The following is a 72,089-nucleotide window of genomic DNA, read 5'->3' as shown; positions in this document are numbered from 1 at the left end:
TTATCTCTTTTTGCCACTATCTTACCTCTAAGGGGAACCCTTGGACTCTGTGCATACTATTCCTTACTTTGAAATAGTGCATACAGAGCCAACTTCCTACATTGGTGGATCAGCGGTGGGGTACAAGACTTTGCATTTGCAGGACTACTCAGCCAATACCTGATCACACGACAAATTCCAAAAATTGTCATTAGAAATTGATTTTTACAATTTGAAATTTTTCTAAATTCTTAAAAGTCCTGCTAGGGCCTTGTGTTAGTCCCTGTTAGCATTTCCTTTTAGAGTTTAAAAGTTTGGTAAAAGTTTGAATTAGATCCTAGAACTAGTTTTAGTTTCTTAAAAAGTATTCCAACTTTTAGAAGCATAATGTCTAATACAGATGTGAATGTGGTGGAACTCGACACCACACCTTACCTCCATCTACAGATGAGAGAGCTAAGGTCACTCTGTCAACTAAAGAAAATAGCAATGGGCTCCAGACCTTCCAAACTACAGCTCCAGGAGCTGTTGGCAGAGTTTGAAAGAGCCAACCCCTCTGAGGATGGCCACACAGAGGATGAGTATAGTGACTTGGAGGGTGATTCCCCCCCACCAGTCCTATCTAGGGAGGACAGGGCCTCTCAAGCCCTGACTCCACAAATCATAGTCAGAGATGCTGGTTCCCTCACAGGAGGGACCAACCTCTCTGAAATCACAGAGGATAACTCCAGTGAAGAGGACATCCAGTTAGCCAGGATGGCCAAAAGATTGGCTTTGGAAAGACAGATCCTAGCCATAGAAAGGGAAAGACAAGAGATGGGCCTAGGCAGCAACATAAATAGGGTCAGAGATTCTCCTGACATGTTGCAACATAAATAGGGTCAGAGATTCTCCTGACATGTTGAAAATCCCTAAAGGGATTGTAACTAAATATGAAGATGGTGATGACATCACCAAATGGTTCACAGCTTTTGAGAGGGCTTGTGTAACCAGAAAAGTGAACAAATCTCACTGGGGTGCTCTCCTCTGGGAAATGTTCACAGGAAAGTGTAGGGATAGACTCCTCACACTCTCTGGAAAAGATGCAGAATCTTATGACCTCATGAAGGGTACCCTGATTGAGGGCTTTGGATTCTCCACTGAGGAGTATAGGATTAGATTCAGGGGGGCTCAAAAATCCTCGAGCCAGACCTGGGTTGATTTTGTAGACTACTCAGTGAAAACACTGGATGGTTGGGTAACTGGAAATGAAGTGCATGACTATGTTGGGCTTTATAATTTGTTTATGAAAGAACACATTTTAAGTAACTGCTTCAATGAAAAGTTGCATCAGTATCTGGTAGACCTAGGTCCAATTTCTCCCCAATAATTGGGAAAGAAGGCAGACCACTGGGTCAAGACTAGGGTAACCAAAACTTCCACTGGGGGTGACCAAAAGAAAGGGGTTACAAAACCTCCTCAGGAGAAAGTGGGTGACACTAGAAACAAAGAAAAAGAGTCCTCTCTAGGCCCCCAAAAACCAGACCAGGTGGGTGGGCCCCGAGACACAACCCCAAACAAAGGTGGGTACCAGGGTAAGAACTGGGATGCCACTAAGGCATGGTGCCATAACTGTAAACAGACAGGGCACCACACCAAGGACACTTCTTGTCCCAAAAACAAACCCCCTAGCAAAATCCCAGGGGTGACCAGTGTAGCCATTGGAGATGACTCCTTAGATGAGGAGGTCTTCATAGCCTTCAACTGGAAAAAGGGCCCAACAGGTGAGTTGGAGATTCCAGAGGGAAGTAGACACTTCCACCACCTACTGGTGAATGGAATCCCAGCCACTGCCCTGAGAGACACGTGTGCCAGTCACACTATTGTGCATGACAGGCTGGTGTTCTCAAACCAGTACATCCCAGGTGAGACTGCCAGAGTAAGAGTTAGCCCAGACAGGGTCACGGATAGGCCTGTGGCTTTTGTGCCCATAGAAGTGGGTGGGACTTTTAGCTGGAGAAGGGTGGTAGTCAGTACAGACCTCCCCCTTGATTGTCTCCTTGGAAATGACTACCCAGAGGTTAGTCAGAGCCCAAGAGAGGAACTGGTCCAGTGCCAGTCCTCTCCCAAGGATTCTGGAGTTCCTGCCTCTGCAGTAAATGCAAGTAGGCCCCAGAAGAAAAAGAAAAGGAAACAGAGTAGGAAAGGTGGACAACCTTTAGCCAAGGTACCAGCAAGCCAAGGAGATTCTGCTCCAGTAGGGGAGAACTCCAAAAGTGGCTCTGATAAAGTCCAACCTGACCCACAAGAAGTCCTGGCTAGTCAGGCAACTGTTAAGTCTGAGTGGGTGGCTCCTCAGCTAACAGAAGAAAGAGTGGAAGAAGGGTGTTTACTACAAGATGTGGTAACCCCCCACTCTAATACAGCAGACAGGCACCCTGAACCCAAAGAAGCCTGTAACTTAGCCCCTTCCCTTGTAGGTGAAGAGCTAAAGGTGTGGTTCTGGGCACTGACAGCTGTCAGTGGCCTCTGCTGGGTGTTAGCCTTTATGGCTGCACTATCCTTGGCATGGTGGTCTGACCCCATGCCAAATAGCAAGTTAGGCCCCCTGACCCTGTTGGTCATGGTGGGGTTACTCCAGCTCTGGGTAACCTCTTTGGGTAAGCTAGGGGTGACCCTGGCTAAGATAAGATTAGCAGAGGTGGATACCTCTAACCCCAAAATAGAGAGAATGGGTGAAGACATAAAAAGCACAGACAAGAGGCAGTTCAGACTAGGTCCTATCACTGTGGAAGTGGGTCAGTTCCCCAGAGGCAATGACCTGAGCAGGAGGATGTAAGGCAGAGTAGGCCCTGCAACAAACCAGCCTATTTCCTCTACTCTTCCTCGCCTGACAGACTAGGAAGACTCTCCCAGCTTTGGCTGAGTCTCCTGGCCTGTGGGCTGGGGGGGGGGGGGCTTGTGTAAAGAAATGGCTCCCTGTTGCAGTTACCCCCCCCCACTTTTTGCCTGATACTGATGCTGACTTGACTGAGAAGTGTGCTGGGACCCTGCTAACCAGGCCCCAGCACCAGTGTTCTTTCACCTAAAATGTACCATTGTTTCCACAATTGGCACAACCCTGGCACCTAGGTAAGTCCCTTGTAACTGGTACCCCTGGTACCAAGGGCCCTGATGCCAGGGAAGGTCTCTAAGGGCTGCAGCATGTCTTATGCCACCCTAGGGACCCCTCACTCAGCACAGACACACTGCTTGCCAGCTTGTGTGTGCTGATGGGGAGAAAATGACTAAGTCGACATGGCACTCCCCTCAGGGTGCCATGCCAACCTCCCACTGCCTGTGGCATAGGTAAGTCACCCCTCTAGTAGGCCTTACAGCCCTAAGGCAGGGTGCACTATACCACAGGTGAGGGCATATGTGCATGAGCACTATGCCCCTACAGTGTCTAAGCAAAACCTTAGACATTGTAAGTGCAGGGTAGCCATAAGAGTATATGGGCTGGGAGTCTGTCAAAAACGAACTCCACAGCTCCATAATGGCTACACTGAATACTGGGAAGTTTAGTATCAAACTTCTCAGAATAATAAACCCACACTGATGCCAGTGTTGGATTTATTAAAAAATGCACACAGAGGGCATCTTAGAGATGCCCCCTGTATTTTACCCAATTGTTCAGTGTAGGCTGACTGGTTACAGCAGCCTGCCACAACCGAGACATGTTGCTGGCCCCATGGGGAGAGTGCCTTTGTCACTCTGAGGCCAGTAACAAAGCCTGCACTGGGTGGAGATGCTAACACCTCCCCCAGGCAGGAGCTGTCACACCTGGCGGTGAGCCTCAAAGGCTCACCCCTTTGTGCCAGCACCGCAGGACACTCCAGCTAGTGGAGTTGCCCGCCCCCTCCGGCCACGGCCCCCACTTTTGGCGGCAAGGCCGGAGAAAATAATGAGAATAACAAGGAGGAGTCACTGGTCAGTCAGGACAGCCCCTAAGGTGTCCTGAGCTGAAGTGACTCTAACTTTTAGAAATCCTCCATCTTGCAGATGGAGGATTCCCCAATAGGATTAGGGATGTGACCCCCTCCCCTTGGGAGGAGGCACAAAGAGGGTGTACCCACCCTCAGGGCTAGTAGCCATTGGCTACTAACCCCCCAGACCTAAACACGCCCTTAAATTTAGTATTTAAGGGCTTCCCTGAACCTAAGAATTTAGATTCCTGCAACTTACCGAAGAAGAAGAAGACTGCTGAGCTGAAAACCCCTGCAGAAGAAGAAAGAAGACACCAACTGCTTTGGCCCCAGTCCTACCGGCCTGTCTCCTGCCTTCTAAAGAACCCTGCTCCAGCGACGCTTTCTCCAGGACCAGCGACCTCTGAATCCTCAGAGGACTGCCCTGCTTCCAAGAGACCAAGAAACTCCCGAGGACAGCGGCACTGCTCCAAAAGAACTGCGACTTTGTTTCAAGGAGCAGATTTAAAGACCCCTGCAACTCCCCGCAAGTAGCGTGAGACTTGCAACACTGCACCCGGCGACCCCGACTCGACTGGTGGAGAAACAACGCTTCAGGGAGGACCCTCCGGTGACTCTACGACTGTGAGTAACCAAAGTTGTCCCCCCTGAGCCCCCACAGCGACGCCTGCAGAGGGAATCCCCAGGCTCCCCCTGACCGCGATTGTCTAAACTCCATTTCCCGACGGCTGGAAAAGACCCTGCACCCGCAGCCCCCAGCACCTGAAGGATCGGAACTTTTGTGCAGGAGTGACCCCCAGGAGGCCCTCTCCCTTGCCCAGGTGGTGGCTACCCCGAGGAGCCCCCCCCTTGCCGGCCTGCAACGCTGAAGAGATCCCTTGATCTCTCATTGATTTCCATTGAAAACCCGACGCTTGTTTCTACACTGCACCCGGCCGCCCCAGTGCCGCTGAGGGTGTACTTTTTGTGTGGACTTGTGTCCCCCCCGGTGCCCTACAAAACCCCCCTGGTCTGCCCTTCAAAGACGCGGGTATTTACCTGCTGGCAGACTGGAACCGGGGCACCCCCTTCTCTCCATTGAAGCCTATGCGTTTTGGGCACCTCTTTGACCTCTGCACCAAACCGGCCCTGAGCTGCTGGTGTGGTAACTTTGGGGTTGCTCTGAACCCCCAACGGTGGGCTACCTTGGACCCAAACCTGAGACTTGTAAGTGATTTACTTACCTGACAAAAACTAACAAAAACTTACCTCCCCAGGAACTGTGAAAATTGCACTGTGTCCACTTTTAAAACAGCTTATTGTGTTTTATGTGAAAAGTATACATGCTAATGTAATGATTCAAAGTTCCTAAAGTACTTACCTGCAATACCTTTCAAATGAGATATTCCATGTAGAATTTGAACCTGTGGTTCTTAAAATAAACTAAGAAAAGATATTTTTCTATAACAAAACCTATTGGCTGGATTTGTCTCTGAGTGTGTGTTCCTCATTTATTGCCTGTGTGTATGTACAACAAATGCTTAACACTACTCCTTTGATAAGCCTACTGCTCGACCACACTACCACAAAATAGAGCATTAGTATTATCTGTTTTTGCCACTATCTTACCTCTAAGGGGAACCCTTGGACTCTGTGCATACTATTCCTTACTTTGAAATAGTGCATACAGAGCCAACTTCCTACACACTGTCAATAACATTGCTGCCTCCCAAACAACTCTGCAACAACCTGTCCACCTTCTTCCACAACAAAAGCAAAAACATCTACAGCAACCTCGCACACCAATCCAACCCCAGAGAACTCATTGCTAACCTACCCACCACTAACCAAGACGGCCACCTGATTGAATGTACAACCCTCAGCAGAAACAACACAACAGCAATCATGCGGACCATCCACTCTAGGCCCCAGAGGACCCAAATCAACTGAGCAACAACCAACTAATCTCCCTGGTACCTTATCCAGCAAAGGTGGCTGAGAAGGCCATTAACAAGCACCCACCTCGAACATCACCATCTCTATACAACACACAATCAGGATTCAGAAAGAACCACAGCACTTAAAAAGTACTCATTGTTGCCACTGGTGGCATTCGAATTATCCTGGACCGAGAAGAAATAGTTGCTCTGGTCCCGCTCGACCTCTCCGCTTCCTTCTACACTGTCTCCTACAACACCTCATCAGAAGGCTCCATGACTTTGGTGTACAAGGATCCGGTCTTAAATGGATCTGTTCATTCCTCGTGTGAAGAATCCAAAGGGTCAGGCTACCACCCTTCACATCAGAGACCAAGAAACTGATATGCTGTGCCCAAAAGGAATCGTTCCTTAGCCTTACTCTTTTCGACATTTACATGGCACTGCACGCCAACATCATCGGATCACAAGACATTCCTGTCATCTCCTACGCCCATGACAATCAACTCATTCTCTCGCTGACACACAAGACAATACTAGCAGAACCAACTTCCCCAACTGCGTGACAATGGTAGTAGGCTGTTTGCGAACCAATTGCCTGATGCTCAATTCCGACAACAAGGAAGTACTGATCTTCGGCAACAAGACCTCCTTATAAGATTTCACCTGGTTGCTGTCGGAGGCTAGGGCCAACACCCACAGGCCACGCAAAAAATCTAGGGATCATCCTAGATGACACGCTCAACATGATGGCTCAAGTCAACGCAGTGTGGAACTCCGGCTTCCAGATCCTACACATACTGCGAAAGATCTTCAAATTGGTTGCCTCAGAATACCAGATGGACCATCACACAAGCACTCATCATCAGCAGGCTGGACTACTTTACTACTATCTATGCCGGAACCTCCAAACAACTCCTACACAGACTCCAGGCAATCCAGAACGCAGCTACAAGACTCATACTGCGACTTCACTCACCTGAAGCCTTAGAAACTGTAGGAGCGAAGACAGTCCTCCCAATTCCTCCCACAGCATGAAACACATGTGCCAATAGTTGTGCCCAAGAGGAACAGGGGGGTAATGAGATGGAAGGGATGAAAAGGGAAGAGAAGATGCACTCCCAAGTAGAAACCACAACAGACATGCACCTCAGCTTGTTGTTCCTATTCTCCCCACAATAAAGGGAAATACAAATACACCATTAGAAGGGCATGGAGACAAGCATAACAAACCTGCTACCCCCTTTCTCCCCTTTCTGAATAACTCACTTAAGGTGTTTAACAGCAGGTAATCCGAGCAAGTTATTCACATGGAACGAAAGGCACTTGCAATTCCAGAGGTTGAAAAGGAAAGGCTGAATTCAGTTGTTACCCATCCTGGTGAATAGTTCAAGGTGTGCCCACAATTCTAGATCTTTTTTTCTGGGGTGCACCATTTCCTTCATAACAGTCAGTGTCTTGCAATAAAGTCTTTCTATTAGCTAGGCAAGAAAAGGTTGGAGCTGCAGGCTCAGATCACTGACCCGAAGAACGATCCTTGTTTCTTCCTATTGCAGCTGAATCCTGAGGTCGAACTACTGAGATTCAATGGGAGTCATCCAAAGTGCAGATAGGTAAAAACAATGCAGGGAGCAACAGTTCCAGGTTGGTAATGGCGTAGAAAAATAGGGAGCTGGAGACTGATAGCAGGGTAATATGGATATGAAAAATTCTAAGTAAAAGGCTTATCCCAACACAATCAGCGGGCACAGCAATGTCCAAATTCACCAAAGAATCGAGGATACAGTAATCAGGTACAAGTTTGAGGACAAGTGCACCTTCTATGCAGGAAATGGCACTTAAAGGGACATGTTCAACATGGCAGCCAAATCAAGTGCAAGATCATCACCTCGCATGTGATCCCAGTTACCGGTGGAGCAGTCATGCAGGCAGGGGATGTGAGGTAAGGCCCTCAATACCGGAGTGGAGAGTGGTATTGGGCTTATGGGATCATGTAGCACAGAGCCGCTCCGTCACTCAGCAGTGTGCCCATGGCCCATGCACCACACTGGTGCAGAATGCACAACACCTGACAGTTCTCCCACCCCCCCAAAGGCCGACCCACCAGTCACGGTTTGTCAGGATGGAGAGCCTGAAATCTACTAATCAATGAAGGAGTGTGGACTTGGGCTGCAGGTTCCCAGGACCGATCCTCAGGAGAACAGCCCACCCAGTTCACCACGTAATTGAGGTTCCCCTTTTGTTTTTTGGAATCCATAATCTGGCGAAACTTGTATTCCAGTCTGCATCATTGGTAGCAGGTACTGGTGGGGGTTCCGTATAAGAAGCTGGGTTGTAGGGTTTTAAGAGGGGTGTGTGAAATCTCAGATGTGTTTATACTTCTTCGAGAGTTCCTATTTTATAGCCACAGGATTGATGATCTTAGATAATGTATATGAACCGATGTAACATGGATGTAGTTTGTGGGGCCCAGCTAGACATAGATTCTTTGGTTGCCAACCACACTTGATCCCCTATACCATAAGGTGGTGCTGGGTGATGACGGTGATCAGTCTGAGTTTTCATTTGTTGTTTATAGTGTAGCAATTTTGTATGTGCCATAGGACAATTCTTTGTGAGGTGTTTGTGGTGCTCTGTAACTGCCTGAAGGGATTCTGGAATGGATATTAGCTCTGGAGGCATCTGCAAGGATACGGTCTCTGGATGATATCCGTACAGGAAGTAACACTGTGATACTTGTGTTGCTGTATGTATGCTGTTGTTGCTCAAACATTTGGCTATGGGTAACATCTGAACCCAATCACTATAGAAAGTACCTATCAGGCATTGTGAGTATTGTTTCAATGACTGATTAGTCCATTCCATTTGACCATCAGTTTGTGGGTGGTATGCGGAAGACAAATGGTGAACTTGTAAAGGAACTGCGTGCCTCAGTCTGATATGAGAACAGCGGTTAGACCATGCAAAGGGATAATCTGATTAATGAATGTTCCTTAGCAGTGGGCACCTTTTAAAGGGGAATGAAGTGAGCCATTTTAGTAAGCAAATCAACAACCACTAGAATTGTGGTAAAGCCATTTACCCAAGGTAAATCCATGCTGGAATCCCTGCTGACAGAATGCTACGGAGTAGGTGGAATGTCTAATACCTGTAGCTGTTCCATAAGCGAGGAATGTGATGTCTTTTGACATGCACAAGTGGAACTAGTTTGTACAAAGATGTGTGCATCTTTAGCTATATCCTTCCACCGAAACAATGTACACACATTTGTTTTGTCTTTTTTTTCTCCAGGGTGCCCTCTTGTGGAATGGCATCAGTGCAACAATTTTGTTGTAACACAGGAGTGGGAACATGCAGTTAATCTGAGTGATAATAGAGTTTGTCTTGTATGCTGTTTTTAGGATCTGCCAGCCAATCGTGAGGGCTTAAGGCTTCGTAATGTGACAGGAGGGCACCTAAAAATGACTCAGACTCATCACTGGTATTGCTACATGAGATCATTATCCTTTCCTGTGGGAGTATGTATGGCTGCTCTTGTGGTTGGCACATAGACCCCTTATCGAGACGTGAAAGTGCACCAGCCTTCCCCTGTTTTTCATCAAAAAATCATATTTGCTAAAAAAAAACACCCATCTCATCTGGCATAGCAGGAGTGCACAGACAGATTTTTAAAAAACTATAGGTTTTTATGGTCAGAATAGATGGTAACAGTGCATAGGGAACCCAATAAGTAGTGTCTCCATTCCTACAGGGCCAATTTGGTTGCCAGTAATTCCTGATCAGCAATGGTATAATTTTGTTCTGTGTGCAATAACGTTTTTTAATAGAAAGCCATTGGATCAATTTTATCTGCCCTAACATCCCTCTCACCTACAGCATATTTTGAAGCATCGGCCTCAACACAGAAGGGTTAGGTAGTATCAGCATGCTTTAGGATGGGAGCCATTGTGAACTGTCCCTTGAGAAACAAAAAGGCGTCTCCAGCTTCCTTGGACCATGCATAGGTAAGCGCCCTTATGTAGTAATTTAGTGATTGGGGTTATAATGTCCACAAAGCATGTGATGAAATGCCTATAGAAGATATTGAAGCCAAGGACCTGTCTAACGGAAGAGCAAATGGGCCACTGCAGTATGGCTTCAATTTTTTGGGGGTCCATGGTCCAAATGTATGCCAGAAGGAGAGAGACTAAACCCCAGAAATTCTACTTATGTAGTTTAAAAGATGCTCCTATCCAATTTTGCAAGCAAATGATGCTGCTGCAGGCACTGCAACACCTTCTTAACATGTATAACATGATCTCCCATGGTTTGGGAAAAGATCAGGATATCGTCAATTTATACAATAACGAAAAGGTCCAGAAACTCTTTCAAAATCTCATTGATAAAGAATTGGAAGGCTGCCGAAGCACTGCATTAACCAAAAGGCATGACATAATATTCAAACAACCTGTTTTTAGTGCGGAAAGCGGTTTTCCACTTGTCTCCTTCCCGCACCCTTATTAAATTATAGGTCCCTCTAAGATCCAGTTTAGTATAGATAGTAGAGGTACTAACTAGGTCAATGAGTACAGGGATAAGTGGTAGTGGGTATCTGTTCTTCACTGTACCCTTATTCAGGATCTTATAGTTGATGCCAGCCCGTAATGCCCTATTTTGTTTTTTTTAGACAAAGAATAGGGGTGATGAGACTGGGGATGAGGAATGACGAATAAATCCATAGGCCATCAATTCATCCAAATACTCTTTTAAATGTTTTGTTTCTGGTACTGTTAGTGAATAGATGCGATTTGCAGGTAATTCTGCCCCTGCAAGCAAAACTATTTGGCAGCCAAAGCTATGACGAGGCGGCAACACAGTGGCTTTTACTTTACAAAGACATCACTGAATTTGTAGTATTGCTGAGGTAGAACTCTGTCTTCTTTAACATTAGATATAGGGCAAATTAATGGGGTTTTCCAATCCACTGCTCCTGGTAACACTGTATCAAACAATAACTTGAATCCAAGATTACTGTTCCAGACACCAAATCAATATGAGGATTGTGTTTTTGGAACCAAAGGACTCCAAGAATAGCACCAAACGTTAGGAGGATCGATTAAATTAAAGCAAACGGTTTCTAAATGACCGTTGTCACATATCATGGTAATGTAGTTAGAATGGTAAGCGATGAGTCCTGAAGACAACTCTGACCCATCTACAGCTCTGACATGTTCATAATGTTTTTTGTGGAGAAATGATACCCCCATTGCCCTAGCCAGGGTTATGTCTAGGAAATTACCCATTGCCCCATGGGCCACGAAGACAGACTTGCTTCTTCGCCGTTTGGCAGAAACCACCAGAGTCTTGGAGATTGTAAAATGTTTAGGGACATGAGCTATGGTATTTGCCAGGTAATGTGAGATCATGTTATCAGAAATACTCAGGGGGTTGATCCCTTTCTCCTCCAAGTGTTTTAGTTTTCTGCCCTATAACCAGATACGCCTCGGGTTATTATCACAGCCGCAACCTTTCTGGGGAACTTAGGCTTAGTAGGGCATTCTCTACCCCGGTTTCTGCAATACAGACACAGATTACCTAGGTGCCTCCTTTTTCTTTTTTTCTTCACTGGAAGGGGTCCATGAACCCCCCAAATCTGCATGGGCTCACTCGTATCTGGAGTTTTTTTCTGGATTATCCTTATGACACAAGGTATTTCTTTTCTTGCCTTTTGCCCTATATGTTCTCCTAATCTGTGGTCCCCTTTCACTACCAACCCAGTGAAAGCAGACCACTCATCTGGAGGGTCCACAATCTGGGACAGTATATCTTTATGTTTGTCCTGTAACACTTGGTAGAAACAAAGTGTTCTCTTTTCTTCGGGCCAGTGGGTCTCTGCAACCAATCTGTTAATGTAGTCACATAAGAAAGGAGATCATTTGAACACTGCTTCAGATTCAAGGGCTCGGTATCACTTGCCCACATAAATGTGTGTTTGGCGAATAAGCTATGCATCCTTTCCTTGAACAATGAAAATTTGCATAACACTGGGTCATCACCCTCAACTAAATTGACAGCCCAAGTGGGCGCATGTTCCACTAGATAAGATATAACGAAGATTACTTTGGAGAAGTCATCAGGAAAGGAGTCGGAATGACAAAGGAACTGTAATTGGCACTGATTTATAAAAACACAGAATTTTCCACCGAGACCGTTAAAATGTTCCAGAACAGCCAAGGGCACAGGACTTGGTGTTATGACTGAGGTTAAAAGGTTGTGTTGCCATGGCACCAGGGGGAATATGCCCCCACCAAAGGTGCGAACATCTGACCAGATTGTATGTGTGATGGTTGGGTTAGAGGAATAGCACCCAATCCCCTCCTCCAAGAATCCTTCCTAGGTTTATCAAGGACCCCTCCTAGGTTTATATTGCGTTAATTCAGATTGCAAGTGCTGATTCTTGGGGCCAGATGTAGCAAAGGTTTTTACCCATTCTGTGTCTATGGGAAAAAGTGTTCGTACATATGGCCCTTAGTCTTTAATGGTTGCACCTGTTTGCATGCAAAGCGAGACTCTAGCTAACTCATCCATGGTCGGTGTAGGGGGAGTTTCTGTTGTTCCACCAAAAAGGTCTGACTCCCTGGGCCGGGTATTGTTTCCCTACTCCATCTTCGCTCGGTCAGTTCATAATAGTGTGGGCTTGGCTTTCTTTCAAGACCCCACTCACCTGAAGACTCAGAAACTGTTGAAGCAAAGACAGTCCTCCCAATCCCTTCAAGGAATAACCTCCAGCACGAAACACAACAAGTGTCAATGATTGTGCACAAGAGGAACGGGGGTAAGGATATGGAAAGGATGAAAAGGGAAAAGAAGATGCCCTCTCAAGTTTGAACCACAGCAGACACGCACCTCAGCTGGTAGTCCTTATTCTCCCTGCAAAAGGTACCTTGAAAAGAGAAATACAAGAACACCATTAGAACGGCATGGAGACAATCGTAACCAATCTGCTACCCCCTTTCTCCATCTGAATAACTTACTAAATGTTTTTAACAGCAGGTAATCCCAGAAAGTTATCTGGTCAAGTGAAAGGCACTTGCAATACCAGAAGTCAAAAAGGAAAGGTTGAATTCAATTGTTCCCCATCCTGGGGAAAAGTTCAAGGCCTGCGCATAATTTCTAGGGGTTTTTGGGAATGCTATTTCCTTCATAACACTCAATGTCTTGCATTAAAATCTTCCTTTGTACTTTGTACTAGGAAAGCAAAGGTTGGAGCCGCAGGCTCAGTGCACTGCCCTGAAGAACGATGCCTTTTATTGCACCTAATGTGAGAATCCTAAGGTTGAAATGCTGAGATCTAATGGGGTTCAAAATGGTGATGACTGGAGGTATATGAAGTGCAGGTAGGTGAAAACGATGCAGGGAGCAACTGTTCCAGGTTGGTAACAGAGGGTAAAAAACAGGGAGCTAAAGACTGATTGCAAAGAAATAGGGATTTGAAAAGTTCCAAGTAATAGGCTTAACCCAGCACAAGCAATGGAAATGAGATGTGGGGACCCGCAATGTCCAAATTCACCAAAGAATCAGGAACACAGTATTCTCATCTAAACTTGAAGCCATGCACGACTTCTATGCAGGACGTTGCTCTTAAAGAGCAGCCTCCAACTTGGCGGCCAAATCATACACAAGTACATTGTCTTGCGTGTGATCCCATCTACCGGTGGAGCATTTATGTAGGCAGGGGGAGAGAGGTAAAGCCCTCTATATCAGAGCAGGGAGTGGTGGGGGGCTTATGGGGTCATGGAGCACAAAGCAGCTCGGTCACTCGACAGGACCAGAATACCTGAACAGCTGCATACGCTTCACCAACCCTCCAGACACCTACGATCTGCCTCACTCTCACTCGTACACACTCCCCATATCCGCAAAAGTAAAACTGGCGGCCACTCATTCTCTTACATTGCACCCAAGTCATGAACATCCTCCCTCCACACATCAGAAACTCATCACTTACTGAGTTCCGTAAGAAGCTGAAGATCTGGCTCTTCATATAAACACCCTGTAAACGCATACATACACACCTTGCCCAAGTGCCTCTCTGGTGATTAGTGCGCTAGACAAATCAACACAACAAAACGGTTTTACATCAGAAAAGAGGCATTCTGGTAACTACTAGCTGACCTCATATTGGGTTGTGTAAACAGTATATGGCTCTCACAGACTCATAATGGGTATTATCAGTAGGAGCTATAAACACAAAATGGTGCTTCTTATTAAATAAAAGAGGGGGTATAGCTCTCTCACAAAGGTGAAAGTTAGCAAACTGAATGCTTATATAACAGTGAACCTAACCTTTTGTTTAAAATATGTAATTTCATTGCATATACCATTTAATATGACAACATGCAGATCCTCTGTTCATACTTCAGAGGAGCCTCCACAATGCTCATCTTTATTTGATGGGTCAGTCAGCAATAACTGAAGTAGATATGAGTCTACACACTCTGATACTTAGCGATCAGTTTTCTACTTCTATATTTAAAACCTTCTAAGCCAACTCCATTTTGTAATTAAAGGAATACAGTGGGATACTTTGGGTCATTAATTTAACTAAACATATGACAGTACAAGGTAATCATGTTACCTTCTTTACTTGCATAGTGCATTAGTGAGACGTTTATTTGTCCTTTAGCATATTTGGCTCTTGAACCCACTTAAAAGTCGAGAAATGTGGTCTGGTGGTTATGTTTCTTAATTGTTGGTCTCAAGAAATGCCATGTACTCGTGTAATTCAAATCCCCACTTGTATGCAGGATGCTGTATCATCTCCCAACACCCACCATCAAGTACAGTGCTCAATCCCTTCCAAGCTAAGTTTGCACTAATTAGACTGAATAACAAGTGCTATTTGTTTTCAAAAGGAACAGGACTTTCATTTACATAAAAGTAAAATAGTACAGTAGTTGGCAAGTAATTTGTTCTATGCCAAGAGCAGGGATCTAGACTCTCGATAATACTCAGTTCTGTCTGCATACATTATCTCTTGTGCAAAAACTCAGTAATTAACTTTCTTTTACTGTTTCCAAGCTGGGTTGGCCTGCAGTGAAGGTAGGAGTTGCTAGTGGTTCTGAATATTCTGTTCAGTTTAGCTTGCCAGTTGTACAAAAGCAGGTTTGCCACATCAATGTGACTGAAAGCAATTGCATCAGTTCTTGGAATAGAAGCCTATGACAAGTATCTGCTGTGACAAGCAGTCAAGCCCAAAGTCAAGTAGACTAACATACTAAACAGTGGAACACAGCCCACAATAACGACTCAATTGAGTAATTCAGCTGTGCAGATGATTTTCAGATGGATGGGTGGGAAACTCAGTTTAATGGCAGTATTACATAGTTTATAGTCTAAAACCACAGGGCAGCCTCAGTTGGGAGAACACACAAATGCTTTAATTATTAGTAAGCACTGTTAAGAGGGAAGATGGAGGTCTCTCACGGGGGAAACTAAAGAGGCGCACAGACAAAAACCTATAACTTTGCAGTTTATCTTCCTTAGGCTCTTTAGTGGGAGCAACAGAATCGTCAAGGAACAAGCTCTTCACTCACAGGGACAACTAGTCACCATGGCGCCCTCACAGAAAATTAAGTCTTGCATTTTTTTATGGCAGGGTGAGGCCACTTTGCTCCCCTCTTGGTGCTTTATCGTCTCCTCAGCTCACATCAATAAAAGGTGCTTCTTAATCCGAGTGCCTCTCCCTTCCTCTCAGGGAAGGCAGCAATATGGTGTCCTGCAACTTGCTCAGTCCTTCCATCCTGCTAACATGCAGCTCTTTGTAGAAGTCAAAAGTGAATTTATATTCTGGTTGCAGACACCACCTTATATTCAAAACTGGGCACATGGCAACGGTAAGGCATTCCACCTACTAGTGTATCTCCATATCTTTCATATTTTGGATACCCTGATTTTGTCCTCTAATGAAGCCTATAATATGCTAGTCAGACCCCACCTCCTATACTCTTTAAATAAGACAATGTATTTTTAAAGTTTAGCCGTATGTGACAGTCTGACCGATCCAACAAATAGTAAGGGCGTTAAACATATGAAGATGTGTAAAACATTAATAACTAGTTCAGCATGTGGCAACGATCGTGGTACAGGCCATTCTGCCACACTGCGTTGAATCCTTGTGGGCTGTGAGAGAGATGCTGATTCCAGGTCCTCTTAAAACATGCATCACCAGCTTCCTGGAAAGTCCAGAATTTCAGTGCTAGCCTGTTTCATTAAATTAATATGAAAAGGAAAGCCTTTCTCAGCAAGTGGGATGGAGAGACAATCAGAAAGGGAAATTGTCCTAAAATGGGAAATCTGTATTCAGATTGTTTTTGATTTTTGTGCATTTAGAGCCAGATTACATGGTATATCACAGTATATATTTTTGCTGGCCAGGCCCAGAAATTTCAAAGGGCGTAAAAAGATGTAAGAGTGAGCAGCATTGCAAACCTGGCATTTAGATATCCATGTGTTGCTACCAATGTGAAGTGGTGGTTAATCGCTTTGTGTTGGGATGGTGGTTTCCAGCAACACACTCTGGATCTGGGGAAAAAAAACCTGTATCCATCAGGATTGTCCCAACTCTGCTCTAATTTATGAGCATTACATCATGACGAACTTCATGCCACTTCATTCGTAGGCACCAGCTACTCGTACAACCGACAGTATCTTTGCGACTGTCCCTTTACAGCGCTCCACTGCCTTTCTGCTCAATTCGCACAATGCAGAAAACACAGTGAATTGCAAATGCCACAAAAATATCCTTGATAATGTGGAAGGGATTTGTGAATTAGTGGTGTGTGGCAATAACCTTTAGTACAGAGGATATTAGATTTGGAAGCCGAAAAAGAGGAAATACCTCCTTGAGGTACAGGGTCAGACTTGGTATGCTCTGTTGAATATTTGTGCCAAAGACGTGCTAATATTGAGGATTAGCTGTTGTCTGGTGATGGGATAGCTTGACCTCACCGAAGCCATATTTGTCAGAGGTTCTCAGAATGTCTTGGACCAATGAGAGGCTGCAGACGTGTTTTGAAGTGCTGGGAGACTAGAGCATACTAGTACAAGTTGGGTGGAGGGACTATGGTCTACTCCTGGGCTCTTGTATAGGACTTGCTCCACAAGTCTCCACAATCTCAAAACAAATGAGACAAGGGAAGCCCAGTAGGATGGTCAGTCACTTAATGTGGAGACGCATGTAGAGAGGTAGTTGATTGCAGAAGAGAGACTGTGTGTGTGAAACCTTGAGCCATAGAGCTGCTGTCTTAGGAATCAGTCCTGATGCTGTCATGGGAACCAGTTCAGCTCCTGTCTTGAGAATCAATTCTGAAGTAAGGCACTTATAAGAATCAGACCAAGAGCAAATGTAGCAGTCTGAAGGACTCAAGTAAGGAGGGTGGGGATCAGACTGAAAACTTAACAAGAAAAGTAGAAACAGCACTTGATTTAGTTACAGAAAGAGCACATTTGCAACAAAGTAAAACTTAGCATGTGAATGTGGCTAAAACATCACTTCACACTTACTGCACTATCTCTAAATATGCGCAGATAATGTGTGCCATTTTTGACAGATTATTGCAAAAAGGCATTATTTCGTTTTTTCAATAGTGCTGTAACCTTTCAACAGGATTTAGTTGGGTAGACATCAACAGCAAAAACATAAAAGTTATGGTGAAGCTGAGGGACATGGAAGTTTTCAGATGATTCACAGACAGAGAAAAAAAATCATATTCCCCAAAGCGCACATAGAGAAAATGTTGACTTTATCTGTCAGCCTGTTCTATGGTGTGAGTCAATCCAGACATTAGTAGAGAGAACCAGCCAAGGTTTGACCAAGGTAATCTCTCAAGTTGGGCAACATTTGGATGTTTCTAGATCTAGAAGTGAACGACATCAAATGGAGGATGGGAAAAGCAGGAACTGGAAGTGGTCAGCCTGAGGAAGAGAGAGGTTACTTAAGTCAAGGAGAAAGTGCTCAAAATTTAGGAACTGAAATCACTTACACACTGCAGTGAGAAATATGTTGCTTGAGATTTACTAAATTTCAGCTGACCAGGCATTAAGCATCTCATGGGTTATTTAAAAAAAAGTTTTTTTAAATTCATGACGCAACAGATAATTGGGAATACCCTCCATGTTCCGGAGTGTCTGCACACGTGTACAAGGGGAAAGTGGAGGCTTGCAGGCAGAGTAGGGTTGGTAATAAGCTATGTCTAGGGGCTTGATGGCCAGCTAGGTAAGGGCATCTTCGCTGCAGTTCTATTAGCAACCATATGAAGCAGTGGGGAGAAGCTTATCCCCCTAAGGAGTTGGACGGAAAAAGGTTTTCAATGGTTGCTAACGTCAATCTCTGCGGAAGTGGTTTTCTATTAAAAAAAAAAAAACACGTACAAGATGTAGTCTGAAGTCCTGATGACAGCAAACAATTTTCTTCTGTGCTCAGGAATCAAGTGCATTAAATTGAAATGTGTTACATAATAACAAGATTTTATGCCAGTTTCGTGTTTGCAAAGTGCAATATTTATGATGAAGCTCAACCATTAAGCTCTAAAACTCTGGATTTGTTTTAGAACAGCAAGAATGGTCCCCATTTCAGCATAAACGTCCTTCTAGTTATTTCCTGAAATATTAAAATGTTGGCAGCTTACAGCTTGTCTGCTGGATATTACATGAAAACATTTATGCTGGACAACGTAAATGTCAAATAATTTGTCCTTCTGTGCTGCTGGTTTTCTCATACAGACCCTTGTTCTTCTAGCTTTGAATTTCCCAAAATAAAGACGGAAGAATGAAGTAATCGCTGTGAAAATTTCCAGCTGTAGTCAATTTTCAGTTACATTGCCTTAAAACAACACACATGTTGACACTTATCCCCATTCGACCGCTTCCATTTAATTACGCTCGGGATCAGCAGGCATGTCCGGCTCTCTCCTTTAAGACTGGGCCGCACACTTTGGCCCTACCCAGCCGCTATAACACTGGCATTCAAAACCTTCTGCCATCTTGGTAAGGTCGTCCTTTGTTGGCTTTCCCTGCAATTGAAGTCCTCTCCTGCCAGGGGCACGCTTGATGCTGAAGGAGTCAGGATCGAGGTGCGGGAAAGCAATGGAGGTAGTGTTCCGCCTCACGCAACGCCCATGCCCAGAGCATATCGCTGCGCTGCACAGAGTGGCGCTGCTGGTCACATTGAGGATGTATGGGCCTAGAGTGTGATCCACATAGGCTTTTACTGCCAGGCAGGACTCCTGTTCAAAACAAAGAAAGGGTATTAGTGACAGAAGTGTGTCTCATCTATGGAAAATGCTGATTAGAAAGAAAATGGAGGCATGTCTTTGACTTACGTAATAAATTAGACTTGCGCAGAAGCTACCACGTAGCAGGCAGTTGTCTGCTTGATCTAAAACTTCACCAGGCTGGGCAAACAAGGTGTGTTGAAGGTTTTGGCTTTTTGGGTGTTAGATTATTTCATCATTGTAGGAGTCAAGGTTAGTGTATCAAGTCTTTTTTGAGGCAGCCACTGTACTGGTGGGAGAGCTCCAAATCATCAGGGACCAGGCTAGAAGGTTTTGATGCATTCAGCAAGCTTCTACTTCTATTGGTTTTCTATAGGTGCATGTAAAGTATTTATTGATTTATTTTTTATTTTTAAATAGCCTGTTTAGCCCTGTGGCCACTTCAAAGTGTTTTCTAGGGAAGAAAGAGGAGAAAGGTTACCTTGGATGTTCTGAGCAGTGAGAATTTGAGAACAGACATTTCCAGACTGATTGTAGGTGGGGAAAGGGATAGACTTGTCCATTGCTACATTCAGTCTCCTTCAAGGCAGAAGTGCATAGGCAGGAAGTTCAAGAGAGTGGACTCTTGCTTATCTAAAATTCTCCTCTCATCACCGCTGCACCTGATGGAGTTGGTATGGTTTGCATTGGGAAACCAACCTTACAGGATTAGTCAGTTGGTAAGGTAAAGACAGTCCTACATCAGTAGATGTTCTGTATTTGTAGAAGGTCACACATTTGTGCACTTGTGCATCATTGTGCTGTGGGACAAACTAGCACATGCTGTTATGCACTTGAACTTGTACAGCAGGAACCATAATAAATGAGCACTCGTACTCTGCCTCTGTGCAATGTGATTGAAACCTTCTGTGTGCAGAGGTGAAAACTTCTACAGACTTACCCGTGAAGCACTGTAGTCCATGTTTCCCCAGAGAACGATCCCGGCTGCACCCAGAGCTGCACTCTCGCCGAGCGTGTATACCAAATCCTCCTATAAAGGGAGATATTCCTGTTAGTACAGATGCAGGAACATGCTGCTACCCCACCGTGCCTCGTGAACCACAGTAGTCCTGAGGTTTCACTCCGCTCACATTAACAAGGATATTTAAGATAAGCCCAGACAAAGTGAGAGCTGGCTGGTACAAGTGTCTGAGGGCCTACAGAATTCTTGAAGTGCATGTATCAAAAGATGAGGGAAACGTTTATTGTTCTACGACAGTTGGAAAAATGAGATGAACACTCCTATTTATTTATTCCTTTACCACCTACAAATTTGTGCTGAGAAATCATGACAGACGACACCAAACAAACAAGCCTACCCCTTCGGGAGAACCTAAAAATATGATGTGCAGACAAAGAACATTTATGGGGGGAGCCCTCCAATATATGGATTCCTACCTCTCAATATCCTTCTCAGGCTTCTTGCTCTTTTCTGTGTACTAAAATAAATACCTACCTGGTTTCATGTAACTTCTCCCACATTCCTCTACCCTTAACTATCGTTTTCCTTAATAAATTCTAAAACAAGAGTACGTGGTGGCCCGCCACCAGTATACTAACACAATACAGAGTTTTAAATATTGCCTTGCTAGACCATTGTGACTAAAACATCAACTGCCATATTGTGAAGATAAAGCTATATATTTACTTATAACCTTACTGCACTTAATTATATATCTGGGAGCCTCTATTATACATATATATATTCAAGGGACGTAGCTATGGAGTTAAGAATACTAAATCTCTTACATATTTTTTGTTTTGATGATAACTTTGGTGCCACTTGCTGAATCGTCACAAAATTTTCCAAAAAACAACGGAAAATTTGTTCAGTTGTTGTCTGGAAAGTTTCGGTGTGATCCATCAAGTGGGGATCGAGAATGGGGAGGAGGGAGGTTCATAAATGTGTTTTCCCCATTTATTTTTCAATAGGATTGAAAAATTGAACAGCAATAGCGCCAAAACTACTGAACAGAATTAAACCAAATTTGGCAGAAAGATGATTTTTTGTTATTTTGTGTAAATCTGTTCAGTAGTTTTTGAGAAATTAAAGGAAATCCAAATTTGTATATATAGGGATGCGATGGATTCGAGACCCCTTCCGATCTCGTGCTGAAATCTAATTGGCTGACAACACTTCGACAAGGAAGTGTTGTCAGCCAAATTGGAACTCAGCTTGAGCCAAGAGAAAAATTTAAAAATAAATAAATAAATAAAGGGGGCCAGGGTACATACAACCTGACCCTTTAGCTCTGGTGCTGGGGTTCCAAAGGGCCTGCCCCCCTCCCAATGCCCCGGAAAGTGCCACCTCCCCAGATCTTATGATTAAAAAGAGAAGGGGGGGTTATGCGCCTCTGCCCTGCTGCCCCGGGGACCACCACCTCCCCAGGGTCGTAAGTGACTATTATGCGGGTGGCTGAGACGCCCCCCACCCCTGCTGTCCGGGGACCGCCACCTCCCCGGGGCAAATAGTGAAAAAAGGGGGTCACTTTGGGACCCCCAAGCCCCAGGGATCACCACCTCTCCGGGGCTTCTAACACATTGGAGGAGGGCTGATGGACCTGGGGAGCACCACCCCACAGGGCCGGATCCTGCTATGTCCCAGGGTGCCCACCACAGGACATAGCTGTTTGCTTGGGCTTGGCTGCAGCTTTGAAGCTGCAGCCAAGCTGAGCAAACACTCTGGGTTTTGACAGCGGGACCTGTTGAACAGGTCCGCTGTCAAAAAACAGACCTATCATCTCTGTCCCCTGAACGCAGGTATGCATACAGGGAACAGAGATGAAAGGTTTGCTCCAGCATGCAGGCAACTGCTGTTAGAAGCTGCTTCCTTCTTGCTGGAGCAATGGGGCTGCGGGGGAGACCTTAAGGCTTCCCTTGGAGTCCCAGAGAGCCCGTAAAAGGCTTATTATAAAATAAATGAAAAAATACAGGGACCGCAGGGAAGCCTTTTAAGGCTCCTCCGCAATCCCAGATAGCCCATAAAGCGCTTTAAAAAAAATAAAAAAAAATAAAATAGCTCAGTGTGAAGATCAACACACTGAGCGCTCAGTCTTCGAGTCCAGCCAGACTGGTTTCCCTATTTTTATTTTTTTTAGGGTCCAGTGCGCAAGTGCTCTGGCCTGTTGTAAGCCCTCTGTGGGCTTTTAACCATGCCCACTCTTGCTATTCATTATTTGTTGTTCTTGTCTTAAATGCTTTATTTTTAATGGTGCACTTTGTGAACGGGCCCTCCTTTGTTTGCTGAGTTCCCTCCCAGGCGATTTCACTAAGTGAACATTTTTGTTGCCCATCACACTACGTCACGCTTCCTCCTGTTACACCGTGTGATGGCCCCTCCTCCAGTTTCAGTTTGACTTTCATCCCAGCCACGATCCTGTCTAGACATTCACACAGGAAGCCAATAACTCTTGCGCTCACGTTCATGGCAGCAGTGAGGCTTTGAATTGACTTGCTTCTGTTAACTGTTTTACTTTTCATTTTCAATTTATGTTGCAAGAAAAGTCCAGTTAGGAATTTACAACGCTAATAGCTCTAACTCGAGCAAACGCGAGAACCATGGCTTTGCAAATGCTTGTGTTTAACGTAAAAATATTTAAGGCTCATACATTTTTTTTTCAAATTGTGAATAAATATCTCATTCTAAGTAGATCCTACATCAAAGCCTAAAAACTTGCTCTTTCTCTCCCTCATTTTGTCTCTCTTTCAATCTCTTACTCCCACTCACAGACCCACTCAGACACTTTTGCACCCACTCAGAGCCTCGTGCACCCACTTACAGCCCATTATACCCTCATGCACCCACTCACAGACCCACTGGCGGCCTCATGCACTGACTCATAGACCCACGCACACACTGACACACCCACTAAAACACTGATGTATGCATTCTCACATCCAGAAACTCACAACCACTAGCAACTGTCCCAGATACATCCTCTCACAGCTTTTCTGACACCCAGAGATGCCGCGGCCAACTTCCACCGTGCACGGCAAAGGGCTGTGCATAGCATGGGGTTGTGTGGTTGGGGGTTGACTGCAGGGTCTGGCTGCAGGCCAGGTCTTGCAGGCAACCTCCACTGCGCACGGGTGAAGGTCATGCATGGTGCAAGATTGGGTAGTTATAGGGGAGTGGCCTCAGGGCCTGGCAGCAGGCCAGGCCATGTGGCAAACCGCCACTCTGCATGGCCAAAGGCTGTGGGCGATGGTGGTAGGATTAACGTATAGTAATAAAAATTACTATACGTTAAAAAACCCATAGAAATTCACTGAAAAAAAACAAAGGTTACAGGTAAGATATAGTTAGGAATTAGAATTTTTTTAAAACATAGAAATTCGCTTAAAATAAACAAAGGTTACAGGGATCGTATAGTTAGGCTCACATTTTAAACATACAAAACCATAGAAATTCACCAGTTATATGTAGAGTTACCTCAAGTAATTATCACTCGTGCCCTAAGGCAGTGTTCCCCAACCCCCGGGCCGCGGACCGGTGCCGGTCCGTGGATCAATCGGCACCGGGACGCCCCACCGGTCCGCAGCGATAAAAAGGTTGGACAACACTGCCCTAAGGTAACTATACCTCACGCCCTAGCAATGCACTGCTAATTACTCTACAAATTACGGCACTCATGACAACTTTGATAGTATCAATGTAATATTTCCTGTAACATTTTTCATGAAAAAACTGTACATTGCAGGGGCGTGAGTTTTAGTTACCTTAGGGCACAGGTTATAGTTATTTGAGGTAACTCTAACTATAACTGGTGAATTTCTATGGTTTCGTATGTTTAAAATGTGAGCCTAACTGTAACGTCCCTGTAAACTTTGTGTTTGTAATAGAATATACATATATATGTGTGTGTGAATATATATATATATATATATATATATATATATATATATATATATACATACATATGCATCTAGACACACACACACACTCTCTGATCCCACACAGTGTTTTGGGAATCAGTATTTTGGTTTAAATATTTTGACAGGACGCTGAAACATACAAACACACAACCTTCCCTCACCTCCTGGAGTGATACGCTGCCCATTCCTACATATTACATATTTACCTTATGTTCAGCCCAGCTCTTCTATCCCTTTCTGGCATTCTGCTCAAAGCGGACCATTTCCTTGTTTTACAGGAAGCAGAAATCAGGCCCTGTGGCAACAGAATTATTTACCTGTGCACAGCAAACCTTTATTGACTGTTTGAAGGCAGAGGAGAGGCTTGGTTGGAGTGGCACAACATCACCCAGAATTCTCCCCACAGGTGTGGGAACACTGCATCATAACAGTGAAAAAACAAGTTTATGGTTTCAATGCTTTAACAGCACTGCAGTGAAAAACCGAGATGAGGTTCCCATGCTGAAGGTAATGGGCTCCAATGCAAACCATGAGTGACAGCACTGTTATGCTATGCTTGTGTAGAGGTATGCCACGCTATACCGCTCCTTTCCATTAATAGGTGAAGCAGTCATAGAGAAGGAGAGGAGAGCATAGAAACTGAAAGGGAAGGAGAGCAATGGAGCGGCAAATGGCTCAGGGAAGGAGGGAGGCAACAGGACAGGAAAGGAGACAACAGGAGGTGGTCTGAGGTAACTGAAGATGGACAGCAGCAACAAGAGAGGGAATGAGGGAAGCCAAACAAGATAAACAATGGGCTCTTATAATCTTCAGCAGATGGGCCCACCCTCTCTGCCTATTGATTTCCTGCTTAGATGTGATACAGAAAGTAATAGCATGTGACATTTTTTTGATGCATAATTTTAGGGCAGCTCCACAAAATTATGCATCTAGTGCAAAATATGGCCTGTCAGTTTCTATGTCACACTTTTACATGCTACAGTATACCTTGGGTAAAAAAAAGTCACATGGGGTATTAGCAGGAGACTGAGGTGAATGCAAAATGTTTCTGCATAAGACCTTTTCTGCACAGTCTCCCCAGGTCATAAAATCGCATAACGCAAAATTTAGAGATTTACGCCCTATGGGATGTAAATATCACCAGGCCTAGCAGAGACCTTGCATGCACTCCAGCTTTTCCTGTGTAATTGAATCTCCTGTTGTGCTACAGAGCTTTCCCCCAAGGTCATTTGAAATACGCCTTCCTCTTGTACCGTGAATACAGCCTTCTTTACAGCAGTGCATGTATTTACGTTTTCCCGTTTTTTTTCTTCCATAAGACTATTCTTTTTTAAGATCTTGCTTCCATAATTGGTCACACTACTACAGTACCTCATGTTACTGATTCATTTTAGGTTGTGACTTTTATATTTCTATGCTTGGATCACATGTCGATATTTAATGTGCAGTGCTCCATAAACCATTTTTTGCATGACTGGCGACTATCAAACAGTAAAATAAAAAACGGTAACGTGCAGCACATTTAGGAGCGCTTAAAATGGTGGATACATAAGTAAGCAGAGTCACAAGGGCTTTATGTAATTTGCCAAGAATCACACAATATAATCAAGTAGTGTAGCCGGGATTCTGGAGCAACAGCAGCCGACACGGTCTACTCAAGCGAAGGCCTTCAATATGAATCATAAAGATGCATTTATGGAAGTTACTGAGAGCAATAATAGTAAAAACAAAACCAGTTAAAACAAGTTTGTATATTATGATTTTTAAGGAAGTGAAAGTAAAAAAAGAGGACGAGGAAATTCAAGGCTGGCTAGATGCAACAAGATTAAAAAAGCTGTGATATGGTGCCTAAAAAAGTGAAAAAAAGAACCAACACTATTAACAAGCATTTGCAATGCAATAGGTCTCGCATATTTAGAACAAGTTAATTGTCATCTTTTGAGGACAGCACCCACGAACAAAAAGAAAAGAAGACATACATGGAAACTGGAAACTGAGAAAAGAAGAAACTGCAAAACAAAAAAGTTAGCTTTAAAAAAAAAACTTTGCAATTTTGTTTGTGCTGCTGGGCACGTTTTTGCCAGTCACAAGCCTTCTGTTTGCAGGGCAAGATAAAAAGAGCAAATAGTACCTCAAACACGTCGGGAGCAGCGAACGGGCACTGATTAAGTTGACTCAATTACTGCTTCATCCCTGCTCCACACAGAGAAACTGAAATGATGGCAGGCGTGCCTTGACGAATTACGCGCACAGACTGCGCACCAGGGCCTATTACTTCGGCATGTTTTCATCGTACATTATATATTCTGGAACAAGCCCAACTCTTCCGTGGGAATTTAAAAAGCAGAATGGTGAGTACGATAAAAAAAAAATCTGGAATGCTCTAGTCCATCACCATTTATAGGCATGCATCCATGATCTTTTCCAAAAAGTGAGTGTGGCAGAGCTGCTGGTTATTGCCAATGACTTGAAGGAAAACATGTTACTGACCTGTAACAATACTTTGCAGATTGTGGTGCTTTTCAAATGCTTTACACATGTCTACAATCTAGTGAGGAGATTGGAACATTGCACCTTTTGCCTAGGTACTAACAGTGATCAGTGAAGAAAGGTGACAACCATTGAAGCACAAGACTCTGTTCCGCCAACCCTGCCAAGCAGTTGAACAAGATGTCACAATCAATAGTGTTACCTGCACTGACAGATATGACAGTATGAGGGCCCCAACCAATTGTTGTAGTAACATATATTTCTTGTGCAGAGCAACAAAGGCAGTTTATGCATTAAATGCACAGTGTGAACAATGATGTTCCTAACTGAATGCATGTTTTTGTTTCAAAGGCTTCTGTATGAATGCTAGGTTGAGCTTTGCTGTAGATACAGGGGGCTCTGTGCTGGCTTAGTCATGATGGAACAGAGTGAAACCCAAATTAGGATTATTACAGCAATCAATAATTGGCCCTGGGATTAAAGCAGTGGCAAACAAAGGAAAAATGTCTTGGTAGGTCCAAGACCTGCATCCAGAACAATTCTGCAAGATGCCCTGAATTGATTGACGGCTTCGTCTAGTGTTTTTCTTATTCTACACACTGACCGTACACCAAACCTCCATCTAACCAAGTACCTCACATCTGCTTATAAATTCTTTGCTAACTGGAGCATGAGGTAGTGGGCCTATTGCACAAAAGAAACATTGAAGACTTGGGAGTGGAGTCATCTTAAATTTAGCCCGTGCCTAATCGCCTTCGTCTTGCAATCTCCTACCAGGACCATTCATTCTCAGTCTCATATTCTTTCTTTCTTTCTCTCTCGCACTCTTTCTCTCTCTCAAAAGTGAAGACTGCAGCTATACCAGTCAGTAAACAAGAACACCTGCTCAACTGATGACAGTAACTTTACTTAGCAAAATACAAAATTCACAACACTTCTCAAGTTTGTACACCATCTCGTCCAATAGGTCACCTGGATCCTGCGCACTGTTCGAGTATAAACAGGAACTATGTCAGCGAATGAAAGGAATGCTTGCCACTAGCCAAGGAATGTCATAATCTCACTCAACAGATGATCAAACGACCCGGCCTACACAACCAAAACAAACTCCAAGCATTAACCATTAAAATTCATCAATGTTGAGGCAATCACTGCCATCATAAGCTTGCGGAAATTGCACTTGTCTGGAAGTATATAAGGAGTGTTACCTATTTGCACAGATGGCATACCCAAAGCTCGAGGTCAAGTGTTAGGGATGTAAAAGGATACAATTTACAGAAGTATTGTTGTAAGAAACGTCCTCAATGAGGACCACGTTATTTATAACAGCCACAAGCTTCGTTCAATGCCAGGTCTGGAATCATAGGTCAAGAACAAGAGCCTGCAGGACTGTAAGGATGCAGAATGAGCAATGTGGTAGGATAAATAACCTAAATACAAGCATAACAAAAGAGTCAAGAAACAGATCCTTTCTTCCTTTGCCTTGGTGATGTTTGAAGAACTCAAGGGAAAGTTATTCTATTTAAAGTGTATATGATGTTTTGTTGAAGTATTACTGTATTCCTTATTCTTGGGAATGGATACCCCCACACATCCCTTCTGCAAAGCATAACAATCAGATTTTACTTGAATTCCGTAGACTTGGCTGAAAACAACAGTGCTGCAATCCACTGGATTCTGAATTATACCAAAGCCCTATTCTATGCATTCCACATGACACCAAAACAAATAAATGAATCAGTTTAAATGTTGGTGGTGGGAAATCACTCACCTCTGCAAGGAAGTCCATGGTGTAGGTGTACACAATTCGGGCATATGGCAAGACTGGCAGAGTCACATTTTGCAGCTGTGCATTAACTCTTAGGGCCTCTTGAACCCTATGAGCAACAAATTTCTGAGTGATGTTGGATAGCTTGAGATCCTTGTCCAAGTAGATCTCTGGGTAGAGAACTTGGCTTTGGTTCCAAAGCCAGCTGAGCTGGTCATTTCTCTTCCTGTCGATTTCTGGACACTCACCCGTGTAATTGAATGTTGAGTTCTTATACTCAAAGTTGTAACAAGAAGGGAAACCATAAAAACCCCACAGACCTTCAGGTCGCAATTTTCGACCAAGTGCCAATGTCTCTTCCATGAAGGCCCGTGCTGCAGCCTCAAATTCCTTTTGGGCTTCTTTCACTATCCTGTCATGTGGCCAGTCCGGATGCAGCTTCAAGACCAACCGAATAGACTGGTCTATGTAGATCTTCATCTTGTCCCAGTTTCGAACCCACAGAGGCCGCCACGCCTCCCAGTCCACTACTGCTAGGCCATGGAATGCTGGATCTACAATGGTTGTTTCAACATCTTTTTTGCTTTTCAGAAGGTGATCTATCAAGCTGGCGTTTTGTGGGATGCCCCCATTGACAGCAGTACCACTGTTTGTGTAATATGGGTAGTATCCAAGCTGCGTACTGTAGAAGATGACCATGTTCTGGCCAATGAAAGACTGGTTTGGATTGAGCACAATGTCAAACACACTCAGGTCCAGCTCAACATGGTACTTCTCCTGACATTGGTGGGTGGGAGCATTCCAGACAGTGATGAATGGGCTGTTCAAAAGAACTGGTTCAGCAGAGTCATACAATCTTTGCCACGAAAACAGGAACAAAGAAACCAAAGAGAGGAAAAGCAGCACCAATTCCATTTTCAGTGACTGGGGGACATTACAGAGGACCTGCAGGAAAATGTATGGAAGAAAGTTAGAGTAGCAATTAGAAACTTGTTTCTCGTGCCCAACTGTATTACAGGATTCATACTTCTGGAATCTCCCCAACCAGTTCCCTAGAGAAGGGTGAGTATTACTTTGTAAATCACAGCCATTAGTAAAAGCTGGGGACTTAATCTGTTAATATTATTTAATTTTCTAAGCAGTCGTGGACCCCCTAAGGAGGTTGTGCGGAACCCCAGGGTTCCCTGGACTACAGGTTGGGAAACACTGCCCTAGGGGACACGCATTATGGATTTAAAAAACAACTCCAACAAAGAAGTAAATATCTCATTAAAGAACATAGTAGGTGGTAGTGCTTGGGTGCAACATTTGGGCAAGAAAATGTTTACCAATGATATCAGAAGTAAGGGAAATGTAAGGCACCTCAATCCCCGTCTGTGGGACGTATTGTGTAATAAATAGGCAGGAAGAGTACAGTACTCCATGTCCCGACAGAAGAGATTGGTGATCAGGAATCCTAAAAGCAGGGTTACGAGCATTTCCAAAAATTGTTTACAAGCAACGTAATGTTACCTGTTACAGAATTTCACAACAATATTCTTCCTCACAAAGTTCCCTTGAATTTTATTACTCCTGGCACTCACTTCTAAAAGCATAAACCTCGATATTAGATGACATTATTTTTCCCTGATACAGTATCTATAGGTCTATCTTGGGAAACCTTCATAGAGAAATTTACCACAGGACGTAGGGCCCGATTTATATATTAGATGGAGAGGGAACTCCATTGCAGCTGCAGTGGAGCGCCCCCCCCACCACTAATATTATGGTCCTCTTGCCAGATTTAGATTTGAGCAGACCATAGTTTGAGAACGGGGAGACTACTCTGCCGTGGTCAAAGACTTTTGATGGCCCTTACTCCATCGCGCCACCTAGGCTTGGTTGTTATGTCAGCCCATCTAAATTACGGCTGATTTTCAGTGCCTGTCACACTGAAAAATGCTGAATGTCCCCCTCGCCATCAGGGAAACTCCCATGGTGAGTTGGGCATTGTTTTTATTTATGTTTTTTAAATCCTGCTTTGGGGTTTTCTTTTTGAAAATAAAAAAAAAAGTTGTAAACTTGATGATGGCTCCAACATGTTGATGGAGTCATCCATCAAACTTACAATCCATTGACAGGAATTGCCGTGACGGCAGTTCCTGCCAATGCTAGAAATGTCTGCAGGGCTGGCGGACATTTCTAAAGTTAGCAGGTAGCACCTCTGTCACATCGACTGATTAGTCTGTCACTCTGACAGAGCTAGCCACGTCTCCAAAGATTTAAACAAGACCCATAGTCCTTAGTGCATTCTTTTTTCTTTTTCCCTGAAAAATATTATGACAGCATTCTTCATTAACTTATGCAGCTTCCTAGCCACAGCATTGTGGTGGGATTAGTGTGAATGGTTGCTTTGGGCCAGATGTACGTCCCTGAGTTTTGCGACTCACAATTTGCGACTTGTTTGCGAGTCGCAAATTGCAAGCCGCAAAACCTTATGTCCAACAGTGTACTTTACACTGTTTCCGATTCGCAATGAGGTCGCAAATGACCTACCTCATGAAAATTCATGAGGTAGGTCGCAATTTGTGACCCCATTGGGAATGGCCGGCCTCACAGGGATGGTGGCCTGCTGGAGACAGCAGACCACCATGACTGTGACTGCTTTTAAATAAAGCAGTTTTTTTTAAAATGCAGCCCGTTTTCCTTAAAGGAAAATGAGATGCATTGAAAAAAAAATTGAAAAGTTTTCTTTTCATTTTTTCAGAGCAGGCAGTGGCCCGTGGGACCGCTTCCTGCTCTGAAAAAATATTTTTGCTGCCATTCACAAAGGGGAAGGGGTCCCAGAGGGACCCCTTCCCGTTACAAATGGGTTAGCACCAGTTTGAAACTGGTGCTAACTGCGATTGTTTTGTGATCGCATTCATGCTCACAAAACAATGCTACATCGCGCTGCGACTCGCAATTAGGAAGGGAACGCCACTTCCTAATTGCGACTCACAAACCTATTTTGCGATTCGTTAAATAGATTACTGAATCGCAAAATGGGGTATATACCAAAAAAGAAATTCCTGTTAATCGGGCCGTTTACGACAGGAAAAATGGTACGTGCATGTGCCCCTTAATTCCTTCATACTATGAGAGATGTTTGACTAGTGGTATTCCAGTGTTTTGCCTGCTTTAAGCCTATTTAATATGTACCAAATACGTGTTTGGCAGCAGCTCACAATATATTGCTTTTATGAATGTAATTAACCTACTTTGTTCTATGGATGCAAAACCTAAAATTAACCAAAACTCTTAATCCCAGGTTTAAATCCTCTCCTACTATGTTTGCAATTTAGAAAGCAGCTTATCTAAACCTAGGATCCTGGGCAAACTCCTGGTGATCCGTCCATGCCTCATTACATCCCAAAACAAAATGTTTTGTTGTTGGATTACATATGTTTCTTCATATTACTTCACCACTCTCTAACAGAAGTTTTAGTTGTGCACCTGTGAGATTAACACTACCAGACACAGTAGTCTCAGAACATGTCCGTATGATAGCTCCCACAGAATATTGCAGTTTGAAGGGTACAGTTTTTGTGAAGACAATTCCCCCTGGTACAATTTCTAGGTTCACTGCTCTTGCTGGCAAAGCACTTATTTTTATTCTGGCGGAGAACTACCCCAGTAGTCACATGTTCTTCAATGATAAATATATCCCCTGCTGATTTCTTTGTTGAAATGTTTCTGCTTTGACGAAGGGCTTGATGACATCTATGGGGCTAATTCAATTTCAGGAGCAGACTTTACTGGTGCTAGAAATGAGATTCCAAGTTGGACAGTATTTATCCATGAACAAATTCGTACACCACACTATTTGCCCAAAATATAGCTGGGCAAGGATTTTGATGGCAAATCAGCATTAGTGTATTTTGAAATATGTTCCAAAATCCCAAATTCAGGTTTGTGCGTCCTAGAAGACATCCCATTGTGTACAAAATAGGAATTATGCTGCATTCGTCACCAAGATGTATGCCATGGTTTACCTACAGCAACTTGAGGCTAAATATCACTGGCTACACAATTTGTGCAGAGCAATTTAGCACTTGTGTATTTAGGGCATGGACAAACACCGCCCAGCCTGGACTCCAGAGTCAGGCATGAACTGAAGATTTATTTTTAACCAGACACAAATTTAGCCCTTAGTTCTAATCACGGCCTTACGGGTGTAAATGAGAAATATTTCTGAATACTGTACGGTTTCTAATTGGCACACTTTCTTTCATGTAACTAGGTCTCAGATTTCTTCTGAGGCACAAAAATATTCTGTTGTCCTTCCAGGATCTTTATTGGCTAAAAATATGATTAAATACAAATTTCTGCTCTATCAGCTTTCTTCATTTATCCCAGGGTAAGCTTAAGGAGCATTTCAATAATCAAGTTACTGAAAGAATCCACCCTGTTTTTGAACTGTTTTGTTCTTCTCACACAATTTAGAACTTTCTACGAAACCTAATTTGCTTTGAAAATATGTGTCCAAGTTACATTTTAAATGCATTTCTTGTTTTAGTCTTAAAAAGTATGGCCTGATTCACCAAAATATGTTACCATTATTACATCCGTCAGTTACACCTACTTGTGGTCATAATCCACAGTAGTTTCACTGAACACAAAACACTAAATGTGTATATTTGAACTTTTCCTCAGAAGAGTATTTTGATGCTGAATAACAGATGCCACACGACAAAGTAAACTAGGGTTAAGTGCATGATATTCATGAGAAAACTTATTTCCACTAGAAGTTATACCCCTATGTATAAGTAGTACACCTTTCTAGGCTGATGAAGTTTGCGAAACAATCACTGAATTAACATGTTTTTTTTTCATTACACTTAAACTTATTTTCTTAAGCATGCCTCACCTTTCTACACACCCCTAGTAAAAGAGTAGTTCACTGGTGCATTTCCCCATACTTTCAGCAGTGCTTAGGTGTGTGTGAAAATGTGTTTACAATTGTTTTGAATCACCTGTCTAGAGCGAATTCACAAATTGGCTGGATTCAATGTTGGAAATGTTCTCAAACGTAAGACCTATGCATGTGTGGTGTTGAGCAAACGTATGACTGCTGAATGAATTCACAAAATCCCAGGAGTATTCCTGGCAGTCTGTCACAGTCCCAGACTGCAGTGAGTAAACACGCAGATGACCCTCTAGGGCGGCATATGGAAATTACAAATGCACATTTCTTCATTCAGAATTGTAACACAAAAGTGCACTATTTTTATGTTCACGAAGAATATATTTCCCCCTTCTCGAAAATCCTTAGCTTACACATTTATGAGTTTTGAGGATGTTCCCTTCCGAATGCCACCCTAACAGCGCCTGAGATGTATTCTTGTCTTGCCTCAAGAGTAGTGTCTGCTTAGAGGGTATTGAACATGGGTGGCCAAAGCAATGTATTGTGAGTTTTGTTGTGCTCACAACTGAGAGGGTACAGGGAATGGCGGTGGGGCGATCCCTCCTGCATTCTCCTGGAGGCTTGGGCTGCTGACTCTGCAGGATGCTGGGGTCGGAATGCTGATCTCCTGAGATTCCAGATCTCGCTAGAGAGGCAAATCGTGGCAGCCATGGTTTTGGTCAGATGCATACATTCTGCACGTGCTTATTGAAGGCCTTGCGCGGCAACTGACAGTCTGACTGGGACCCACATGAAGACATCCTACAGATGCACAGACACACCACCCACCTTCCTGTTATGTCCAGCCGGGGAAGCCAAGTCCAAGAGAACGATCAAGCTTATTTGAATGGTCTTTGAGGTGCTGCTGTGCTGCCTGTACTACTATCTATGTACCTGCGGAATAAAGCAAGCGTTTGTACAACGCGCCCATGTGCTGCGATATGCTCAGGGAAATACCCATGCCAAAACTAGTTAGCTAAGGACGCTTATAAGATCTGGACAGCACTGCGGAGAAAATAAGGGCTGGGGTGTCTAAACTACTATATTCCGTGTCAGAGGAATCCCTCACTTCTGGTAATTTTCAGGGATGGCTATGTGCTAGCCTGGGAAGGTTAGGGGTTAAAGAGTCTGGGGAATTTTACTCAAGTGGTAGTGTAGTTTATTTTGAGGAGTTGCAGATGAAGTTTGAGGTGAAACAGTGGGAGTTTTTTTAAGTACTTACAAATTCAGAACTTTCTTTACAGGACAGGTGGGGGTCCCAGTGCCCTCTCTAAATTGTAGCTGTTGGATTAGCTAGAGAAGGGGGCTGAATGCGCGATCAGTCAAATCTACGGCTTTTTAAAATCTCTTTCTTGTGATGAAGAAAGTTAGGCTAATCGGCCTGCTCTTTCCTCGGGTCTCGGCCTATCCCAATCGGTGTTATGCTCCGCTGGTGTGCAAGCTCAGCATTTTGATCTTTACTATACTGACAAAATTTCCAAATGTGGAGGCACGGTCGGCACATGTCGCCCACTCTGCCAACAGTAGCGGATTTGTTTCACATTTTTTTTGCATCTGTCCTGTACTTGAACCTTTTTAAGGGGAGGTATCAACGTTTTTAGAGATCTCCCTTAGATTAATATCATGTTAACCCCTCAGCTTGAGCTCTTGGGGGGTGCATAACGACGCTGTCCCCAGGTCTTGTCAGTAGTTTTTCTTTGTTGCTATGGGGGTGATGCCGCTGTGTTTTGCCTCGGCTTGGCTGAAGCCACGCCCTCCTTCGGTCTAGCAATGGCTAGCAAGACTGCTGGCATTATCCAGCCTGGAAAGGTCACTATATTCCCACACAAGCAAGAATGCAAGGGAAAAGGGATGCGGATCTCGTCTCTGTTCCGGGATTGCACTGACTTCCAACACGGGGTTTAATAGTATAGGACTAATAATTCTGTCATATTTATACGCATGATACTTAGTTGCTTGGCCATGCATTTCTTCTCAGCTGGTGGACCGTGATGTTGGGAGCACTATTTGCACTTTGGGATGTAAACTGCACTGTCATGGGATACCGATTAACACATGATGTTTTCTTCTTTTTAATTGGTCTTCTCTTCATCTTCTTATTCGGAGAACCTTCTGTGACTGCGTTGCTATTTTGTTGAATTGTTCTCACTGGTACTGTTATGGCAACAGAATGCACTTTTGGAAGTGACCGATAATCTCAATGTTTATTGTACCTATTATCTTGCGTTGTTTGCATTGTTACTGTTATGGCACCGAAACGTACCTTCTTTTCTCTCCTCTTGTGCTATTTGGAAAATGTGCAAGACATTTTTTTTTTGCAAAAAAAAAAAAAAGAATTGTTATCCTTAGTTGAACCGAAGGGTGGGGAAGGTGGGCCCCAAGTTACCTACAAACCAAGAATATTAATGGCAACCACAAAGAGCCTACAAGATTCAGGATTGAGTGATTGTGCCAAAGGAGTGACCAAGACTCAAAGCCTGTTGAATGTAATCCAAAGTAGCAGGACTGCCCAGCAAAGGTCCCCATTTCTTGTAAGCTGAGACCGTCTACAACTCTCTGGCATCATGGAGCAAGGTAATTTGGAAACCTTGGAAGGGCAAGAGAGGGAGCAAGGACAAAAGGAAAGCAGACCCACTGAAAATAGAGGACCCCACTCTAATGAATGGTGAATAGTACAGATTCTACAGTCACCCACTTGGTAAGACGGCTATGTGATGCAGCAACAAGTGATAAGCAGGCGGATGAAGTGCAGACATTATTCCAAACACTGATCTCAGTGTGGACAGTATTTCTTGAATAAGCTCTTAAACTTATTATTGCACGGTATCTAAAGTTTACTTATAGATCCGTAATAAATGGTCCCAAAACAATAATGCACTAACTTAATCTCCCAGACTTCACACAATGGCAGAAGTGTGAAAGAGTTTGTATTTTGGTGCAGTAAAAAAAGTGTGAAGTGAAAGTAAATTGCATTTTCGGGTTCACTATGTGTGCTGCTGCTGCAATGTAAGTGCCCCTGGTTGCGGTTTCAGTGCTACAGCGTACACTAACATCTCAAGAAAGGAGTATGTATCAGAGTTGTAGGATGCAGCCAAAGTCAACATACGAAGAGATGATGAAGAAGGCTGTAGGAGTGTTACATGGTTTAATATAACTGAAATGCAAGTCATGTGGGTGCAGTATAAGTTATGCTGGTGCATTGCATGTAGAACAGGGGAACAATTAGACTATTGTCCGTACACTTTGAGCACTGTAGGTGCAGTTGGGCTGTGGCAAACAGTTGTGCTTTGAATGAGCAGGAACTGTCAGGTCTGAGTATCTGCACTTCTTTAGAGCGAAAGGCAGAGTACAGCACTTCTCTACTTTTAATTGGGAAGTAGTGACAGGTCTCAGTAGTAAACAGGTACTACTAGGTACCCATATTTTTATATTTCAGTTTCAAGCAATGGTAAAGTACAGTGTAATTGCAGTTTCAATGGAAAGCAGGGAATCCGACTCTGAAGGCAGAGCCAAATCACATGTGGCTCAGGGGATACCTGAAACAATATTGTTCCTGCTGCCTTTACCTAATGCCCTCACAAATTGGGCATTTGAGGCAGGTGTGACAATTGAAGAATATTGGGCCAGGGTCATCCTCATTCCTCACTCCTCATCCCTACTTCTTATCCCTGCTTCTCATCCAGCATCCCTACTTCTCATCCATCAAACATCATCCCTACTTCACATCCATCATCCCTACTCTCTTCCATCATCCCTGCTTCTCATCCCTACTTCTCATCCACCATCCCTGCTTCTCATTCACTATACATCATCCCTACTTCTCATCCATCTTCCTTCTCTTCCATCATCCCTACTTCTCATCCCTCATCTCTTCCATCATTCCTACTTCTAATCCCTGCTTCTCATTCATTTTCCATAATTCCTACTTCTCATACCTCATCCATTATCCGTACCCCTCATCCATCATCCCTACTCCTTATTCCTCAGTCATACCAACACATTTTCAGTTTTGTGAAACACACCTTCACACTGATTGGTTGGCAACAGCCAATCAGAGTTATGAGAGAGGCCTGCATTCTATTTCAATGAAAAACAGCCTTCTTATTGCTTGTGCTGGGTGAATACAGAGGAGAAGAAATGCAAGTTTGTGTTTGTTTCTAGTGAATTCAAGGCTGTTCAACATTTCATGTTATTTAACTGTTTTTCTGTTTAAAGAGGTCTCTGCAAAACTGCTGGTTTGGGAAACACAAGGAGCCCACAGCTTGGGCCATAAATCAGCTCTTGGAGAAAGGGTTATACATTTCATACACAGTTCAACCGAAAACCTTTCTCATGGACCGGAACCAGCGAGCCCGCCAGGTCACAAGGAATCGACGCATCGCAGATGAGGATGCATCATCTCCCCCTTCATCGGGACGGAACCGACGCCTCATCTTCACCTGCTTCGCAATGTGGAACCGATGCTTCTCTCCTCGGAAGCCATAAGGGGCTGACGCTGCACCGACTCCAGCGACGCCTCTTCCTGACTCCGTGCGACATCTTTGTTCTTCGTTTTCAAAAGGTACTGTACTTGGGGGTCTGTGTGGCTCCGTAACCTGCACCGGTGGTGTCGGATTATTCGGAACGACTCCGTCAATGATGCCATGATAGGCCCAGTTGGAGCTATTGTGTTTTCTGGGTGCTTTAGTTGGATTTAATCTAATTCATAACTTTGCTTGTGTACACTGGATTTTCATTGGTTCAACAGTAATTTTATTCAGATACATATGCGCTATTTTTCTAAACCTGTGTGGTGTCTTTTTGTGGTGTTTTCACTGTGTTATTGTGTAAAGTTATGTACTAATACTTTACACATTGCCTTCTCAACCTGACTGCTCAGTGCCAAGCTACCGGAGGGACATTGACTAGGATTGTGGTCCCTACTTGAGCAAGGGTGTACACCTCTGCCAACTAGAGACCCATTTCTAACATGCACCTTCTACAAAATGTTTGCAAAGAGTATGCTTTTCAGCCCAAAAACTTCTTTGTATACTAAATATATATATATATATATATATATATATATATATATATATATATATATATATATATATATATATATATATAAAAAGATCAGAGTTGAACTAAACGCCTCCCAGTATTTCCAAGAGCTAACCACAAGTAACTACGAAAGCTTTTAGGAGGTGTACAATTTACCAAAACATCCATTTTGTGAGCTTCTCTCTTTTACTGACTATGGAGAGCAAAACTTACTCTCTTCCTTTGAGGTTGTTGCTAGGCTGTATGTATTTTTAAAAATTAACGTTTGCCAATGCCTCACATTTAATTATTTTTCATTATCTGCTTTTTAATTTATAGGATGTTGTATTCTTCATTGCAATTTTTATTTATTGTGGTTTATGGAAGTACAAAGTATTGCTTTCCTTGAGATTTTGCTGTTTTCATTGGTGTAAATATGTAAGCATTTATGTAGCACCTGGTCTTCTTGGAATGATTTGTATAGCTTCATGGGAGTCTTGCATCTTGTTGTCATTCTAGGCCCATGAAGTGGACACCTGAAAGATGTTGCTAGCTGCAGGCCACCCATCCCACTCGACTGTAGCAATTGTTGTGGTGCTTAATTCAGATCTGCTGTTATTTCCCGGGATTGTATGATACGGACTACGTGGGGAGGCTGGAGTTATATCTTATTCGTCTTGGTTCCAAAGTTGGAAATACCATGCATGTCCATTTAATTGACATCTTATCTTCTTTGTGCACTTGTGTGCCCCCTGCTGTGTGCAGTCTGAGACTTCATTTACATGGGTATGTAGAGCTTCAGGAAAGATACACCAGTACTTTGTACCTTTGAAAAAATAACATTCTGTACTTGGACTACACAGGCAGCTGCACATCTTGCTGGCTGGGCTCGCGTGTACAATACCTGTCCATTGCTGAATATATGCTACTGTCACCAGAGCTCTGGATGCTTCAGCTGTGAAAATCTAGAAAAAGGCGCATGAGCAGAACACCAACACGTTAGCTGTTAAAAAGAAATACTTCCTTAACTCAGCTGCAGTCTTCTGTATCTGGCTTCGTTTTTTTGGTTACTTTTTTAGTGCACATTCCTGGCTGCTCAGGTGATTTAATTCAGTGTGCGTTATTTTTGGGGAGACTGCAAGTTTCAATAGTGTTAAGTTCTCCAGAAGGCTGATAATGAGATTGGAGACCAAATAATTTTTTCTCCTTTTGTATTTACCCCTAATTACCTCTTATACCTTGGTAGTGCACAACTGAAGCAGAAGGAGAATAGTGAGGTGCTACTCAGATAAAAATTGAGTGAGCTTTATGTAAGTCAACATCACCAACTGAATTCTTACCGCTCATTTGGTGGGTGTTATTTTCTTAATCACTGGCATCAGATTTAAAAACCTCAAATATGAAGATTTTAGCCATTCCCACCTAGCACAAAGCTGCCGGTGCCTCACAGATATCTGCTGTGTGTGCTAATCCCACAGTACCTTCTTGCTGTATTAATAAACAGCTGCTTAAAATAAATCAAGGTTTAGGCAATTTTGTGAAGCTTTTTATTAAGCATTCTAAAACAACCATTGGTAAAGCCAATAGGTCTCATCTATTGGCTTTGTCATGTTTTATTTAGCCATGTTGTACAGCTGCATGGCTGAAAGTAAAAGAAAAAAGAGTTATGACAGTTAACACTGGCTGCGTCACAGCATTGTTGTTTAACCTTCAACCAAGATGCACAGCAGCCGCACTCCTCTACAACATGGGTTTAAAAAAACATGGACAAGGCAAAATTGTGGAGCAATTTAGATTTGTTGGTGCCCTTTTTGCCAGGCAGCACAGCAGTCCTGCTGTTGTGCAGCATGGTTGAAAGAAAAAAAAAGCATTATGGCGAAGCCAGCGTTGGCCAAATCATAGTGTATTTTCTTTTTACTTTCAGCCATGCTGCACAGCATCTGTGCTGCTCTTCAACATGGCTAAAAAAAGCATTGACAAGGCCAATAGGTAATACCTACTTGCATAGGTAATACCTACTGGCTTTGCCAGTGCAGGTTATTGTTAGCATTTCATTAGTTTCTAAGGTTCGTCAGACCTACCTTTGTAATGTTCAGCATAGCCCTGTGTAACAATGTTATCGCTTTCTTGTCTTCCACCAGGTTGACAAATGAATGTAAAACCACTTGCTATCCAGTCCCCAAGAACCTGTGATTGCTTGTAATGATATTTATGTTTTGACCACTGACTCCATGTTGCACTTAGCCTAGCAGCACACCGTCACCCTAGTGACCACCAGCCTCATTATGCCCATTGACTTTATTTTAGCATTAGCCACCACCGCGTTAAGAGCTGCAAGTAGTTTTCCACGTTGTACAATGTGCTCATGTTTTTATTTTTCGTGTTCTTTCCCACCAAAGGCTTAGGCTGATAAGACCGTACTAAGATGGCAGGGAACGGTCTTATTTTGAAGTGGCACCTTGGGATTGTGGCCAAGTCCCAACGTGTTATTTTCAAAGCTGGCCTAAAGCAATCAGCATTTTTTGAATAAATAAACTTCTTCAGTGAGAGGGAGGTTCTAGAATTTTCCTCTCTTGTTTGTTCAAAGTATAACAGGCAGACACCAGATGGACGGGGGACTGAGAGTAGTTCAGATCTTAGACATGCCCAGGACGCTGGGGTGTGTCATCCTTCCTTTGAGAATAATTGATCTCTCTCTCCTCGATCGATTCTGGGATCTGAATAGGAGGGAGATGAAGCAGTTGTGCCCTTGCCTCATGGTGATGCATATTTTTTAATTCAGTATTTGCTTTACATTATAACATAGATGCATATATTTGCTTGTATGTTGCAATGGAGAATCATTTGTAGATGTTTTCATTTAATTGCTCTGGCCATTTTTAAATGTGTGCTTTCAGCATGCTGACCTTTTTTTACGAACCTTGCGAATTGAAATAATAAGTGTCTTCTTCAGACTAAGAAGCGCATTCCAGAGATTTTTGTCAGTGCATGAGTGTTTCAGCTTGGTCATTAGTGAAGCAAAACATTGCTCTGGTCATCTTATGGATGCTGGATTATAGAAAGGCTCAGTACACCAGAAACACTAAGAACTTATCAGAAGACTACAAACCATCCAAAACTCAGAGCCAGATTCATCCTCAGCCTCCTACATAGAACACACAACATGTCAGGGAGCTCCACTGGCTCCCTTTACACAGGGGCTTTCAGTTTAAACTCCTCACACACACACATTCAAAGATCTACACAACAAAGACCCACCAATCTAATCAGGCACAGCTCCTTCCACCAACCACACAGACACTCCCACTCAGACGACCGCAAACTTGCACACATACCACACACAGAATCAGTTGCTGAGGCTGGGCCTTCCCATCCATCGCTCCTAAAGTGTGAAATGACCTCCCTTTTCACATAAGAGCCTCCTTCTCTCTTCTTGTTTTCTTCAAGAATCTGAAGACCTGGCTCTCCGAATATCCTTTGCCCATAGGCACAGCTGGGCTATCTCACCTACTCAGCACCAGGACCGCTCTTCCATGACAGTCCACTTTATTAATAAACGAAGTACACAGTAAAAATTGTCCATGCATAATATTGCTATTCTACACTAAGTCATCAAATGGCCTAACTACCACAGCACTGTAGAATTCTCCTACAGTGTATATCCCTTTGACATGCATGGGTACCAATGTTCGAGACTCCAAACCACCCAATCGCCTCCTACCTCCCCAGCCAAACGCCCTCCAACCTGGAATGGCAGGAGAGTACAGTATTTGAAGTCCTGTCTAGTAGCATATCTCTCTCAAGAGAATCAGGCAAAGGAGTTTCCCCTTTCAGGGATCAAACCTCAAGAGAGACACTAAAGGATCACTGCAAGGTGCATCCTACAAGGGTGTGGTCGTCTGGGGGGAATGGGGTCCATGGGGCCTGCTCTATCGGCATTGCCCCATCACCACAACACCGCCACGCCAATTACAAAGTTGTAATCCGGCGGGCGGTGTTGTGATGACTTGGCGGTGCCAGCGGAGCAACCTCCACTAGACTGCCGACGGCCAGTATGGCTGCTGGCGGCTCTCCGCCCAATTTATTGCAGAGAGCTGCCAGGAGTCGTAATATGGCGGTCTTGAGACCGCCATCATTGGCGGGCTCCTGGCCAGCATGACGTCGGCGGTCAACTGTTTTGACTGCCGAAGTCATGAGGGCATTTGTGTGCTAATATACTCCCTGTGAATGAGAAGAATGCTGTCACAATGAAGCTAGCCAATAGACGGGTACAATTTTAAATATTACAAAAGATCCTGGTGAACGCCAGGCCAAATGAGATGCCCAATTCCTAAAGAAAGCCACAAAGTTGCACCCATGGTATATGTTCTTGCATTAGTGTAGATTTACAGCTTTCATGAATCCACAAGAATACATGGCAGTAGGACAGGACATTGTGCTCTTAGAAAATATTTGTGAACTCCATTTTAGCATGAGCAAACATGCATGTTTAGATTTTCTAATGTGAAAATCTGTGGAGCGTTTCCAAGTTCACTTTCCCTCCAACGACTTTTTTTCCAACCCTGGAAGAAGTTTCACTTCTGCCATTGTCAAGGAGGAAATTTCCAACCTTTCTCAGTTTGAATAAAGATTAGAGAAGAGCTGGTGAAAACCCATAAGACATACAAGTTAGTAGGTTTGTAAAGACTCAAAAGGGCACTCCAACCCTGGAACTGTTGCTTACTGTTAACTCAAATAAGGCAATTGTTAGTATTCAAACCTTACTATAATAGCAACCTTGGCATAATCAGAGAGGCTATTATCAGAGATCTTATATAATGAGATTGCTGCCATAATTTTTCACTGCACTACATGGCACCAAAGGGACACGTGGATTTGCTTTTGTTGCAGTACAAGTAGATTCATGAAGCAAACTGTCCCATGGACAAGGAGAAATGTTATTATATTCCACACCCCTGATCCTATCACCTTTGTTTCCCTAGAAAAGGATCCAAGAACCATCGTGCCTTCCGTTGAAGGTACCCTGCTATGAAGTGCAGTTCATAATTTGGGACCCTAATACAACGTGTTTGTTCTAGTTTAGTATGTTTCAACTGAATGTATTACACCAGGCTTCTCCAAAGGCAGCTTGTGAGCTACTGGTCGCATTCAGCGAGCTCTCCTGCGTGTGGACCAGCCTATTAAATAAACAGTTTTTGCTTGATTGAACTAATTTACATGTACCAAAATTTAAACTTGCATATTAGAAACTAAGGCCCTCATTCCGACCCTGGCGGCCGGGTTACACGGAAGCACCGCCAACAGGCTGGCGGTGCTTCCTGGGCTATTCTGATCGCAGCGGTAAAGCCGCGGTCAGAAAAGGGGATCCGGCGGTTTCCCGCCAGATTACCCCTGGCCCAGGGAATCCTCAATGGCGGCGCTGCTTGCAGCGCCGCCATGGGGATTCCGACCCCATTCCCGCCATCCTGTTCCTGGCGGTAAAACCCGCCAGGAACAGGATGGCGGGAACGGGTGTCGTGGGGCCCCCTAACAGGGCCCCACAAAGATTTTCACTGTCTGCTTAGCAGACAGTGAAAATCGCGACGGGTGCTACTGCTACTGCATTCGGAGCCGGCTTCCTCTTTGCAGGGGCTTTCCCGCTGGGCCGGCAGGCGATCTTTTGGAGATCGCCCGCCGGCCCAGCGGGAAAGTTAAAATGACCCCCGCGGTCATTTGACCGCGGTGCGGTCTTTGGGTGGTTTCCGCCCGGCGGGCGGCGGGTCGGAATGACCCCCTAAGTGTGTGTATTCATACTCAGATGTTTGCAGACAAGAGGTTCAATTTATAAAATATATTTAAAGATGATATTTGAGTGATAAATTGTAAAGTAATGGGGAGACGTATTACTGTTGTTACTATCTGGCAGCCAGGGGCACAGCACCTTGGCCTAATCTGTATTACCCATTTAGAGACATTCTACTTTGACAAAGCATTTCCTACATTCCTGATGGCAACCATTCCTGATGAACCAAGGGGATTACTGCACAAAATCTTGCATATGGTGGCGACTAATGTAATTGTGTCCAAAGAGGTCATCATTACAACACTAATACTAGCAGTAGCTCTTGACGATTTTCATTGGCTAGAAGTAGCTCATATTAAAGAAAAAGTTGAAGAACCTTGTATTATCCCATACACATGGCCGCACTAAATTGCAGGTTAAAAATCCTGGGGCTGGAAGCTGTGTCCCAAGATGACAAGGACTGAAATGGCCATCCTACAGTAGCACTATGTCGAGCAGCAACTTCGGACAGTCTTGACTTTCATAATACAGGAATGTACCTTACAGGCTTTCGAAGTCCATATTTGTAATTGGAAGTGAGAAACTAGAAATCCCAGAAAGCAAAAATTGTTGACTAAAAAGCTAGGACTAACACAAACTATCAATTTGTCTATTAGGAATCCATGTAAAACGGCTCACTGTATTGTAATTGAACTTATATAGCGCTTACTGTCTCTGTTGAGATGCTGAAGTGCTGCATGCTGCTCCAGGAACCAAAATTAGTAGTTAGACATTGTTAATGGTAACTGTTGGTTATTGAGATTAGGCTTGTGCGCTCTAGTAAACCATTCAACATATTTACTCCAGTTTCTTCATGGTATGGTAAATTAATACAATAGGTGAGATCATTCAGGTGGTACTAAGGGAGTTCATGAAGTTGGTGGGGTCAGTAGATATTGTTAGGTTACTACGGTATGACTTTTGAAGAGGGGGAGGTTGTGACCTTTCAAACAAGTTGGTTAAAATTTACAGAAGTACTTTAATAGAGATTAGAGGCAGGCGAACTTCTCAGGGCTCAAGCCAGAGGTCCTCTTGGAACCCGACCCCAAAACTAGCTGATTTGTAATGTAGCTTCTGTCTGCCACTCATGCTCTACCATCATGGACCAAAATTAAAAACCATGAACCTTTGTTGTTAAAAGGAAGTGAAAGAGACAGTCAACTTGTGGGTGAATTGCATAATGTAAAACCAGAAAGCCTGGGACCAGTCCTGGCTTCCCCTCTTGATCAAATTGTGTGGATCCTAGGCAAATATTTTATTTTTTAAGCCCTCCTTTTTCTTCATTATCACATCTGACATCACTTCACAGTATGTGAGTTCAGGGTATGCGCTGTTCAAAAATAATCTGATGTACCAAGTTGAAACTGTTCTGCATGTTAAAGAAATGACTTTAAAATTTTAATGCTACCTTTATATTTTCACGTAATGCTTGTTGCATGATTTAGATGCCAACTTTTTTCAGGGTTCGGCTCGCACACTGGCTTGTGGAGCCCAGCCAGACAGTTGGCTTGCCCACCCTTAATAGAGGTTAACGTAAATATGCTTGTGATTTAGAGTAGGTGTACTGTTCATTTATACTGCTGCGATGCAAAGTAGTTTGCAATGAGTGCAAACTGATGAGCATTTCTGGATTTTACCGAACCGCCTAGACCGGGGGCCAGATGTATCATGCATTTTTGTGGTCGCAAAAGTGCATTTTGCTATGTATGAATCCCAATTTGCAATTCGGTTACTTCTTACCGAATTGCAATTTGGAATTGCGACTACATATCGATTCGGTATTAGGTAGAGGCGTGTCAAGGGGCGTCCCTTCCTAATACCAAATCGCAGCGGCAGGAATGTTTTGTGACCGAAATGCGGTCGCAAAACATTTGCATTTCACTACCTACTTCAAGTAGGTGGTAACCCATTGGCAAACAGGAAGGTGTCCTCAAGGGACTCCTTCCCCTTTGTGAATGGTAACGATTTTTTTAAGCGCAGGCAGTGGTCGCCTTAACAAAATGACAGGAAAACTTTTAATTATTCTTTTTTAAACGCATCCCATTTTCTTTTACCGAAAACCGGCTGCATTTAAAAAAATAATAAATTGCTTTATTTAAAAGCAATCACAGACATGGTGGTCTGTTGAGCCCAGCAGGCCACCATCCCTGCGATTGCAGCCATTCACAATGCATCGTAAATTGCGACCTATCTCATGAATATTAATGAGGTAGGTCGATTTGCGAGCCACTGAGAATCGCTAAATGAAACTCCTGGAGTTTCATACATTCAAATAGCGATTACCTAATTGTGATTCGCAAAAAAATCGCAATTAGGTAATCGCTATCCAGATAAATTATACATCTGGTCCCAGGTTCGGACGCCGATTACCAAACGTAAGAAGGGAAAAGTCTAAACAACTACTCACTCTAAGGCAAAGTTCTGCTGACTAAACAGGCAGGACTGATACAAGTTTGATACTTGTTGTGAGGTCGTCAGTTAAGACAATAACAAGCCAGCTATGTCTAAACTCTGTCATAACTTCTTTACCCGGTTAAAATGTAGAACACTACTCCGACATGCCTGGGCTAACACTGAAATATATATACTTCAAATTCAAAGTATGGAAAAAAATCAAAGCCAAATCCGCTACAGAAAGTAACCCACAACATAAGAATCTTCCAAAAACTCACTTCACTTTGCCTGGAGAAATATACTTAACATAACATATGTATGCAAAAATCATCAATCCTGATGCCATATACATTCATTAAAAAACAGATAAGAGCGCTTACCAACTTAAACCTGACAAACAGCGGCTGATCATGTGATATGTGAAGGAAATCCCTCTTTTCCTGTCTCAGTGAAGTCTTCATCCCCGCCACGTGGACAACAGCCAATCCGAAGTTACGCGTAGGCGGAGGCCCCGCCCTTTCTACTTTCCTTACAAAATTACCAAGGATTTTTTTTTTAAGTAAAACTATTAAGGTAAAACTGGGTAGCTACTCCACAAATCGAGAACTTGTTCACCCGGTCTATGGGTGCTTCTGAGAAAAGAAGTGAAAATTAGAAAGCAATAAATAGATCGATGCGTGCCGGGGGCTTTTTCCTTTACTGTATCACTATAAAATGCTTTAACCCAATCAGATCTAGTGAAGAGCGTCAATGACAGACTGTCCTGTTAAAGTGGGGGGGGGGGGGGGTGCAGTTGTAAATTTCCCACAGTGAAAAGCTTATGCGCAATAGAGCAGGATTAATAGCCTGATTTACAGTATGGTGAATATGTTACTCTATCTCAAAGATGCCACCTATCCTGTCTATTTTGTTACAAGTACTCTTACGGCGTATTCTTACCAGCGATCACACGTGAGATTGGTATCCGGTGAGGAAAAACAAAACAGGAATTGCTGTAAACAAAGTACTCCGGTGCACTATAAATCACTTCGGTCCCTGCATCTTCCTGTTTTGTTTTTCCTGTTTCTAATAGTGTTGTCATGCAGGGGCGTAGGAGACAATACATTTCTACACAGACAGTGACAGCCTTGGGGACTTCTAAATGGACCTTATACAAATCTCCCATTGTGTGCGGAATGCAGGCTCCGGTAAATGTACACAATCATAGTTTGGATGTGAAATAAGGGGAAAAGAAGGCATGCTGTTAGTTTGAATGTATGTTTTATTGTTATTCACATTCACAAAGTATTTAGACCAAATGTGAAAAACATGTTGATTAACCCTGCATCTTCATGCACCAAGCAAATAAAGGTCGGAGGGAGAAAAGGAAGAACATACCTTTTGTGCCCCGCACCGATCATGCCTCTGACCTCATGCGAATTGAAACCGCACTAGAGATATCAAAAGCGATCAGGTACAATAATTGTAAATTGTGCTCCGAAACCATAGTTCTAATAACACTTTTGCTCCTCTGTGCGATCTTGGGCTGGTCAGCTCCACATCAGTCAAAACTGGGAGCATTTACACTGAAGAAGCACTTGGTGTTACAGACTATTTAATACATGAGATTCTGTGATTCCTGTATAAGCAGCAGTCATTAGTTTCTATATGATTGGCTACTTCTGATGCATCAAGTCACTGATTATAAAGAAAAAAAAGATGTCAGAACTCGACTATTCTAAGGTTATTACAGTCCAGTTTTGACTTGCCTTCTGCCAGAGCCGGCAGCCAAGGAGAACGGCAGGTCAGGACATGGAACATAATTAAAGCAGCTGTATAAAAAAACAATTGGAATGTTGCTTTTCTTTCTTCTGCTCTATTTTAATAGCTTAAAATTACAGAAGCTACGCACTAATGCAGTGATTCCCAACCTTTTGACTCCTAAGTACCTTCACTGAATCACTACTGGAAGCCAGGGACCCCCAAGCAATTTGTATAATTTAAATTTCAAACATTAGAACAGTAGTTCACAAAAAATACACAAGCAAGTCCACACCAAACAAATACTTGAATTACTAAAGATCTAATTATTTTATATTGAAAAAATATCTACGAATCAAAACTTTTAATGGGAAGGTTGACGCTGCATCGCAGGTAAATAACCTTTCCATGTTTGGTCTTATTTAGGAAAGCTGAATCCTCCGGTCAGATTCTACATTGTTCAAGCAATTTCTGTTTTTATTTTTTAGGAACGTAAGATCTGAAAAGGCTTTTTCACATAAATATGTGGTGGGGACAGAAAAGTAAACCATAAGGACCTTCGTTGGTCTGAGCAACCTGGTTCAGCACTCAGACAAGGAGTGAGAGCCTGTTCATGTTCTCCACCTGGCTGTGAAATACAGCCAGGTGGGGAAATACTAAGTGTGAATGTCTGTTTGGCCAGCCCAAGACGGCCGGCTAAACCACCATGTGCACTTATGATGCACATTCCACTCCTCCTCCATGTGACACAGCCTAACCTACCCCGCCCTAACTTGGCTCTGCATTGAAAAATAAAATGATAATAACATTGTGTTATTATCATTTTATTTTTCCTTTTATGCACTGCTCAGAGCAGTAGGGGAACATTCCTCCCCCTTAGCCAAGGAGCTGCTGTTGCTGGATATACAAGGAACCTTGCAGTGTTTTTAAAACTGCTGCTCAAAGGAAGTAATAAATATAAAAACACGTGTTTCTAGATGCTTCAGCTGGAGAAGTGCCTTTCTGCTGGCCCAGGTCTCCGGATTCCCTGGAAATGTGTCACGGACCCTTGGAGGGCCTCAGATCACAGGTTGGGAACTGCTGCACTAAGGTTCTTAGTGGATTGTGGGTAAGTTGATGGTGTGGTATTATATGGGCTATTGTACCCCTTAGCGTAGATGATAAGGATACTGCAAGTCATCATGGAAGTACATACTTTATAAACAAGCATTGGGAAAGCCAATAGGTCTCACCTATACAGAGCTATTGGCTTTGCTAGCGTGTTTTAGCCATGTTGTAAACTAGCATGGCTGCTGTTCAGCGTGGCTACAAGTTAATGGCATAAAGGAGAATGACATGTCATAAAGTGTTGTTGATTGGTGTGGCATAGAGTGTCGAGGAATGAGTAGAGTGTCGCAGAGTGGAGTAGTGTCAGAGTGGAGTAAAGTGGAGAGGAATAAAGAAGAGTGCAGTGGCATAGAGTGGAGTGAAGTAATGTGGAATGCCATAGAGAGAGAAGAATAGGGTGTCGTTGAGCATAGTACATTGTGGTATAGTGCAGTAGCATGGAGTATCATAGAGTGGAGTGGAGTAGAGTATCATAGATTGAAGTAGAATATAATGTCATGGAGTGGCATAGAGTGGTGTAGTATGTCATAGAATAGAGTGGAGTAAAGTAGCATGGAGTGGTGTAGAGGCATTTGTGTATAGAGTCACAGAGTGGAGTAAAGTGTTGTATAGTTGTACAGAGTGGAGTAAAGTTTAATGGAGTAGAGTGTAGCAACAGAGTATTATGGAGTGTAATATCATAGAGTGAAGTGTCATAGAGTGATCTAGAGTGAAGTGGTGCAGACTACAGTGATGGAGAGTAAATTGGTATAGAGTGCATTGATTTTTAGTAAAATGGTGTAGAGAGCATTGGTGTAGAGTGCACTGGTTTAGAGTAAAGTGCACTACTCTAGTGGTGAAGAGTAGAGCTGCAGAGTGGAGTGGTACAGCATAGATTACAGTGGCACAGAGTGCAGCGGTGCAGAGTGCTGTGTCGTAGGGTGATGTGGTGCATGGTAGAGTGGAGTGCAGCAAGATAGAGTGGCGTAGAGTGCCGTGATGCAGCATAGAGGGGTGTAGAATGTAGTGGCACAGAGTGCATTGGTGAAGAGTGTAGTCGAGTGGCACAGAGTTGAGCGGGGGCGAGTAGAGTGCAGTGGTGCAGAGTGGTGTAGATTTCAGTGGCAAAGTATGCACTGTTGCAGAGTAGAATGTCATAAAGGGCAGTGGTATAGAGTAGAGTGGAATAGAGTGCAGTGGCGTAGAGCGCAGTCGCATAGAGTGGCATAGAGTACAGTGGGCAGAGTAGAATAGAGTGGCGTAATGTGCAGTGCAAAGGGGGTCATAGAGTGCAGTGGTGTAGAGTGATGTTGAGAACACTGGTGTTGAGTGCAACGGTGCAGAGTGGAATAGAGTGGTGTAGAGTAGAGTGCTGCAGTAAAGTAGAGTGGTGTAGAGTGCATTGCCATAGTCTACAGTGGTGCAGAGTAGAGTGGAGTATCCTAGACTAGAGGGAAGTAGAGTGCATTGGCATAGAGTAGAGTGCTACAGAGTAGAGTGGAGAGATGCAGAGTGGAGTGGTGCAGAGTAGATTGCAGTGGCATGGAGTGATCCAGAGTAGAGTGGAGTGATGTAAAGTGGAGTATGCATAGTGTGGTAGCACACTGCATTACAGGCAACACATCTTCAACTGAATTGGCCATTACATTTGCAAAGACATACAGTTTTACTGATAAAAACATACAGCGCACAAATGTTAATGTGTGGAAATGTCATTACTTAGTGTATTGATTTGTTTCGATCTTCTTAAAATATTTGTTTCCACTACATTCTTATTTTTAAGTATCTGCACATTTCATTCATAAACATTTAACGTTTGTTGTGTGGTAGATAAAAATAGCATCCTAAAGCCTTCTTCTAACACACCCCCAGTAGCTAGCATGATTGTCATATAAGTTCTCTCACTATAAAGTCAAAGAAAAAAAGATAAACGCCAAGCTCCATGGGAAGACAGAGCCTGTAATTTGACCTTGGTCTTTGAATGCATAGCAAGTGCGACAAAATAAGAACAATATTTAAAGGCCTGTTTACAGACATCAAACACTGATGGAAGGATACAGCATACAAGAGGTGCTCTACTGGAGGGACAAACTCAAGCATGACAGCCTAAATCAAACTCAGACAGCAAATAGAAACCAACCAAATGTAAGTTGCAAAGCCAAAGGTAAGCAATGGGTGGAATACATTCCAATTGTCCTCTAAAGGACTTTAATAAACAAGATAGCTTTGATCTAATGAACTCAGCCTGCAGCCTAGTTCCTATATATTTTTATGGAACTCCTCAGTGACTGCTTCAGTCAAACTGTATCTTGCTATTTAGGGCCTTTTACACACGCTCTTATGGGCCAGGACTGCTGTATTGTCCTGTAGCCATATGAAATGTGTACAGATTTATGCAAATGTATTGATACAAACACTGTATTTCTGATGCCTGGGTTGGCTATCACCAGGGCCACTAGAATTATGTGATTGTGCGCTGCAGTGTTTTTCCCATAGTTATGGGTTTGCCGCATTCACCACAAAATCTAACATCTGGTGCATAATCTGCAGATTTAAACAAAAACAGTTCAAAAGGTACTAAAAGCACAGCAACAAGTGTTGGTGCACACTGCAGGGCCCCTTTGCAAAATTGACTGCTAACCTTTCTTTTGCTTGTTCCTATATTTAAGTGTTGAGCTGGTACTAATGAGGTACAACCTTTGCCCAGAGAGTGTTAACAAGTGTAACAATGACAAAATAATGAAATACTATCACAAAATGTGTCATATTATGTTGCATAATTTGCCTCTTCTGCCTAGCATATCTAAGTCAACCCTGCCACATAATTTGGCCCTACCCTGCTGAATAATTCTAGTGGCCCTATCACCAATATATCCTCATGTAACTATTATTCTTTATTTGCCATTTTCTCTGTCTCTACTCATAAAAATTGAAAATTCATTAAAAAAATATAATAAAAGTCAACTGAGAATGTTAAATACAGAAAAGATAATGTACTTCAATATGCTTAAGTATGTGACAATAACAACAACATAACTACAGTAATAACGCTAGGCAAACTGGCTAAAATGAAAAGTGGCTTCTCCCTGTTAGCCACACTGTAATCCAACCCTTTATTACTTAGATAAAAAACATTTGGCCCGATTTACAAAGATAAACATAGACATTTGCTCTAAATTTAGACCAAACGTCTAATTTTATGATTTTTGGGAATTCACAAAGGGCATTTACAAGTAGTACCTTTACGTCTGCACTTGGCTTAGATCTCCGTTACGTGCAAATGTTAGAAAGAGATACCCTTCTAGTTGCTAAATTGTGTAGTGTGAAAAGATAAAATCTCGCCTTCCCTGTTTCAGTGAATGGTGTGATCCTAGGCAACTACAAATACCCAGGACAAGTCCTAAAACAAGAAGTGGGGGAACTAACCAAGTTAGGCCGTAAGCAAGTGACCTCACAACGCATGACATCATGGCGTGTGACATTGCACTTGGCATCACAACCCATGACCTTAAAGAAGGGGGCATCAGATCTTAACATCTCAAGACATATGTTTAGCAGGTCTATCATGAGTATATTTGAGCACTCTACTATATTTAACAAATTAGATTTTGCTTTGGGGTTGTGGCAAAAAAGTTAGGCAACCTTGACACAAAATCTGGGCCTCAATTTATAAATTAATTTTTTAGAGGCTCTGCCATCAATAAATTGGCATAAGGGAGACATGTGGCTGTAAATCAGTTCTACTTAGTTGGTGCAAAGTCTGCATTTTAAAATATCTTGTGGGGGTTAAGGCATCTGCTGAAGAGATCTTTGTGTGCCCAGTATATCTGAAGGAATAATAATAATGTGTATGATGTAAAACGCTTGGACACCCTGCATTGGATTAACTAGGGCTATAAAAGAAATAAAACAAAATAGTGGTATTTAAAGGGTTATTTGTGTAAATACTGGATTAGACCAACATATCTGACATTCTTACAGTGCATACCTATACCTACTTATATGCAGGGACTGAACAAAGTGAAAACCATGTCTCTCTTAGATACCTGTGAAGTAATAGCAAGCTGTGTGCTTTTGTTTCCTGAATAGCAACTAGGTGTGAGGTCCCAAACAGCTTCCAGCTAGAATAATCAACCAAAAGGAGGCCTGATGGCCCCTTAATTTCAATCTTTGTCTTGGGTCAGCAGAAATTTACAATCAGAAAGCCCTCTTGCATGCTGCCCAGAAGGAATGAAAGCGCTTCTGAAAGTGTGTGCAGGCGCTGCTGAAAATGTCAAAATATATCGGGACGAAATAGACCTGCAAGATAGAAGTGAGCGGGAAATTCTTTTGTCCCCTTGTCCCCCCCACCCTCGTCCCCCGTGTCCCCCACACTCCAAAGTCTGGGGGGGGGGAGGATACATCCCCCACACTTCCTGCACCCATGTTGTCATGCCTCTGACTGGACAGTATGTTGGAGGAGACCCTTGCTGGGCTTGGGTTTGCTCCTCATTGGGGATTATACACTTAAAGTACTAGTTTGAAAATTAGTTTTCCAGCTACATAATGGTTTCACTAAAACCTATGGTGTTTGATATCAAACACATCATAATAATAAATCCACACTGATTCCAGTGTTGGATTTATTAATACACGCACACAGAGAGTACTTTAGAGATACCCCCTGAAAACCTACCAACCTCTGCTATGGGGGCTGACTGGTCTTGAACCACCACAGACGAGTTTCTGACCACCCGGAGGTGAGAGCCTACACACTCTGAGGTCAGAAACAAAGCCTGCTCTTAAAAGAGGTGTTGTCACCTCCTCCAAGCAGGATGACTGATGATCTACATATCAAGGCAGGAGGCTTCAAAGGGCTCTACCATCTTTGATATGAGACTCAAGTCTTCCCGAGACAGTGGAGATGCCACCCCCTGCCCTGGGCCCATCTGGCACCAGGACAGGCAGGAAAATTAGCTGTCCGTGAAGCGTGTTGAACTACCAGGCTGGACACACCTCTTGGGTGAACAAACTGAGGGGAACACAAAACTAGGGATTCCACCATCTTGTGTGTGGTTGAATTAGAATTTCTAGGAAAAGGTGATGTCCACTCCCCAAAGGAAGTGGTCATCTAGTGGGTGTAGTGATCCCAGAGATAAGTAGCCCATTGGCTACTACCCCTCACTCCCCTATCCAGATATCCCCTGATACCAAATCGGTATGTAGTCGCAATTCCCCTGTCCAGCTATCCCTTATTGGTGAAATGTAGGCAGTGTCTAGAAGCCAGGTTGTCTGGGGATAGCTGTAGCTAAGCAACCAAGGCTTATCTAGGAGAGATGCAAGGCTCATGCAATACCACTGTTTTCACACAGTACTTACACACATGAAAGAAAATACTCAGTGTTACAAAAATAGAGGTACTTTATTTTGGTGACACAAATGCCAAAAATACCTTAGAGACTATACTTGCTTAGGAGGTAAGTAATATACACAGCATATACACTAGAATGCAGTAATAGCTGTAACAGCTGTAAGAAAACAGTGCAAATAATGAAAATCACAATGGATAGAAATAGACCTAGGGGGAACACAACCCATATACTAAGATAGTGGAATGCGAAAGTCGGTTTCCCACCTAGGCAAGTGTAGTGTGCAGAGGGGTGCTGGGAGTGTAAGAAAACACAAAAGGTAGGTAATAGAACCCACCCCAGAGCCCAGAAAAGCATAAGTAAATCACAGAAAGTTGCCCAGAACACACAAGAACATGTGATAGAAGATTATGCAAGAACCAGAAGAGACTGCAAGACACCAACGATGGATTCCTGGACCTTCAGACCTGTGGAAGAAGGGGACCAAGTCCAAGAAGCACTGAAGAGTCCAGGGAGAACAGGAGCCCCTGCTAACCCAGATGAAGGTGAAAAAGAAGAACCACAGGTGAAGAAGAACAGTCAGTACTGCACCCGAGAAGACGGATATGGGTTCCTGGTTGGTGCACATGATGTCCCTCACCGGATGGAAGATTGCAGTCTGGTTTGCGTTGCTGATTCTGCCAACAAGCCTTGGCACATGCAAAGGTCGCGGTTAGCGGGAAATGGCACTGCCTAGGACCAGGAGGGAGCTGGTGGCCTCTACCCAGGAGGGGGAGACAGCAGGGGGCTCTCAGCAACTCAGTGAGCCCTCAGAAGACCAGCCAGCATGCACAGGAGTCCCACAGCATGGATACAAAGAAGATGCAATTGGTGGCCCACGCAGCACAACACAAAGGGATCCCACGCCGCCAGAGAACCACTCAGAAAATCGCAGGAAGGAGAGCTGCGGGCCGGAGCTGTGCTGTGGAAGGTTGCACACAAGCCTTGGCAACTGCAAAAAATGCAGTGCACGGGTGTACTGTCTTGCGTGTCTCCACTAAAGTTGGACAGCTGGACTTCAGGACCGTCTGGACAACTTCAGTCCACCACCCGTGTTGCTGGATCCACGCACTTCATCAGCAGAGGGGACCCACACCACCGGTCGTTGCTGCAGAGGGGTGCCTGCTGAAGCAGGGAAGTGACTCCTTCACTTCAAGGGAGATTCCTTCATTCTTCTGGTGAAGGCTGAAGACAGGCAGTCCTGGGAGGATGCACAACCTGGAAACAGTTGCTGTTGGTGGCAGTAGCTGAAGATACAATGTTGCAGAAGTCATCTTTGCTTCTTTGTTGCAGTTTGTAGAGTTCCTGGAGGGTCCGGATGCAGTTTTGTTGGTAGAAGATTAAGTAAAGGATGCAGAGGATTCCTGCTGGAGTCTTGCAATCCTAATCTGAGGAGGGACCCTAAATAGCCCTGAAAGGGGGATGGGTCAGCTACACAGGTAAGCACCTATCAGGGGAGTGCTCTGATGTCACCTGCTGGAACTGGCCACTCAGATGCTCCCAGAGTGCCCCACCAACTTGGAATCCAAGGTGGCAAAACCCAGGGACATTCTGGAGGAGCTCTGGGCACCACCCCTGGGGTGGTAATGGACAGGGGAATAGTCACTCCCCTTTCCTTTGTCCAGTTTCACGCCAGAGCAAGGACTGGGGGTTCCTGAACTGGTGTAGACTGGATTATGCAAGAAGGGCACCATCTGTGCCCTTCAAAGCATTTCCAGAGGCTATGGGAGGCTACCCCTCCCATGTCTGTAGCACCTATTTCCAAAGCGAGAAGGTGTAACACCCCTCTCACAAAGGAAATGCTTTGTTCTGCCTCCCTGGGCTTGAGCTACTCAAGCAACAGGAGGGCAGAAACCTTTCTGTGAGGTGGCAGCAGCCAGAGCTGCCTGGACAACCTCAGAAGGCTGGTATGGCAGTACTGGGGTCCACTGTGGAGCCCCCAGAGTGCATGGAATTGTGCAACCAAGACTAGAATCAGTATTGGGGTACAGTTCCCAGTTGTTAGACACCTTACATGGCCATATTCAGAGTTACCATTGTGAAGCTGGACATAGGTATTGACCTATATCCAGTGCACGTGTAAAATGGCATCCCCGCACTCACAAAGTCTGGGAAAATGGTCCTGGATGACACGGGGGAACCTCTGCTAGTGCAGGGGTGCCCTTGTAGGAGGCTGGACTGGCTTGTAGTGAGTACCAAGGGGTACTTGCACCTTGCACCAGGCCCAGTTATCCCTTATTAGTGTATAGGGTGTCTAGCAGCTTAGGCTGATAGATAATGGTAGCTTAGCAGAGCAGCTTAGGCTGAACTAGGAGACGTGTGAAGCTACTACAGTACCACTTAGTGTCATATGCACAATATCATAAGAAAACACAATACACAGTTATACTAAAAATAAAGGTACTTTATTTTTATGACAATATGCCAAAGTATCTTAGAGTGTACCCTCAGTGAGAGGATAGGAAATATACACAAGATATATATACACAATAGCAAAAATATGCAGTATAGTCTTAGAAAACAGTGCAAACAATGTATAGTTACAATAGGATGCAATGGGGAAACATAGGGATAGGGGCAACACAAACCATATACTCCAGAAGTGGAATGCGAACCACGAATGGACCCCAAACCTATGTGACCTTGTAGAGGGTCGCTGGGACTATTAGAGAATAGTGAGAGTTAGCAAAATAACCCACCCCAAGACCCTGAAAAGTGAGTGCAAAGTGCACCAAAGTTCCCCTAAGGACAAAATAGTCGTGTTAGAGGGAGAATGCAAGGAAAACACAAATCAGCAATGCAACAACGATGGATTCCTGTCTGAAGGTACCTGTGGAACAAGGGGACCAAGTCCAAAAGTCACAAGCAGCTCGGAGATGGGCAGATGCCCAAGAAATGCCAGCGGTTGGTGCAAAGAAGCTCTTACTAGGCTGAAGAACTGTGAATACTGCAGGAACGACAAGGGCTAGAGACTTCCCCTTTGGAGGATGGATCCCCCACGCCTTGGAGAGTCGTGCAGAAGTGTTTTCCCGCCGGATGGACGCCAACAAGCCTTGCTACACGCAAATCGTGCGTTTGGCGTTTTTGGACGCTGCTGGGGCCCAGGAGGGACCAGGAGGTCGCAAATTGGACCTGCAGAGAGAGGGGACGTCGAGCAAGACAAAGAGCCCTCACTGAAGCAGGTAGCACCCGGGGAAGTGCCAGAAACAGGCACTACGAGGATGCGTGAAACGGTGCTCGCCGAAGTTGCACAAAGGAGTCCCACGTCGCCGGAGACCAACTTAGAAAGTCGTGCAATGCAGGTTAGAGTGCCGTGGACCCAGGCTTGGCTGTGCACGAAGGATTTCCGCCGGAAGTGCACAGGGGCCGGAGAAGCTTGCAAAGTCGCGGTTCCCAGCAATGCAGCCCAGCGAGGTGAGGCAAGGACTTACCTCCACCAAACTTGGGCTGAAGAGTCACTGGACTGTGGGGGTCACTTGGACGGTGTCGCTGGATTCGAGGGACCTCGCTCGTCGTGCTGAGAGGAGACCCAAGGGACCGGAGATGCAGCTTTTTGGTGCCTGCGGTTGCAGGGGGAAGATTCCGTCGACCCACGGGAGATTTCTTCGGAGCTTCTGGTGCAGAGAGGAGGCGGACTACCCCCACAGCATGCACAAGCAGGAAAACAGTCGAGAAGGCGGCAGGATCAGCGTTACAGAGTTGCAGTAGTCGTCTTTGCTACTATGTTGCAGGTTTGCAGGCTTCCAGCGCGGTCAGCGGTCGATTCCTTATCAGAAGGTGAAGAGGGAGATGCAGAGGAACTCGGCTGAGCTCATGCATTCGTTATCTGAAGTTTCCCCAGAGACAGAGACCCTAAATAGCCAGAAAAGAGGGTTTGGCTACCTAAGAGAGAGGAAAGGCTACTAACACCTGAAGGAGCCTATCAGCAGGAGTCTCTGACGTCACCTGGTGGCACTGGCCACTCAGAGCAGTCCAGTGTGCCAGCAGCACCTCTGTTTCCAAGATGGCAGAGGTCTGGAGCACACTGGAGGAGCTCTGGACACCTCCCAGGGGAGGTGCAGGTCAGGGGAGTGGTCACTCCCCTTTCCTTTGTCCAGTTTCGCGCCAGAGCAGGGGCTAAGGGGTCCCTGAACCGGTGTAGACTGGCTTATGCAGAATTGGGCACATCTGTGCCCAACAAAGCATTTCCAGAGGCTGGGGGAGGCTACTCCTCCCCTGCCTAAACACCATTTTCCAAAGGGAGAGGGTGTCACACCCTCTCTCAGAGGAAGTTCTTTGTTCTGCCATCCTGGGCCAGGCCTGGCTGGACCCCAGGAGGGCAGCTGCCTGTCTGAGGGGTTGGCAGCAGCAGCAGCTGCAGTGAAACCCCAGGAAGGGCAGTTTGGCAGTACCAGGGTCTGTGCTACAGACCACTGGGATCATGGGATTGTGCCAACTATGCCAGGATGGCATAGAGGGGGCAATTCCATGATCATAGACATGTTACATGGCCATATTCGGAGTTACCATGGTGAAGCTACATATAGGTAGTGACCTATATGTAGTGCACGCGTGTAATGGTGTCACCGCACTCACAAAGTTCAGGGAATTGGCTCTGAACAATGTGGGGGCACCTTGGCTAGTGCCAGGGTGCCCTCACACTAAGTAACTTTGCACCTAACCTTTACCAGGTAAAGGTTAGACATATAGGTGACTTATAAGTTACTTAAGTGCAGTGTAAAATGGCTGTGAAATAACGTGGGCGTTATTTCACTCAGGCTGCAGTGGCAGGCCTGTGTAAGAATTGTCAGAGCTCCCTATGGGTGGCAAAAGAAATGCTGCAGCCCATAGGGATCTCCTGGAACCCCAATACCCTGGGTACCTCAGTACCATATACTAGGGAATTATAAGGGTGTTCCAGTAAGCCAATGTAAATTGGTAAAATTTGTCACTAGCCTGTTAGTGACAATTTGAAAGTAATGAGAGAGCATAACCACTGAGGTTCTGGTTAGCAGAGCCTCAGTGAGACAGTTAGGCACCACACAGGGAACATATACATGCACACCTATGAGCACTGGGGCCCTGTGTGACAGGGTCCCAGTGACACATACATATAGGCCACAAACCTATGAGCACTGGGGTCCTGACCAGCAGGATCCCAGTGACACATAACAAACATACTGAAAACATAGTGTTTTCACTATGAGCACTGAGGCCTGGCTATCAGGATCCCAGTGAGACAGTGAAAACAGTGACAAACACCCTGACATACACTCACAAACAGGCCAAAAGTGGGGGTAACAAGGCTAGAAAGAGGCTACCTTCTCACACAACCCCCCCCCAAACGAAGGACAATAAGGCTAACCTTGGCCAGTTGAGACTTTATTGTCTAAGTGGTGATAAGTAGAGAGTAGCTCTGCAATAGACTGGTTACTCCCTTTATCATCCACTATATGGTTACTTCCCTGTGGGGATGTAAACCACCCTGTTTGAAGTTTTTTAGCTAAGCAACAATGTGAAGATGTATTTTCAGAGTTTCTATCAGTAAGTTTTAGTTTAGAGCAGTGGGAATTGTCCACTGAACCTATTTGTAGTGATGGAAATGCCAGACAGGGATGCTGTCTCAGAAAAGCCATAGCTGGGCAAAAACTTTGTCCATATGGCTGGAAGAGAGAACAGGGATGCTGTTTCTCTTGGGTTGGAGCAGGGCAGGGATGCTGTCCTATCAGCTCCACACTAGGGCAGGGATGCTGTCCTAAGTGTTGTGAGGCAGTGCAGAGTTTCTGCACTAAAGTTTCTCTGGGAGGGTTGGAGGGATGCTCCATGTTAACTAAAATGGTGTTCTTTTTCTCACCAATGTTAGTTATCCCACAGAGAGGTACTTCCACCTCAGGGAGTACAGTTTTGCTAACTGATGATTCCCTTGGAACAGGTGCCACCCCAGGAGAGGTTTCTCCCACCACAGGAATAGTATCCTGAATGGTAGGGTGGTTAGGGGATACTGTGATACCCTTTTTACCTGTTGATGGAGAGGGATCCTGAGTTTTCAGGCCTTCTCTCCTTTGCTTTTTCATTTCACTTGAAATGAGAGGGAACAATTCCTCAGGGATGCCCAGCATGGCTGCATGGGCATAAAACTCTACATCAGCCCAACCTGAGGCCTCTAGGTCATTACCTAAGAGACAGTCTACAGGTAAGCTAGGTGATACCACCACCTGCTTAGGGCCAGTAACTCCACCCCAACTAAACTGAATTATAGCTAAGGGAAGAAACTTAGTGGAGTTATGGACATCAATAATCTTATACTGTTGTCCAATGATGTGTTGATCAGGGTGCACTAGGTTTTCAGTCACCAAAGTGAAACTGGCACCTGTGTTCCTGTAGGCCAAGGCCTCAACACCATTTATTGAAACTGTCTGCCTGTACTTATCCATTGTAAGGGGACAAGCAGCCAGTGTGGCAAGGCCAATGCCACTAGGTGTGACAGAAACTGTCTTGGGACTGATGACATCAGTTTCCACTATGGACCCATAAGTGAACCCAACTACACCCTTTGCTTGACTGTTGCCAGCAGTCCCACCACTAGTACCACTACTGCTAGGGGCACTAGAGCTTGATGTATTAGTGGTGGTAGGCTCAGGGGGTTTACCTGGACAGGACTTATCCCCTGGCCTATGGCCTCTGTTTTTACACACAAAGCACCAAGGCTTTTTAATGTGTGCAGGTTGGGAAGAAGAGGAATAATTTGTTTTATCCCCACCCTCTGAAGAGTGTTTAAGATTTGAAGTGGGATCTTTGGTTTTACCCTTATCCCCATGCTTATCTTGAGATTTTTCACCATCTTTCTTCTTATTGCCATCTTTGTCACCCCCTGTATGAACTTTTCTGTTCACCCTTGTTCTGACCCATTTGTCTGCCTTCTTTCCCAATTCTTGGGGAGAGGTCAGATCAGAGTCTACCAGGTACTGGTGCAACAAATCAGACACACAATTATTAAGTATATGCTCTCTCAGGATTGTGTTATACAGGCTTTCATAATCAGTAACTTTACTGCCATGTAACCACCCCTCCAAGGCCTTCACTGAATGGTCAATGAAATCAACCCAGTCTTGTGAAGACTCCTTTTTGGTCTCTCTGAACTTTATCCTGTACTGTTCAGTGGTTAAGCCATAACCATCCAGGAGTGCATTCTTAAGAACTGTAAAATTATTGGCATCACTTTCTTTCACAGTAAGGAGTCTATCCCTACCCTTTCCACTAAATGATAGCCATAGGATAGCAGCCCACTGCTTTTGAGGGACATCCTGTACAGCACAGGCCCTCTCAAGTGCAGCAAACCACTTGTTAATGTCATCCCCCTCCTTATAAGGGGGAACTATCTTATGCAGATTCCTGGAATCATGCTCTTTTGCAGGATGACTATGGGGAATACTGCTGCTGCCACCATGGGTATCTAAACCCATTTTCTGTCTTTCCCTCTCTATTTCTAAAGACTGTCTATCCAAATCCAGCTGTTGCTTCTTGAGCTTCAGTCTGGTTTGCTCCACTCTCAATCTATTGAGCTCCCTTTCCAACAATCTGTCATCAGGGTGGGTGGGAGGGACATTTCTAGATACAGAGGTATGATGGGAATGAACAGAAGGAGACCTGTCCCTTACAGAGGGCACCCTAACAGCTTGGCTACCAGTATAATGTGAGAGCACATCATCAGTATGATGTGATTCAACCTCTGTACCAACTATGCTAGACTGTCTAGTAATGGGCAGGCTGAGAAGTTTCTTTCCTGAACCTTTTCCTGGGGGAGTCCCTGGATCAGATTGAGAACCATTAGCTACTTTTTCCACAGATTGGGCACTTATGGCCTTATCCTGTACTCTAAGCATATTAATTAACAGTTCTAAGGAAGGATTCTTCCCTACACTCAAACCTCTCTCTATGCAGAGACTCCTTGCTCCTTTCCAGCTAAGGTGATCATATGCAAGTTTGGACAGTTCAACTTTTTGGCCTGTGCCAGACATTTTTTAGAGAGAGTTAAAGTGATAGACAAAGAAAAAAAAAGTTTTCAGAACTTTTTGGAAAGACAGAAAAAACTTTTTAAACTTTTAAGAACTTTTTGAAAGTTTAGAAGTACTTTTCAGCACTTAGAAAAGAGTGAAAAGAGGAAATGCAAAACTTTTTGGCTATGTGTATATACACTGACCTTGTTTTGTATATTTTTCTCTTATGAAAAGTACAATGACAAGAGTGGTAAGTAGTCTCAAAGCACTTATCCCACCACTGCACAACCAATGTAGGAGGCTGGACTGGCTTGTAGTGAGTACCAAGGGGTACTTGCACCTTGCACCAGGCCCAGTTATCCCTTATTAGTGTATAGGGTGTCTAGCAGCTTAGGCTGATAGATAATGGTAGCTTAGCAGAGCAGCTTAGGCTGAACTAGGAGACGTGTGAAGCTACTACAGTACCACTTAGTGTCATATGCACAATATCATAAGAAAACACAATACACAGTTATACTAAAAATAAAGGTACTTTATTTTTATGACAATATGCCAAAGTATCTTAGAGTGTACCCTCAGTGAGAGGATAGGAAATATACACAAGATATATATACACAATAGCAAAAATATGCAGTATAGTCTTAGAAAACAGTGCAAACAATGTATAGTTACAATAGGATGCAATGGGGAAACATAGGGATAGGGGCAACACAAACCATATACTCCAGAAGTGGAATGCGAACCACAAATGGACCCCAAACCTATGTGACCTTGTAGAGGGTCGCTGGGACTATTAGAGAATAGTGAGAGTTAGCAAAATAACCCACCCCAAGACCCTGAAAAGTGAGTGCAAAGTGCACCAAAGTTCCCCTAAGGACAAAATAGTCGTGTTAGAGGGAGAATGCAAGGAAAACACAAATCAGCAATGCAACAACGATGGATTCCTGTCTGAAGGTACCTGTGGAACAAGGGGACCAAGTCCAAAAGTCACAAGCAGCTCGGAGATGGGCAGATGCCCAAGAAATGCCAGCGGTTGGTGCAAAGAAGCTCTTACTAGGCTGAAGAACTGTGAATACTGCAGGAACGACAAGGGCTAGAGACTTCCCCTTTGGAGGATGGATCCCCCATGCCTTGGAGAGTCGTACAGAAGTGTTTTCCCGCCGGATGGACGCCAACAAGCCTTGCTACACGCAAATCGTGCGTTTGGCGTTTTTGGACGCTGCTGGGGCCCAGGAGGGACCAGGAGGTCGCAAATTGGACCTGCAGAGAGAGGGGACGTCGAGCAAGACAAAGAGCCCTCACTGAAGCAGGTAGCACCCGGGGAAGTGCCAGAAACAGGCACTACGAGGATGCGTGAAACGGTGCTCGCCGAAGTTGCACAAAGGAGTCCCACGTCGCCGGAGACCAACTTAGAAAGTCGTGCAATGCAGGTTAGAGTGCCGTGGACCCAGGCTTGGCTGTGCACGAAGGATTTCCGCCGGAAGTGCACAGGGGCCGGAGAAGCTTGCAAAGTCGCGGTTCCCAGCAATGCAGCCCAGCGAGGTGAGGCAAGGACTTACCTCCACCAAACTTGGGCTGAAGAGTCACTGGACTGTGGGGGTCACTTGGACGGTGTCGCTGGATTCGAGGGACCTCGCTCGTCGTGCTGAGAGGAGACCCAAGGGACCGGAGATGCAGCTTTTTGGTGCCTGCGGTTGCAGGGGGAAGATTCCGTCGACCCACGGGAGATTTCTTCGGAGCTTCTGGTGCAGAGAGGAGGCGGACTACCCCCACAGCATGCACAAGCAGGAAAACAGTCGAGAAGGCGGCAGGATCAGCGTTACAGAGTTGCAGTAGTCGTCTTTGCTACTATGTTGCAGGTTTGCAGGCTTCCAGCGCGGTCAGCGGTCGATTCCTTATCAGAAGGTGAAGAGGGAGATGCAGAGGAACTCGGCTGAGCTCATGCATTCGTTATCTGAAGTTTCCCCAGAGACAGAGACCCTAAATAGCCAGAAAAGAGGGTTTGGCTACCTAAGAGAGAGGAAAGGCTACTAACACCTGAAGGAGCCTATCAGCAGGAGTCTCTGACGTCACCTGGTGGCACTGGCCACTCAGAGCAGTCCAGTGTGCCAGCAGCACCTCTGTTTCCAAGATGGCAGAGGTCTGGAGCACACTGGAGGAGCTCTGGACACCTCCCAGGGGAGGTGCAGGTCAGGGGAGTGGTCACTCCCCTTTCCTTTGTCCAGTTTCGCGCCAGAGCAGGGGCTAAGGGGTCCCTGAACCGGTGTAGACTGGCTTATGCAGAATTGGGCACATCTGTGCCCAACAAAGCATTTCCAGAGGCTGGGGGAGGCTACTCCTCCCCTGCCTAAACACCATTTTCCAAAGGGAGAGGGTGTCACACCCTCTCTCAGAGGAAGTTCTTTGTTCTGCCATCCTGGGCCAGGCCTGGCTGGACCCCAGGAGGGCAGCTGCCTGTCTGAGGGGTTGGCAGCAGCTGCAGTGAAACCCCAGGAAGGGCAGTTTGGCAGTACCAGGGTCTGTGCTACAGACCACTGGGATCATGGGATTGTGCCAACTATGCCAGGATGGCATAGAGGGGGCAATTCCATGATCATAGACATGTTACATGGCCATATTCGGAGTTACCATGGTGAAGCTACATATAGGTAGTGACCTATATGTAGTGCACGCGTGTAATGGTGTCACCGCACTCACAAAGTTCAGGGAATTGGCTCTGAACAATGTGGGGGCACCTTGGCTAGTGCCAGGGTGCCCTCACACTAAGTAACTTTGCACCTAACCTTTACCAGGTAAAGGTTAGACATATAGGTGACTTATAAGTTACTTAAGTGCAGTGTAAAATGGCTGTGAAATAACGTGGGCGTTATTTCACTCAGGCTGCAGTGGCAGGCCTGTGTAAGAATTGTCAGAGCTCCCTATGGGTGGCAAAAGAAATGCTGCAGCCCATAGGGATCTCCTGGAACCCCAATACCCTGGGTACCTCAGTACCATATACTAGGGAATTATAAGGGTGTTCCAGTAAGCCAATGTAAATTGGTAAAATTTGTCACTAGCCTGTTAGTGACAATTTGAAAGTAATGAGAGAGCATAACCACTGAGGTTCTGGTTAGCAGAGCCTCAGTGAGACAGTTAGGCACCACACAGGGAACATATACATGCACACCTATGAGCACTGGGGCCCTGTGTGACAGGGTCCCAGTGACACATACATATAGGCCACAAACCTATGAGCACTGGGGTCCTGACCAGCAGGATCCCAGTGACACATAACAAACATACTGAAAACATAGTGTTTTCACTATGAGCACTGAGGCCTGGCTATCAGGATCCCAGTGAGACAGTGAAAACAGTGACAAACACCCTGACATACACTCACAAACAGGCCAAAAGTGGGGGTAACAAGGCTAGAAAGAGGCTACCTTCTCACAGCCCTCACACACAGGTACTTTGCACCCAGCCTTTAGGGTTTGAGGGCCTGACATATAGGTGACTTATAAGTGACTTGGTGTAGTGATAAGGGCTGAGAAAGGGAGCATGCACCATTTCACGCAGGCTTTAATGGCAGTCCTGCAGAAGCCTTTGCATGGGCTCCCTATAGGTGGCAAAAGTAATGCTGCATCCCATAGGGATCCCATGCATCCCGAATGCTCTGGGTACCTGAACACAATATACTAGGGACTTATAAGGGGTGACCAGTAGGCCAATTTGGGATGCCAGTATACAGTGACCAAAGTTAAAGGGGAGAGAACATAAGCACTGGGGTGCTGGTTAGCAGGATCCCCATTGACACAGTCAAACATACTGACAAACCAAACAGGGCAAAAACCATAAGCACTGGGGCCCTGGCTAGCAGGATCACAGTGACACATTCAAACCCTCTGAAAAACAGGCCAACAATGGGAGTAACATGCTAGAAAGAGGCTACTTTCTCACACATGTCCATGAGAAGAGTCCCCTAATCCTTGTTACCTTGGAATGAGGTTTCTAGATCAGACTGTGTGGTGACACGAAGACTGGGTCAGCATCAAGGTGACGTGTATTCAGGACAGCGTCGATAGCATCTGGTAGGAATCCCTCTGATTATCTTGTCTGTGTGATATGTATTTATACATAACTTGTAGGACCCCTGACGCAGGTATGTTCCCAAACAATAGATAAGAAGGCATGATAGGGGTGGCAATTATATAAACAATTCCCTCAAGTGTGAAAGTACATGATGTGAATAGCTACGTATCTCATTTATCTTTGACGCTGATAGTAACTCCTTTACAAAGTGGCCCATATAATGTGAAACTAAAAGATCTTCCTAAATATAAACATGGCAGCCATCTTGGAAGAAATAATTAAATAAATGTGCTAAAACAAAGCAAGCTAAGTAGGTTAAAAGTCACTAGGTGATGGGGGCACAGGCCTGCAAGCCAAAGGCTAAGCTAAACTCCTGATTCCCATGAAAGGTAAAAAGGATCCACTACACCCTCCCCATCGCCGGAACAAGAATGATGCCAGACTAATAACGCCAGAGAAAAGTCAATAAACCCAAGCTAAAAATACCTGGACTAAAAACAAGCTAAAATCATATTAAAATATAACTAAAAACTTGTTAAAAATAGCTAAAACATACAAAGAGACGTAGGCCCTCATTATGAACATGGCGGTAAACCCCGTTATCCGCCCTGGCAACACTGAACAGAATCCCGCCATTGACGGTGAACAGAAACCCGCCATATAAAAATGCAAAAATCTGAATCCGTCAAAATTTTCACAGCCACCAGTCACCGGCAGGATATTGTTGGCGGAAATGCAGGACATCCCACCCTGCCATGGCCGAGCCCACAAACTCCTCACCCTCCTAATAATGATGCACAAATCATTGCAGCGGTCAGTGGAAGTCGAACGCCCACTGGCGGTACAGACTGCCACTGCCAGCAATGGAACCCAACTGTAAGAATTGCACACATTGGCAAGTTTGAAACCCACACACCTGACACACATCCACAACACTAAAAAACACTCACAGACACACCCCACAATCCTTTGCATGGCCAATAGGACAACTGAGTTAGAGAACATCACAAGCAGACGCTGAAGGCTACAATACACGAATCACACACCCAACCACACAACAGCACCCTCACCTAGATCCACTCAACACACCACTCACAACACATACCATGGCACCCCCCAAACACCCACACTTCACAGAAAGGGCGGTAAGGACCCTGGGGGACGAGATACTGAAGGTCGAGCCACAATTATTCAGGACACAGGTCCAGCACACACCCATCGCCAGGAAGATGGTAGACAATAGTGAACAAGGTCAACGCACTGGGACACCATCACACGTATATGGGACGACATCCGTAAGAGATGGAACGACCTGCGCGGGAAGGTGAGCAGTCCAGAAGACTAGGGGAGGACCTCCACCAACACCACCCGACTACACAGACTGGGAGCAAAAGGTACTTTCCATCCTGCACCCTGAGGGCCTCACTGGATTCACTGGAGGAATGGACTTGAGTTATTCGCTACAATTACCCCTTATCCACCACACCTGTAATGCATGCACCACCCCACCCCTCAAAAATCCACCAGGACCACTACCCCACCCAGGCCACAATCACTACAGCTAGTCACCCTGCATGCCCACAAATCCATCAACAGGCCCACATACCTCCCCCTGTGCACAGCCGTCCACCCCTGCAAGGAATCACAAAGGCACTACACCACCCACAATGCACCACCACATCCTAAGCAAAATGCAATGGCAACCTCACAAAGGCACCCTGCATGGTCAAAAAGTGGAAAACCCGCACAAAACACCCCAGCCCTGGGCCCTGCATCCAAATATGCAACTGTAACAGACATGTCCATTCCCCCCAACAGGCACCACGACCCATGCCACCCTGACGGACAGGACAAAGAGTGGCAGTGCCCCACATGGAGACAGAGGCACCACCCAGGACACTGGAGAGGGACCCTGGCCCCTCACACAGTCCTGGACTGTCACCATCCAGCAGCCCCACCCAGGACACCTTAGACACCCCTACCACCCAGCCACCAACATCAGGCCAGCGCAACCGGCCCCAAACCTGTGCATCCAGGCCACAGTCACCCCCTACCAACAGGCAGGAAGACGATGGCCCCAGTACAAGTGGTACCGCTAGACCTGTGCAGGGGACACAGCACAGGGGGCTAGGCCCAGTGGGAGAGATCAGTGGCCCAGGGGAGGCCACAGGATGGATGCTGCAGCCCAGGACGTGATCTCTGAGGTCCTGGGAGCATACCACCATACCCCGGACAGATTGGCCCAGATTGTTGCCACCCAGGAGCAGAGTGTGAGGCTGCAGAGAGCCCAACACCAAGAGACCATGGACTGGTGGAAACTGCACAATGCCACCATGGCCACCATAGCAGGTGCGCTGTTGCACCTTGTCCCAACCCAGTCTGAGACCCCTACAGACCGGGAAGCCCCTACTACAGGCCAAGATACAGACCGGCCAACAACTGCAGCAGCAACTGGACTTGTGCCACCATCCCAGGACACACAGGAAACCTGCACCTCAACACGTACAGGCCAACCCCAGGCACCCAAACGGTCCCTCAGGACCAGATATGGCACTGGAACACCTGCCAAGACCAAGGCCCCCTCTAAGAAGTGACTCTGACAAGAACTGTCCTCCAATTGTGCCACTGAACCACCGTCCACAACGTGCAACAACAATCCCCAAAACTTTAAATAATACATGGACTTATTACCACTGCCAACAATCGCTGAGACCATGTAGCCAATATGGACATCCACCAGTAGCCCTCTCCCATTACTGTAATGAGCACCATGGCATCCCCGACACCAAATAAAACCAATGTTCACCAATGTAAATGTCCCCTGTCTTTATGTTGAATGAAAATGAAGTGTGCATGCAATTGTCTCTGAAATCATTTATTCACATCTTAATAGCAGGAATGGCACCCCACGCATAACATGTGGTTGTGCCAACAGAAGTTTCGAACAAGTTGTCCATAGTGTCACATGTCCCATGCAAACCTGGTCACAGTGACAATGTCTATAGACCCAACACCCCCATAGAGGATAAGGCATACTGACAGTATGCTGCACAGACAGCAACAGCATCAAATAGCATCACTTAGTTACTGGAAGTACAGTTGGATCAGTTAGTTCCTGGAGTGTACCTCATACCCCTCATCATCATCACCATCACTCTCATCCCCTCTCTGAGGAAGCTGGTCTGGATATACAGCACCTTCCTCCTCCAAGGGGGGAATAGATTTCCTCACAGCCACGTTGTACAGCATGCAGCAGGCCCCCACTATTCTACACACCTTTTCAGGCTCATAGGCCAGGGATCCCCCAGAGATATGGAGGCAACGGAATCTAGCCTTCGGGAGACCTATTGTGCGCTCTATCACCTTCCTAGTACGTCCATGAGCCTCATTGTAATTCCTCTCTGCACCTGTCCTGGGATTCCTCACTGGTGTCAGGAGCCAATGCACGTTGGGGTAGCCAGAATCACCTGAAAAGGGGGCACAACAGGACTGTCACTGACAAACCTCATTTGCAGACAGCCTGGCTGTCTGCTATGTGCCAAAAAGTGTCAGAAACACTTACCTATGATCCATCCTCTGTCCCCTTGTAGTTGTTCCATCATGTGTTGCACACTGCTGTTCCTCAGCACAAAGGAATCATGGACTGATCCAGGGAACATGGCAATCACATGTGAGATGTACTGGTCTGCAGCACACACCAATTGAATGTTCATGGAGTGAAAGTTCTTCCTGTTTCTGTACACCTGTTCACTTACTCGTGGGGGGGTGAGAGCTATGTGGGCTCCATAGATGGCACCAATCAAATGGAGAATGTTGGCACGGGCATAGAAGTCTGACTTGATGGCAGGGAGGTCAGCACTTTTGGGAAACCTCACATATGTCTGCAGGTGTCGTACGAATGCATTCAGGAATCTGGACAGTATAATGCTAAACATTGGCTGTGAAAAACCTTCACCCTTGCCCACTGTCACTTGAAATGAGCCCGTGGCCAGGAAATAGAGTGCAGAGAGCACTTGCACTTCAGTAGGGATGGCATGCTGATTCCGATTAGCCGGTCTCAGTGCTGGATCCAGTAATGCACAAAGTTCATGAATAGTAGCACGGTTGAGTCTGTAATTGCTAATGATGTGACGCTCCTCCATGGTCCCCAAATCAACAAGTGGTCTATACACCGATGGGGCCCTCCCACGACACATTGGTCTGTACCTAGGAGGAGTGGAGAACACATGTGACGAATACACATACATCTGACCATAATGTTAAATATTCCGCACTGCTGGCATACTAGTCGACGACACATATGCATAGTAGGATGTTAAACTGGAGTGACATGTCCTCAATGATACATGAGGACTGTTGTGGTGAGTAAATTCATATTTGTAAATGCCTATGGGGGTTGGGGACAGTAGGGCCTGCATGGGGCAAATGAGGAAATAATAACTGCGTAGTAATGGCCAAAATGTCTGCCCCCTGTAATCCAGAAATGTTGTAGTGGAAGTGACCTCATACTGCTAGCAGTTGTCGTAATTGCGCCAGGCGGTGTTCACCGCCGTGAAATCATTCATTGGTTACCATGGTTGTCAGTGGGGATTTTTAGCGTATCATGATCGCCGCCGGCGGTGGCGGTGCACACCGTCGTGGAGCATACGCCATCTCGTCACCCAAACTTCACTTGACTCCCGGATTATGTGCATGAAGGTACTCCACTGTGTGTGCTGCTGTGTCCTGCCTCTGGTCCTGGAAATGACAAGAGGATCAGGGGAAAGGGCCCCGGCCTTCACCAGCGAGGAACTGGACCAATTTGTGGACGGGGTCCTGCCCCTGTACGCCAAGCTCTACGGTCGACCACAGAGGTACAAGTGAGTAGGTGGATTGGGGGGCATGGATGTGTAGAATGTTGGTGGATCGCTGTAGACATGTGTGCACATTTGACACTGTACAGTCATGGGATTCATGGCATACTGCATGTGTGAGGTCGTGTTATGCTGTTGTAGGTGTCCATCCCATAGAAGACATATAGCCAGCTGTATCTAATGGGCATTGTCTGACCTCTGTGTTACTTTTTCTGTGTGTCCCATATAGGTCATCGCCCATCAGAAGAGGGGACTCTGGCATGCCATCGCCAGGGAGGTGTGGACCCTGGGGGTTTACAACCGGCAGAGCACCCACTGCAGGAAGCGGTGGGAGGACCTGCGGCGCTGGGCGAAAAAGATCTGCGAGGCCCAGCTGGGGAAGTCCTCCCAACGAGGAAGGGGTGCCTGTCGGGCACTGACCCCCCTAATGCGGCGCATTCTGGTGATGGCGTATCCAGACCTGGATGGGTGCTTGAAGGCTGCACAGCAGACACAAGGGGGTGAGTACAAAAACCATTGTATGCCTTCTTGATGGCTGTGTGAGTTAGCTGTGGTAT

General features: G+C 44.8%; 1 protein-coding gene across 1 annotated transcript; it reads right to left on the bottom strand.

The window, feature by feature from the left end:
* Positions 1-15,325: 15,325 nt before the first annotated feature.
* HYAL1 (hyaluronidase 1) lies at positions 15,326-46,864 on the bottom strand. Its single transcript, XM_069206808.1, has 4 exons — positions 46,803-46,864; positions 28,268-29,209; positions 20,033-20,122; positions 15,326-19,104 (listed from the first exon to the last, which is right to left on the bottom strand). Exons 2-4 carry the CDS (start codon positions 29,177-29,179, stop codon positions 18,793-18,795), a joined length of 1,314 nt encoding a protein of 437 aa, XP_069062909.1. The 5' UTR covers positions 29,180-29,209; positions 46,803-46,864; the 3' UTR covers positions 15,326-18,792.
* Between the last annotated feature and the right edge of the window lie 25,225 nt (positions 46,865-72,089).

This window comes from Pleurodeles waltl, chromosome 9, assembly GCF_031143425.1.
Source record: "Pleurodeles waltl isolate 20211129_DDA chromosome 9, aPleWal1.hap1.20221129, whole genome shotgun sequence".
NCBI lineage: Eukaryota > Metazoa > Chordata > Amphibia > Caudata > Salamandridae > Pleurodeles > Pleurodeles waltl.
Note: the sequence above shows the minus strand (reverse complement) of the source record. Positions and strands in the feature narration are given on the sequence as shown.

Bases quoted from the DNA above. Each gene is read 5' to 3' on its own strand.
- HYAL1 (XM_069206808.1), bottom strand. From the start codon at position 29,179: ATGGAATTGGTGCTGCTTTTCCTCTCTTTGGTTTCTTTGTTCCTGTTT. The intron at 20,123-28,267 runs GTGAGTGATTTC...CTCCCTTTATAG, and splicing joins CCATGGACTTCCTTGCAGAG to GAGGATTTGGTATACACGCT. The intron at 19,105-20,032 runs GTAAGTCTGTAG...TGTTTTGAACAG, and splicing joins TGGACTACAGTGCTTCACGG to GAGTCCTGCCTGGCAGTAAA.